This window comes from Lampetra fluviatilis, chromosome 1 (assembly GCF_964198595.1).
Source record: "Lampetra fluviatilis chromosome 1, kcLamFluv1.1, whole genome shotgun sequence".
NCBI lineage: Eukaryota > Metazoa > Chordata > Hyperoartia > Petromyzontiformes > Petromyzontidae > Lampetra > Lampetra fluviatilis.
In genome coordinates, this window is record NC_136275.1 from 18,155,729 (window position 1) to 18,227,817 (window position 72,089).

A 72,089-nucleotide genomic window follows, 5' to 3' on the forward strand; every position below is an offset into this window, starting at 1 on the left:
ACGTTTACACAGTGGGGCCCACACAGTGGGGCCCACATAGTGGGGCCCACGCATTCTCAAGAGCCCTGACGAGAGACGGGAAGAATAGCGAGACGTGGCCCCTCACAGCGAGTTGTGAGACGCACGTCTCGTGTACGGCACGCTGAAAAGCATTGTATTTTACGCTATTGTATGCTCACAGAATAGGACTTGAAAACTTCATTGCATAATGTACTTGCTCGTAATAGCAAAGACTATTTCCCGACTTGTCAGTGTACGATTTGGCAGCATGGGCAAATATTTTAGTGATTCAACGTACATATACGGTTAACCAAAACAAAGATAAATATCAAATGAGAGAATTTAACCTACGCATATTCCAGAAACACAATACCTTTGTGGAAGTCAAGAGTTATGGGAACTCAATTTGCAGAGTTTACCTTTGTTACTTGGCCATGAAATCGAGGGTTGAAATTTAAACAAAATAAAGCGAATGGGCAAATATTTTAGTGATTGAACGTACATATACGGTTAACCAAAACAAAGATAAATATCAAATGAGAGAATTTAACCTACGCATATTCCAGAAACACAATACCTTTGTGGAAGTCAAGAGTTATGGGAACTCAATTTGCAGAGTTTACCTTTGTTACTTGGCCATGAAATCGAGGGTTGAAATTTAAACAAAATAAAGCGAAAAAAAATTACTTTTCAAAACTCTGAAAAAAAATTCTGAGCATGACAGTTCCTACTGAAGCCCACTTTATTGGAGCTGAAGTATATAATTTACGAAATCTGGAGCCTGGTGCCAGGAAGCCTACCGTTGCCTTCCTCGGCAAATTCCAGGGGCCCCTTTTTTGTTGTAGCAAGCATTTCAAATGTCACCGGCTCGCCTCGCGCTGGCGTTCGGCTCCAGTTTGCCTTCCCCGGGCCGACGAAAAAAACAGTTGCCAGTTGAAATCAAGCACAGCTGTGGCGCGCCACGGCTCCCATTACCGGCAACGAGTAGAAAACAGTCTTATGGCGTTAGGAGTCACTCACGGGGGCCTAACATGTGCGCGGCAGGCCAGTGACTTGAGGTACGGCACCTCCAAATCGGCTCTGACAGTAATCAGGTGCAAAATGTTTCTTTCTTAGGGGGAAATAATGAGCAGAAAGCCGCGCCAGGCAGGCCCGACTGTTTGGCAATTTGTCCCCGAAATAAAAAACGGCGCGTATCATCAAAAGTTGTATTGATGAGTTTGGAGGAACGCGCCGTTCGGCCGCGCGGCGTTCAGAGTAAACAAGCATCTGCTTCTCGTTTTGGACGCTCGCGTTTTGAATTGGTTCACGGCGGAATGAGATCCTATATGAAGTTACAGAAAAAATGTCCACAGTGTATAGTTGTGGCCGTTCTAATGGTGGGGCACGGAAGGGTGGGGGGGCGCAACGTTTGTAAAGGTTGGCTAAAAAAAGTAGGTAAACGTTGCAGGAGTTACACGTGTAAAACTGACAATGTTAGAAAAGCCAAATTGGTAAGGAGGCGTAGGTTTAGGGGGCTGTTTTGGAGCGAGCGGGATTTATTTAATTTCGCGATGTGCGAGCAAAATCCGGGATTCCCCTGTGCTGCGCGCCACAGGTCTCTGCAACAGCTGTGCGTAAAAATTGTTGGCTGGCCGGGGTCTTCCAAATCCTGGCATTCGATGGAGAAAAAAAAAGGAAGAAAAAAAACTACTTTTTTAAATGTCAGACTTGGAAAGGAAAAAAACCCCAGTGCAAATCAAAAGAAATCACGTCAACAAAATATTGTAATAAAATTGGAATAACGTAAACCTTGCCCTGGCCCTGCAATGTCTCCACAGGGACATCTGCTTGGCTGCTTAAAATTGACATTTTCTGTAACGATTCCAGAAAAACCACTTCCTTACAACTGCTATCGTAAATAATTTGACCGGAACATTTGTTTAGCAAGTTGAGCTTATTATTGTTATTTTTATGTTGCAATATGTTGATCTGATTTTTTTTTTGCTGAGGCACAGAGAAAAGCAGTGGGGACTTTAGCAAACTACATTGGTAAAGAATTGAGCCTGCTATAAACACTACATATTTTATACCGCATTTTCACAGACACAATAGTGAAGTGATCTGTTCAGGTATTGAACAATTAAGTATTGTTTCAATAATACTAATACGTAGTAATAATAATTACATATCTTTGTCAATTTGAATTATGGGAAAAAGTCTTCCCACAATGTATGTTGAACTTCTTTCGCACAGTACGTAGCCAACGATGCTCATCAGTGAGATTGTTTGGTTTTACTTCACCACACTAGCCAGTGTGGGTTGATCAAGCGGGCCTCAGATATCACTCGCCACTAAAGTCAGCCATGACACTGAATTAAACTCAGTCCACCATGTTTATAGAATATTTCGTTAAACCCTGCCCTACCACTCGAACCCCAACAACGATATTTAAGCGACATTGTATGAACACAAATCAATTTCGGTCACAGGAAGTCATACAACTCTTTAAAAGCGACTTTGGTAAAGGACGATAATAGGCACCCCTAAATTACAAGCCTGCATGATGGGCGCTGCGATGGCGAGATGTTAAGGACCTCGCCTGGTATACAGGAGACCGTGGGTTCCATCCTGACCCCGACTTCTGTATATTGAGTTTGCATGTTCTCCCCGTGGTCGCGTGGATTTTTCTCTGGGTTGTACGGGTTTCCCTCCACATTTAGAAACAACATGCGTTTAGAGTATTTGGCTGCTATAAATGTACACATGTTAAGCCACTTCGTGGCCATGTCGCTTCTGAAAAGGTATAAAGCTCAGTCGGCCTTACCTGGTAAAAAAAAAAGTTGTTTAACATCACCCAAGCGGCATGTACGGGAGCGTGCAAAAACTGAAATGTTTAAGACACCACTTTGTCAGTCAGTCAGTGCAACTGAGAGGCAGCTCTGCGTCAAAGAACGGAGCCAAAAAAAAACCCATCGAGGCCCTGTCGCCCGGCGTTACAGCCGAGAGAATTACCGTCTAGACTGTAGACGCCCGTCGCCTACCCTGTGGCAACGTGACCCCCAGAGAGGGCTCACTTCCTTCTGACACACCTCCCCGGCCACAGCGGAGCCGTCGGGCACAGACCGCTTTGTGCCCCGCGTGCGTGCGCGCGTGGTGTGGCGCAGTGTGGGTTACGGAGGTTTGGAGAGTCGTGAGCAAAATAAAAAAAAACTCAATGCATAGCGACAAACGCCGGTCATCACGGAAAGAAACCCGGTCTGTTTTGTGTTTGTAATGGGAAACATAATCAATTATTTAAACATTTTGACTCGGGATAAACGTTATAAAACGCCACCGTGAAATTGTTATTTATAATTTCGACAGCATGTACACCTATGGAAAATAAACACGTTTTTTATAACAAATGAAAGGCGGGGGGGGGGGGGCCTTTGACAAGATAAATAAATGGTTAGATTGTAGAAGGGAAATAATAAAATACAATTAACATTTTATTATTTCCCTTCTACGTGACTTTACCGAAAGAACCAAGAAGATGAATCCCTGCAGTCACGAAAGCTTTAAATCGAAATTTAGACTGTAGAAGTTTTGTTGTTTTTTTGCCAGTGCCTCTTGCGTACGTGCCCGTTCGTGCAAACAGCCCAGCAGCGGCAGCCAAGGAGCTACCCAGACCTGCAACCCCCCCCACGCCAAGATTAGCGTGGCACCAACCCACAGCACCGCTCTCCGTCCCTCCCTCCCCTGCTGATCGCGACGGCAGGTGTGGCGGCGGCGGCGGCGCAGTGGGATTACGCGGCCAGGTCTCAGCCCTCCTGATCTTCAAAGAGGCCCAGGAGCCCAGACATGCCCTTCCACACACCACACACCCCCCCTCGCAGTAAAGATGAGTCAACCCCTTGCCGGTTATACCCAACTATGCCCCCGTCGCAAGCCCCCCCCCCCCCCCTTTGTATTGTCATCACATCTCCCCGCCAATGTTTCACGAGCAGTTAAGTTCGCGAAGAAGGCACACATCACGGACTATTTTATGAAATAGTCGTCATCGGTCATAATCAATCTACGACTGGGTGAGGGTTCCCACGTGCTGCGCGGATCACGGGGCTTATTTGGCCATATTTCACCATGGCGGTTAGTGACGGGGTGTGTGGGGGGGGGTGGATGCAGAACGACTTGAGACGACCACTCACCACTGATGTTAGCACGTGCCGAATGAGTCCAATTGTCCATTGAAAAATTACCAGGAAGAGAACGTTTAAATTTTCGATTTAAAGCTTTCGTGACTGCAGGGATTCATCTTCAAAGTCATAAGAGACCCCCCCACCTCCTACGCATTCCACAAGTAGTGACTAATCCCATATCTGCATTTTCCATAAATATGCTAAATCCATCTGTTAATATGCAAATTACTTTGTCAAGGCGCCCTTCCTCCTCTAACCCAGCTTAAATATACGCTGCCAAGCTTGGTGGTGTTCATTCAGACGCTGTCTTTCCGACAGACTTGTTCTTCACCTGAGGACGGCTGCTTGCGTTGTGGCCGAAACGTCGTGAGAATTGTATTTTATTATGTTTTATTTGTATTATTTTATTATTTCCCTTCTACGTGACTTTACCGAAAGAACCAAGAAGAACGTTTTAAATTGCAGAGATGCAATATTGTCCCATGTGTCTGCTGATGTATCACGGTAAAATAAATAATTGTCAAATTTAGCAGTGAGCCCTCACAGAATGCAGCAACATGCACCAATGGTCAAGATCCACCATTGAAAACAGTCCGCAACGAATATGTACAGCTGTACCTATTACTGAAATCATCTTAGCCACACTAATTGGGTAACGGAGGAGACATTGCACGGCTGTTTCTAATTTTAGAACGCTCAGTTAGGGGTCATCCATTTACTAACAAAAAAAATCTGTCAAATACCTAACCCCTCCCCCCTCCCTGTACGTATGCGAACTTGTACACCCCTCCTCCCCAAATCCTATAGAACGGCCAATATTTAATCCACGCAGAAACGATCAAGGATTAATAATATGAACGTGTTTAAGCGAAAAGATGGTCCACCGCCAGACTATCTAACTCATTTGAAGGTCAATGTAGACAAATTATTATCGAGGCTTCACCCCCCCCCCCCGTTTCTTATGCGTACGTACATTGCCAGTAGACACCCCATACGAAAGCGTACGCATTTGTGTTACCCCCCCCCTCCATGCGTACGTACGAACTGGATGGCCCTTATTCGTAAAGGTGAGCCATTGTTATTTGTCATGTTATGATTGGATGACATTGAGGTGCGCGCGTGTGTGTATAAATGTAGGGCCCCCCAAAGGTATTTGAAAGTCTCATTCGGTCCGCAGTAAAGAAAACGTTCCCCTCTCCGAGCCTCGTAACACCGACATACATGAGTAAAACACATTCCTGCGGAGGGAGCTGCTGGTAGAAACGTTGGGTTGCTCGGTCAATGGCCAGGGTCAACGGCGGCGTGGTGTATTCCGCAAATATGGCCGACTGTGAGGGCGGGCACAAGCCGGCGTGAGTAGGTTAAACGTTGAGTTTTATAAGGGCACCACGGGGTGACCAGCCCCTCCCCACCCCCCACCCAGCCCCTCCCTCCCCACCCAGCCCCTCCCTGCACGATGGACAGACGGACACAATAATCCCCTGTGGGCTGGTGTAACCAGGAGGTTCCTACCAGTATCACCCTGTAGGTAATGTGATGAGTCACAGTGTCAGTGAGACACGGCAGTGTAGTGGTCACTTGAATTTCAATTGTCGTTTAAGTTAAAACAAGCGATTTCTAATGGCCCCTTTTACTTTCTTCTCAACGGGTGATTGAATATTGTGAAAGTGATGGTCTATTCCATACCTTAGATTGGAGAGTATTAATGATGAAGTAGGTATATTGAGATTGTTGGGAGACATGCAGATGTTTTTGAAGTCAAATGGTATTCTATGATTTCTACGTACCACTTTAGTCGGGTATCGATCACTCTTGTACAGTATTTGTTTTAATGGGTGGCAGAGGTCAACCTCTGTAGATACAGTACTGGCAGTATGCCCAAAGCCTACCCCTCGTGGCCAATTTTGATAACCGCCTTGAGTGGGGAATTTCCATGGGTTTTCTACTTTAAGCAAACACGTTACAACTTACAAGGGAGGGTAAAACAATCACTTGAAGTGGTTTATGCAACTGGACACTGGTTCTTAACCACTGCATCTGCTGCCAGGAAGCGTTCCCCCTGAGCACCTACAATTGACTGAATCGCTTATTGGTTATACAATAATATATACACTGTACTGGATAGACTCCTTTGTTGGATATCATCAATGCAATCGATGGAACCACCAATTACAGTATCAGCAAACAATAATTGATTCGATATTATAAATGTAACAAAAATAACAACTACTTATTGGCAAAGTTTATTATTGTATCCATTGTTAGAAATCAGAAATGCGAGATTGATTCACACATTTGCAGTAGTTGGTCATTTTGGAAAATGCACAGGCAGCTTTATCAAGCGCAGGCTATACTGCTATAGGAGTAACCCGTTTGAGGGTCGCTTAGGACTTTCAAAATCCTCTGCGAGTTTGGGGGGGCAAACCACACATTGGCACACAGCTCAGTCAGTCACTTGTTATTGTAAAATGCCCCCGGATTGATAGAGCGAGTTGACGTGAGATACAAGTTTTTGAGTTCGAAAACCTGCCACTCTCGTACCAGAGAAATGTGACGTCACATCAAAATGCGCAACTTTAAATAAATATAGACAAGTTCTACTTAATTAAATAGACTGATTAATGTTTTCTCCTACAACATCAGAGTGCAGTGCCATATTAAATATGTACTACAATGCAATGACAACAGCTTAAAGCGATTTGAAGCATGTTTTATTTGGGGGGGGGGGGGGGCAGAGCTTTGTGACGTCATATCTGAGGGGGGGGTCTGACTTTTTGTGACGCCGTGTGAAGGGGGGGGTCAAAAATCGTCCAAAATCGCGTGCCGTCATTTATGGACGGCCCCTGTACACAATGCAAAAATTATAAAAATAGACTTTTGTAGTTTTTTTGTGGGGGGGGGGCGCAATAATGCATATATTTTGCACGCAAATGAGCGGTGACGTCACATTTCTGTCATGTCACCCGCATGCGGCAGCGTCACGCAGTGTGCCTGCTGACGTCACGACCCCCCCCACCCTCCGCGTAGGCCGTGTATTAATCCAAGACAAGAATCCAAGTCTCGGCCAAACCGGGTGGTCAAGCTAGTATCTTGATAAACGTGACTATCTTGCTGGGTGGTGATTAAGAATTATGGCATAAACCCACTTCCACGTGGCCTTAACAAAACAGAACGTTTTACACGGTTTACATTCGTCAATAACAGGCACATGAAGAAGGGTCATTACTTTAAACGTCACCTATTGACTATTTTTGGTTTCCTTTGACGAATGTTATTTGTGCACCACTGTCAATTGTCACCAAAAAACTCCAAAATGACATGAAATTGAAAAAAATTATAGCTGACGTTTCGGGCAACGGTCCTTTTCCATGAGGCAATACACTGTCACCAAATAACTCGTTTTAACTTCGCATCGAGGATGTATATGAACTTCGTTCGAGACTCAATCATCAGAGACACTGAACCACCGAATTGTATACGTTATACTGGTAGGAACCTCCTGGTTACACCAGCCCACAGGGGATTAGTGTGTCCGTCCGTCCGTCGTGAATCCAAAAATGGGAGGGGTGGGGCTGGGTGGCGATGGGAGGGGCTGGGTGGAGAGGGTGGGGAGGGGCTGGGTGGAGAGGGGAGGGTGGAGCTGGGTGGGGAGGGGCTGGTCACCCCGTGGTGCCCTTATAAAACTCAACGTTTAACCTACTCACGCTGGCTTGTGCCCGCCCTCACAGTCGGGCATATTTGCGGAATACACCACGCCGCAGTTGACCCTGGCCATTGACCGAGCAACCCAACGTTCCTACCAGCAGCTCCTTCCACAGGAATGTGTTAGTGGGTTTACCTGCAACACACGGCGAGTGTCGAAGTGGTGACCGCGTCTAACGCGTCGGCTTTCAATATTATTCACAACACAAGTTGTATTTTGTGTTGTGCTAGACATACACAGATTTACGCGTTCTAACCCCAGACCCCCCCCCGCCCCCTTATTACGGAAGCGGCAACTCGTCTGGCCACGTTCTGTGTCCGTGACGGCCCCCCACTTCGTTGGCCGTGTCGGGGTTGTGGTGGGGGGCTTTCACGACACATTTAAATTTAAGCCATCGAACTACACCCCCCCCATCCCCCCGAAAAACCCCCATCCACCCCACCCACCCAACCTTTACTATGGCTAACATTTGATTCACTAACGCCTAACTTCGCTAACAAACGACGGCGTCTTTAGGACGCAGTTTGGGCTACGGCTACGCGGACGAAGCTCAACGCGGACACGTGTACGAGGAACCGGATCCGCCGCGCGTAAACCGGGAACCGGATCCGCCCCGGCGCGAGCCCGGTTCCCGCTCACGTGACCCGAAGGTGACTCACAGCTGAGCGGTGTACAGTGCAAGTACAGTGCTGCTGGGGAGAGAGAGAGAGGGCATTTGGCGGCAAGGGAGGCGGACGAGACGCCGCAGGGGAGACGCGTACACAGAGGAGGAGGTGGTGGTGGTGGTTAGCGGGGGGGGGGGGGGCGGACCCTAAGGGGGGCACGTCGCTCGTCCGTGTCCTGCGACCCGACCAAGAGCCGGACGCCGCCCTCGCCATGGTAACCGCCTCATCCATTCTCCCCTTCTACTCGTGCCTTCATCGTCATCATCCTCCTCATCATCATCAACCAGGGCCTTCAACCTGATCTTGGGTTCTCTCCGTGCTCTCCTCCTCCAAGGCATTCAGCATATCCATGGGTCTCCCTACGCCTTCATTCTCCTTCACAAGGGCATCCCACAAGCCCTTAGGTCGTCCAGTGCCTTTATCCACCTCCACCAGGGGCTTCAACACATCCATGGGTCTCCCTACGCCTTAATTCTCCTTCACCAGGGCATCCCACAAGCCGTTATGTCTCCCCGTGCCTTCATCCACCTCCACCAGGGGCTTCAACACATCCATGGGTCTCCTCGAGCCTTCGTCCTTCTCTTCTCGATCCTCCACGGGATTCGTGTTGCCCTTGGATCTCGTCTGGCCTACATCTTCCACTCGAGTGCCACAGGGTTTATCATCCTCATCATCATCCTCACCCCCAGGCACTTACTTCATCGTTGTCGCCTCTGATCCTTAGTCATCCTCCCGAATATTCTTGGTTCTTTCGGTGAAGTCACGTAGATAGAAAACAAAAAAGAAAAATTAATGAAAATTCTAAATGAATGTAATAAATTAATATTTTAATTTTGAATTTTCTATATAAATAAATGAAAATTAAAAAAATAATATTTTGAATTTTTTTTCTACGTGACATTACCGAAAGAACCAAGAATATGAATTCCTGCAGTCACGAAAGTTGTAAGTCAAAATCCTCCCGAATGGTTCATACTTTTCCCTCGTCCTGTTGTACCAAATGTTATGCAACCTCATGACTTGAGTTCTGAAAGTCCCGGGGTCTTTCCCGGCCTTCGCTCCTCCCCACGTGGGTGCCATGCGCCCTTTGCGCTCTCTAGAATATACTCGAGCCGTCGTCCTTGGCAGGGTATTTTTTACTCTTTGGTTTTTTCGGTAAAGTCACGTAGGTAAAAAATAAAATGAAAACAACTAAATTTAATCACGACGTTTCGGGCGCAACACAAGCGGTCCTTCTTCAGGTGGGGACAACGTAGCGAAAGCACAACCGCTTAAGTGTGTTACTACCTACGTGACTTCACTGAAAAAAACAAAGAGTATATGAATCCTTGCAGTCACGAAAGCTTCAAATCTAGAATTAGGGTCTTTATTTTTCGCTATATTTTGAAAATATACATGTACATTAGCATGGACCTGTTGGTAACATGTTTTAATAACACGATGGCTTTCACACGTTCAAATTTGAATGTCCACGTAAAAAATATGAGAAAGTCAAGCGTGTGCATTTTTGCTTTCACTTGGCGCTACTGAAACGACAACATTAATGACAATTCCTTCCTTGAATGTAAATGCATACAGTGCATGCGGATCACCACCTTGAAATAAAGTGGAATTTCCTAACCTTCCTTGTACAATTAAACGAGCCATGCCCATCCTTTGGTAAGTGTGACATGGTGATTAATTTATTAAGGGCAACTCGAGTGGGGGAATTCTTTTTGAGATGGGTGCTAAAATAGACATCTCAGCCGTGGACTGGATGTCACTGAAAGTTACCATTGCAACCGTGGTAACTGGGAGCTGTGCTGACTGACAGCGCAAATAGTTTTGAACTTTCCTTTGTGATGAGAAAATGTTTTAGGGGAAAACTTGAGAATCGCATAAAATATGCATCAAAGTGTAGCGTAAAAACATCAGAGGAGATGCACTTTGAGAGCAAATAGATTTTAAAACCAATTATATATGAATATATTCACTTAAATATTTTGGTCAACATGTAAAAAGGAAATAATTCCATGGAGAAGAAACAACTATGAAATTGTATGCAATAATAAGCAACATCACATCTGCAGTCATATTTTTCATGATTGAAATCTGTAAAATGCGCCAATGAAGAGACACTTATTCATAAGGACACAAGCATTCGAAAATGTTATTTGTTATGATCTACTGAGTATAATACACATGAAATGAAATCTTTGCACAGACCTGATTTCTCATTTTAAAAAAGGATCTGAAGGAAACGCAGCAGCACTGGGAAGCAGAGGTAATGATGCCCCTGGTCGGTGGCTCAGTCCTCTGGCTTGTGATGATGCAATATCGGTATACCGGTGGTGAGTGAACATATAAGCCACACTGAGAAAATAATAAATCACATCACCACATCACAATGTGAAATATGAGACGCCAATTGAGTCCGGTGCTGATTTATTAGTTATATTTTTTTTTATTAATATCGTAATCAAATTGTACAATAATAATAATGCCATTTGAAATTACGTGAGAATATTAAATATATATATTTTTTTCTCTGGATGCTATGGTAAGAGCTCATTGAAATTATTTCCTGAAAATCCTAAATCACTGTATATGATAATTCTTGAATAAAATCACCTTATTCCCTCTTGGCTGACTTTACCTCACGACATAAAGTGGTATGTTTGATTGATGCGTGATATCCATGGTATACGTTTGTTCTGTCCAAGAGTACTACAGGATTTCCATATATTCAAGTGCCTAGGTGACCAACTAGATGATACCCCTGGCTAATTTGAAACCTTAAACAATGGAAAATGTCTTAAATAACTTTGAGAGGTATATTCTTGGTTCTTTCTGTAAAGTCACGTAGGAGGGAAATAATAAAAATATAAAACAATACAATTCTCACGACGTTTCGACTGCAACACAAGCAATCATCATCAGGTGTGAAATCCACCCAAATAGTTTTACCCAAATTTTTTTGCTGTGGATTTCACACCTGATGATGATTGCTTGTGTTGCAGTCGAAACGTCGTGAGAATTTTATTGTTTTATATTTTTATTATTTTATTATTTCCCTTCTACGTGACTTTACCGAAAGAACCAAGAATATGAATCCCTGCAGTCACGAAAGCTTTAAATCGAAACTTTGAAAGGGTTAACTGTCTGACTCAAGTGACCATAATTATTTTTGTAAAAAAATATATATATTTTGCTTTTATTTATTTAAAGTGTAAAAAAATGACTGCAACAGCATGAAAGGAAAGATTTCAACTATTTGCCATACATGGAACCAATTTGGCCAATAAAACAGCAAGTCAGAAACTAGAATGACCAAACAACATATAATAAACGACCCACACAGTCAAACAGCATGCAAGAAACTGACCTGCACAAGCAGCATGCAATTAAGTGATTTTACCAAAGGAACAGCATGTGAAAATACTGACCTGCTCAATGGTATTAAAGAGAATGCCGTTGCCATTACAGACAGCTTTGGGTAAAAATGAACACACTCATGAGTTCAATAAAACACTGTAAAAAACTTATTTTTTTACTCCATTAATTGTTATTAAAATTTCCAATTTACGTTTTAGGTGCAGCTCACAAAGCGAGCCGACCCAGTGGAGCTCAAAGCTGTCTTCACAAAGGTAATGTTTCACCTTTCAAAAAATAATCGTCATTTTTTAAATTGCTTCTGTCTCCCCCCCCCCCCCAACAATTTTATGCCAAACGTGCCATCGGTGTTATGTCACGAGACGAAGTATCCATTCGGACCTCTTCATTAGAGCATTGCAACCCGTCGCCTACAAAAGCAGAAATCACAAAGCTACCTCTATAATGTGCGATTTTGCGTATGCAAGATGGTTATTATGGAACAGTCTGCAATCAAATGCTGGATTTGGTAACGTTAATTCTCAATCAGAGGGGTGTTCACAAGTGGAATTTTACTACTTGCTAAACTGCATAGTTTACACGGTGTTGTTTTCGGGCAACGTTTGCTATTCAATCTACGCGCCGCACATGCTCATCTGTTTCTAATACATTCTTTTGCTTGGTGATGTCATGAAAAGGCTAGTCGTGCCATACATAGTTCTCATCATCAGTCCGCACACATTGTGTTTGGGTGTCAATGTGATTTTCAATCGCATTTAAAGGGAAATACGCTAAATCAAAACCAGCAACGGGCAAAAATATAGTTGTTTTATGTCAAAGGGTAATACATCACGAAATTCCCATGCACTGTATTACAACGAATATTTCAAATTTGACGATGTTCTCAAATCATGGTTTTGAAAATGCCAACCGTCATCGATTACATTAGTTAGTAAAAACATGTCGAAAGGTTACATCTGTTTAGCTTATGTATGTAATGCTTTTTCTTTTTTTAAGTCCTTCAACAGCATACACAGGTATGTGTAAGAATAATAATTCCCTTTATCGAGGAAGGGCTTAATGAGTCTCAGGACTTTATCAGAAGAGTTCTGAATTTAGATATTTTGCCAATTCTATTAATGAGTATTTGGCATGTGAGAAGACTTCACATTCAAAGGGCTTAAGCTCTAAATTCCACACAGGTAGACTCAATAATCCATTGCTATACAGCGGTGGCCACTAGGTCAAACCTGTGACATGATATTCCCTGATATTCCCCTGCCAAAGTTCCAACTATGTTCAACCATGCTTGGCTTCTGAGATCTGACGAGACCGGGTACATTCAGGGTGATTTATTAAGTCGCTGACATACATCACCAAACACCAGGCATCTTCAACAAATGCCTGAGCATCTTTTATTATTTTTTCTATCTACATGACTTTACCGAAAGAACCAGAGAGTATCTTTGGGCACTCAACATGCCCACGCCGCTCATCTCAGCAGCAGTCATTTCAGGTGTGCAGATGCGAGTCCGGTGATTTGAGCTTTTGTTGACTTGCAGTACTCGACGACGCACAAGGATGGGGAACATTACATGACCCCCGAGGATTTTGTACAGCGATATCTGGGCCTCCACAACGAGCACAACTACAACCCACTTGCCGTGCGCACGCTGGCCAGCATCGCCGACACCACCAAGGATGGGTGAGTCATCTCTTTTATATCCTCTCATCGGTAAAGTCCTGGCAGCTGCGTGATGGGCGTCCACAGCACTGAGCCAAACTCATGTGGAGTTTACGTGTGCCTTCTGCAGCTGCCTGGTAATTTTCTTGCGTTTTTTTTTATCTATATCATGTGCAGCGAGCTGTAATGTGGACATTTAATGGCTTGTGGCATCATATTTGAAGAGCAGGTCATTCTATGGTGGATTACAGCTCAGAATTTTGCAGTTAATTACCTGTCACTTTAGTATAGTATAGCAAATAAGTGGAATTCATTCGAGACAACGACGACCCAGGAGATGGAGTGATGAAATCGGTTAATGTGAACGTTCTGGGTGAGTTGTTGCATTTCAGGATCGTGATAGTTTTCTGCTACTTGGGGAGTCATTTACCCAGCAGTGGGTTTGCCGTATCTAATGATAATGATGAAGAACTCTAAATTTAATAAAAACAAATACTCTGAAAGTGAGGATGGAGCTGTGGCATAGTGGTTACTGCACACTGCATTATGAACCCCATGATCGGAGTTCGATTCCCGGGCACAGCTAATATCAGTGACGAGTGGGATCTGAAGTTGTCTTGGGCCTCTCCCCTCGGCAACCCATATGGCCAACAAGGCATCACGAGGGCTTCCGCACACGATTAACAAAGGGTCGTAAATTCCAATTCTATTGTTTGGCTACTGTAATGATTAAACGTGCTGCCTACATTCATGAACGTTGGGTAAGTATGTGCTTACGCATGTTTGTCTTTTGATGAGGCAAAAATACTGCCAGTTGCCTTCCTGAAATTTGCTTAAGTGTTTGCTGCTCTCCATGCAGCAGTAGATTGTTAATGGGCTGTACATTGTAATAATTAAGTAAATATAAAATCATACCCTATCTGCACGTAAAACACTTTTCTAGTTCTCGCTAAGGGAACCAAGTAGTGAGATCTTATCTCCCTCACCAGAGTATGCAGGAGGTAATGGGTTCGATCCCAACCCTGACGCCTTTATCTTTGGAGTTTGCATGTTCTCCCCGTGGTCGCATGTATTTTTCTCTGGGTCCTCCCGTTTTTCTTCCACATTTAAAAACATGCGTTTGGACACTATTTGTGGCTGCTGTAATTTCAACGTGATAAGCAACTTATTTGGGCTATCATTTGTGGCTAGGTTGCTTCTGAAAAAGAGCTATATAGCTCAGTGGGCCTTACCTGGTAAAATAAAAAATATTTTGTTTAGTTTAGGGTCTCAATCAGCTCATGTGGTGACAAAAGGACATCCAAATGAAGGAAGGACAAGATCAATGGGCTCGCATAATGCAAAAGCATAATGTACGTTAATCCCCCCCCCCCCCCCACTTTGCTCAAGAAGAGCGCACAAATGTGGTCACTACATCTACACCTCTATATAAGGAACGTAACAGGTGGAGACTTCTCCACAAATCTGGCTTTCGCCTGATGAAGCTGGTTGTAATTTCTGGCAAAACGTCGTACTCGGATTGCAAATGTTGTGGCTTGGCTCTCCAACACACCGGTGTGCTGTACTAGTGACGAATTGGCACGTTCTGTTTACGTGGCAACCCTTACTAGTTGACTGTGTCGGGTGGTGGCGGGCTTAACGACACATTTATATATTTACGCGATCTAACCCAAAAATCTTCTTATGGATGATATTGGTTGCGAAAGCCTACGTGTTAAAATGAATGTCTTGTTTAACTCTTATGTCTACCCGACAAAGGCTGGCTGGGTAGATTGGATCTTGTAAGTGTGTGTGTGTGTTCACGGTTGTGCTGTTTGTTTCCCGTCCCTGCTCTGCCCGTGACGTGTTGCTCCAGGCTGATCTCGTTTCAGGAGTTTTCGGCCTTCGAGTCAGTGCTGTGTGCCCCCGATGCTCTGTTCATTGTGGCCTTCCAGCTCTTTGACAAGGAGGGCAAGGGAGAGGTCACCTTCGGTAAGCTGTGGTTTAAAGCCAAGTCGCGATGGCTGACAGATATTTGTAAGACTATATCGCTGAAAAGCAGATGAAATTCCTCTGCATTTCGAAATGCAGGGCTTCGATCTGATACGCGTGTATGTCTCCCGGTATCTTTCTTTTTTTTCCTCCCCTTTTTATAACGGAAAATACTTTTCTTGTTCTGCATGCGTAAGAAGCGCACAATAGCGTGGAAAAGGCAACGCCTGGAAAGACAAACTGTGTTAACCTCTGTAATAGCAAAACGCAAAGGTTAGGTACAACTGAACACGAAACTCCATCTGGCAGCAAGGGCTACACGGTAGGAATCCACTGCTGACCGCACGGCCCCTTCCAGACTTTTCAGACACGCTGACCGTTTGAAGTTCTATCCTTTTTTTCCTGCTACCGAGAAGAGATTGCGAATATTAATCGGATTGACATGTTTGACACGTCAATTTCCCCGTTTCCGCCGAGAGTAATTTCTCCATTAGAATTGGTGCTGCTGAGGATGGAAGGAGGTGGGGGTCGGGGAGATGTGGGGGGGGAGTGTGAGAGGTTTGTGGTGTGGTGGGAAGGGGGTTGCAGGCATGGAGAGGGCGGCGGTAAACATGATCTCCCCCCCTCACGTATCCGCGTTTGCCCTTGTCTCCCCGACACGTCAAATCCGATTACGCAGGACCCCTCTCTTGCTTTGCTTCCTGCGCCGCTTTGATTTTGGAGCGTGTAACAAACAAAAAAAACCAGGAGTACGGAGTCCATTATGATGGGGACAGATCAGACAGCTTCTGATGGTCTCAAATCCATAATCACTGTGTTTACAGTCCGGTCTCCTAGACTTTACCATCATGTGCATGGAGCTTTGGGCACCATGTGTGTGTGTAGGGCCGTGTGTGTGTTACGGTGCATACCTGAGCTGACTTGGCTTCTCCCAGCCGATACTTAGACTCTCAGGTAAACTTAATCTTGCTTAAGGAGCTTTGCGGCTGGTTGATTTTACAAAACCTCCTGCTTTCTATGTTTTTTATTAGGACAAATAGAGCCTTTGAATGCATATGCACCTCATTGAGGTTACATATATGTCACACTTCTCAAGCTGAAATGTACAATGTGGAGAAATCCAATGTAGTAAAAACAGTGTCCTACTGGTCTCATGCTCATACAAGCATGGGGCCATGCTCATCTCCCGTTTGCAACCCTTTGAGCCAGTGGTGGAAATTCTACATTGCTATGGCAGGGATAAAGATTGATATGCTATCCACTGGCATGTTAAAAAGTGCTCATTCATTTATCTTGATGACTGTGTTTGTTACCACGCTCTCCTCGTAACCCCCACAACGTTGAATCAAAGTACCTCACCTTGGGTCATCGCGAGATCTCCGAGTCGGGAGTAGTCAGCGGATCGAGCGCAAGTTGTACGACCAACGATTCACCGTAAATCTGCGAGGAAATCGGTCACTCTGGATGCAGTCAATGCGCTCAGCTTTGACATTGCAAAAATCGTGGCTGGCTTGAATTGCATAATAATAATACTTTCATTTTATATAGCATCATTCATGCAAATAGCATCCCATAACTCTGTACATTAATTATATATAAGAACCAAATCCCAATATAGAGCCACTACCAAGCAAATGAAAACCCTCCTGCCAAGAAAAATCTAAAATGAACAAACAAATTTAGAAATGGCACCAAAACAAAAAGCACAATCAACAAAAAGTGCTCGACAACAAACGGCAACAACAACATCAACAGGAAAAACATCCCGGCGCCTCGTGGCGGTGGCTGAGCAAGAGTGAGATCGAGGAGCTGTTTTGTGTTTGTCCCTTGGCAGAGGGCGTGAAGGCGATTTTCAGCCAGACCACGATCCACCAGCACATCCCTTTCAACTGGGACTGCGACTTCATCCGCCTGCACTTTGGGCACACACGCGACAAGCGGCTCACCTACGCCGAGTTCACACAGTTCCTGCAGGTGAAACGCATCTTCTGCATACGCAATCGCGACGTATTGGCGTTTGTGCGTTCATACGCAATTTACGATGCAAATTCTGGATTTGTATGTCGAAATGTACAACCACATCTCAATACGCTGTGTAAATGAACAGCACGCATTTATTTTGTACCATAGAGGCAGTCAGTCAGAGGTCAAGGTGAAATGGAAGGTTTTGTGAGCCTAAACTTAAACTGCATTGGACGGACAAGGAAAGTGAGTTTCAGAAAGTGAGTTTCAGACCATGGGCGAAGCAGAGGAGATTGAGCAGTCGTACAATAGTGTGCACTGAGATTCGATATTTGGTTCAAATGTTCTATTCGGTGCAGTATCAACATAAAATGATTATCGTCACAATCTCAATGCAGGCATTTAGCCGATTTAATGCTTGTGGTCTGGCTTGGATTACTGTACATTTCCATCTACACCGATGTCTTTATGCGTTAATTGTCATTTAAAAGATTTGCAAACATGAATTGTCTATATGAAAAAATAAGAATAGGTTTTAACCTTTAGGGTTTACCCGTTTTTCACACTTTGATACTGGCAAAAAGGTCCCATTATGAATTGCCTATTCCTGCGTTTGAGGCCGGGTTCCTGATTCACATGTTGGCAAATGTTTCCGTCTGATTTTAGGTGAAAACTTCACCAATGTATCGGTAACCAACAATGCCGGGAATTGCAAAGCACTATTTGGCATTTCATCAAAATTGCATATATGGCCAGATACACTTTCTTTGTCACGTTATTCAGATGATGTGTAAATGATATGTTCTTTAGAAATGTAGCACTTATTTATTAACCAGGTGGCGAGTGATATCTGAACTGGTCCTGAGCGCCCCCCACCCCTTTGCCGACCCGCACTGACCAACGCGGTGAAGTATGGTTCTCCAACTCCTGTAACCGACATGTAACATGGAAAGTCTTTAATCGAGCGAATTATAATAACTTGATTTAGCTACGGTCATTACTACATACACTACACATGCATACTGCATTGTCAAACGTGTTCACTGCAGTTGAGCAAATGCGTGCAAAGATGTGCATGACTTGACTGGAGAACATTACTTGCCAGGTGCCTTCATGTAGCATGCTTAACAGCTCAGCTGCTTACAGGCGAATGCAAGAATAATTTGAGATGAGGCAAAGCTTTTCTTGGGGCACTCCCTGGCCAGTAGCTTTACAGTGCCGGTGCAATCTGGCTAAAGCCAATGTTTCCCCCCAAGTTTCTTCCGGAGGTGTCACAGTGAGCCTTTCAGTCCCCCGTTAAAGCCCAAATTGCTGCTGCTGCTTGACACTGAAATGTGACACTGTCGAGAGAGAGCAGGTTCTGGAGTACACGGGAAAGGAATTTGGTTTTAAATTACACTGTGGTTAAAGGAGGAAAACCACATTCGGGGGCCCACAGAAACAACAAAAAAACCCAGTAGTTACAAACTTCATTGTGACAGGCTGTCAGCCCAATTCTTGTGGCTCGATGTGCAGCACATAGCACCCGGTGTTTTGGTAGTGGGGGTTGCATTGTAATTTGTTTGCATCCGGGAATGCCAACAGGCGAACAAGGAGTCAGCAACAATGGCACGTTATGGCCTGTCCCTTGAGCTTTGTCTCCACAACCACATTTCGAAAGCCCTCATGCTGATTAAGCAAGGACTTGCCAGACGGTTGCATTTTAATAAGTGAATTAAGCATCATTTTTAAAGTCTTTGACTAGAGTTACCCTCCGTGTATCCCACAGGTCATATACTTCCCAAAAAAAGTTTTTTTATGTCAACATATCACACACTTGATCATTTGTTAGGCTCGTTTAAAAATGTTCCGCTCCTCTACAACATTTGCAATGATTGTGTGCACTTTATTTATCTCATTCTTTTCACTCGGCTGTTGGTTGTTGAGGATATTCTCCCAGTCTTAGTTCTGTTTATGAATGTATATTTTCTAGTGTGTTATCAATAATGGATTGCAAAAAAATAAATGTAAAGAATTGTTTTTATCGGTTTGCCACACGTTTACCTAACAATAAAAATAAACTTCCAACCCCGTGTGCGTGTCTGTGGCTTTTCGTGCGTACCGGCCGGTGACCAATGAGCTCGGCACTAGTGCCTTATGGTGGCAGCCGCTTAACCAACCAATGGAATGCGCCATGCGTTCTGCATGTTTGCACCTGCCAATTGGTTCAACCGCTGCTATCATTTAACCGGAGTCGATTATCGGTTCCGTGACTTCTATTCGACAATTGAGCTTTTGGAAACATACATAGTTGTAATGGGACTATTTTCCTGCACCTCCGATAAGCATACGGTGCGGAAGAAGTTCAACATACATGAATACATTTTCTTTTTCAATGCGATGCCCAAGCTGTTGGCTGTGAGTGCGCATTCGATGGGTTTTCTGTCCACCGTCGCACACGTGACCTTGCGTGCGCGCGTAACCTTGTACGCGTCGCGCCTCTCCCCTGGCAGGAGCTTCAGCTGGAGCATGCACGGCAAGCTTTCGCACTCAAGGACTCCAACAAGAGCGGCACCATCCCCGCGCTGGACTTTAATGACATCATGCTGACGATCCGCCCGCACATGCTGTCTCCCTTTGTGGAGGAGAACCTCGTGTCAGTGAGTGTCCCCTCTCGGGCACCCTCTTCAAACACACAAACATGACTCAGCCGGCGCAGTAATCCCAGTGCATGTGTTACTCCGATTAATGCGGTTGGTTACGTACAGTGCGAAAGAAGTTCAAATACATACTCGCTCGCCCTGTTGTTTGGTTTCACTCGATGGTTGTGTGTGTTTTTTTACTGCACACGTGACCTTGTGGTGCTTGTTTCACTCGTTCGTCTGGAGCTGCTTCTGTTTGTCTCGCAATGACAAAGTAGAATGTACGCTCATGGTTTCGATACAACGACGAGAGAAGAGGCTTGCAATCGAGCTGCAAAACCAAGTATTCGGGGAGGTTAAAACATTTTGCGCAAGGACATGTTATTTGTAGACACATGGACTCATGTCACAATATTTGCTAAGTGCAGTAGCCCCTAACATCACTGCATATACAATATATATAGTTTATTAATGAACAATGAAAGTACTTTGGTGTGTCACCGTTTGTCTCAATCTCATCAACAAAATCCTTCGATCTAAATCTGTCGTATGTTTTACCCACTACATGTTTAGCCATTCCATGCACCCCCCCCACCCTCCGCATCTGATGCCATCCATGTCGCTACCGATCTGTGCGAATGCCCGATCTCGTGCAAATGCCCGTTGCCACGGCAGGCTGCAGGCGGCGCGACTGCCCACCAAGTGAGCTTCTCCTACTTCAACGCCTTCAACGCGCTGCTCAACAACATGGAGCTCTTCCGCAAAATCTACAGCACACTGGCTGGCTCTCGCAAGGACGTCCAGGTCACCAGAGGTACCTGCCCGAGCAACGCTTCATCGCCCCCCTCATTTAGGGGTCACCCCGTTCTGCGTTGTTAACTCGATGAATTGGATTACTTTCATTATGGAATGACGTGCCATAAATTTTTTGGGGAAATGTGCAGACCCATGCCTTTTCGATGATACCTTGTGGCAGGGCTGTGGCCGTTTTAATTGTGGTGAATGTCCGGTGTGACTGTAGAGGAGTTTGTGCTGGCCGCCCAGAGGTTTGGCCAGGTGACTCCGATGGAGGTGGATATTCTCTTCCAGCTGGCTGACCTCTATGAGCCAAGAGGGTACGTGGCCCCGCAACTCCTACAGATGTCACATTTTGCATTCTCACTCCTAGGTAATGACTTCACAAACTATACCTCAACGATGCTCACCCTTTTTTCATCAACACAACTTGCTCGTCAGCTTTGTTGGTTCAGTGGGGTTTTTTTAATTCCAATCAGATTGTTAAAGAAACTATAGAACTTTAAATATTTGTATTTTACCAGATAAGGCCCACTGAACTATACAGCTCTTTTTCAGAAGCGACCTGGCTACAAATGACAGCTCAACTAACTGGCTTATCACGTGGAAATTTATTGCAGCTAAATACTCCAAATACATTCTTCTGAATGTCAAAGGAAAAACTGGAGGATCCGGATAAAAATCCATGCGACCACAGGGAGAACACGTGAACTCCAAATATATAGGCGTCAGGGTTAGGATCGAATCCACGGCTTCCTGTATACCAGGCGTGGTAGTTACCATCTCACCGCCGCGACGCCCCGAGTGTGTATGACCAGTGTGCCTAAATTACCCCCACAGCTGACATGGTATGGGGAGAATATGCTGCAGTGGACTGTAAAAGGGCTCTACATGTATATAAATATAAACAGGTTGCACCGAAATCAATATTTGCAGTGCACCTTTTTACCGATTCCTGACGCACTGTGGTGTGCTCTGGTCTTGCAGTCGTGTGATCATGACCGACATCGAGAGGATAGCTCCGCTGGAAGAGGGCTCGCTTCCCTATAACTTGGCTGAGGCACAGAAACAGGTGAGCAGTCGAAAGTTCGCTGGCCTTTTCACTCTGCTGGCCACCACCAACTGGTGTTGTGATCACAACTGGGGTCATGCCTTACCCTTTCAGAGCCCCATCTTGAAATGTTGCTTCTGATTCTTTGCAAAGTAACAAGCATGTTTCGCGTTACACGTACAGTATAAACCTGTCATTGCTGCTATATCATAGTTGCATGAATGTGCTTGGTGAAATTATTTGTCAAACCCAGTATTGAGGTCACTGCATGGCGACCGTGTCAATTCAGAAAATTGCCTGTATTGTTATGTAATAACACTTGTGAGTGCTGCAGGACCTTTTGATTCATGCATGCCAAATGCCATAAAAAATGCAGAGAAAAATATTAACACTGAGCACGAGATATTGTTTATACTGTGATGACGATTCATCCCCAGAATGAAACGTTACATATTCTAAAGTTCAGCTCACTTGGGGGTCGAAGGGGCGGTGAAATGTGCAGCGTTGGCAGCACCAAAGGTGTGGTGCAGGTAGACGTGACCGGTTCTGGGCAGCCTGAGATTAGCATTCCTGGCCACGCTTCCTGAGAGCTAATTGACCCGGCTGGTTGGCTATTACCCAGAGGTCACTGAGCCCAAGAGGAGGTTTTAAAAGAGACTCGTGTCCAGTACAAGCACCCACTCATTGTACGTGCCTTTCACTGCCTGGGTTATTGGACGCATTACTCGCCTTCATTGGTTCAAGTAGTCCACGACAAGAGGGTGTAAGAATGGACCTTTGCCGTCTTAATGGATAAACATGAAGTTAAAACACTCAATGATATATTAACATTATTGTGTAGTTAAATTCAAATGAGCAAAATCTAAAATGTTATCTCATAATTGTCTAATTTTAGACTTGTTCAAAACATCTAAAGCAACATCTGAAATGTTATCATTTGTGAATAAAGCCACTAGCTTTTATCTATGGGGTGGAGCAGTGACGCGGTGGTTAGTGCACTGCGGTATAAATCCAGACATCTGCCCGTGTCGAACATTGGTGGCGAGTTATGTCTGAACCAGTCATGGGCCCCCATCCACCATCTCTTCACCAAACTTCACTGACGAATGTGGTGAAGTATGATCAAATGACCCCCACGACTGACCTTCATCCACCACTGGATTAGCAAATGGCTGCGAATTATTCAGGGCCTGTGATTGCCAGGTCTCCCTTGTAAATATAAAATATCCCGGTCTCTTGAGTTCTCAACTGGTTTAACAAAGCAAACGTATAATTATTTTATTTAGCCACCCTTTTAAATAAAACAAAAAGGGGGGAATTTAAGCCATGTATTAGTTCTGCCATGCCATTTTCATTTATTTGTTTGTGGTTGTGGAGTATATAACATGAAGCAAAAATCTAGTTGCGAAGTGAAGTACTTCTTTGTGTATATTATTCAAGTACAGTGGCATGGATGCATTTCAATCCTTTAGTCATGTTTGTGGATTACGTTTATCCTGTAGTACAAGGAATGATTTATATGTTTTTGCTGCACAAAGACTTTATTATAATATTGCTACATTGAAAGCACTGCCAGTGAAAAAGTTTTAATGACTTAAGTACCAGCTTAAGTGTGTATACATCAGAAAACCCAGCTCATTAGGTGTGGCTTAAAAGCCTCTTTTTTACATTCGGAGAAGATTGCAACAAATCGTCTGCGGTTGCCCAGCTTTGCGAGACCTGCGCGTCAAGCGGCCGCAGTCTTGTTTACTATTGTGCGTGTGTATCCGTCTGCCGGTTCCTGCATACCTCTTGGTATGGGCACCGTGTGTGCCTGTGTTCCCACACTAAAAATCTCAAGACCGTTTGAACTCCCCCCTTTTGTTTTATTTTTATGTCTGACGTCCAGTCTCCCCTCCCCCCGCGGGGGAGCTAGCCGGATTACAGAGCGCGCAGCACAGGAGCTTACCTGCCCCATCTCCCCACCTCCTTAGCCCCCAGTTCTCAGAGAACAGGTGTGCGCGCCATCCCCGTGTCTAATCCCAGGCGCTTGCTGGGATTTTCTCGCTCGATAAAGCATTACCAGGGGGCTGTGTTAACTCGGTTAGAATAAAGAGCGCAGCGGGGTCATAAAGACTGTGCCCGCCAGCTACAGGCTCCTCCCTGCATTCCCGCAGCGCTAGGCTCAGCTCAGCACGCGTCGTCGCTGCATGGAATTTCTAGCATGAGTCATCAGGGACACTCCATGCATCACTGCCACCACTGTCAACATTCAAAGGGGGACCCATTTAAATGTAATTACAATAATTTGCTGTTGGTCAAGGGGGTTGTTTGACCATACTTCACCCCATTCTGGTCAATGCAGGTTGGTTAAGGACGAGTTCGGAGATTACTCGCCACTAATGTTAGCCTTGACTGGGAATCTTAATTAAGTAAAAATTACGACGTTTCGGAGGCAACACAAGTCTCCGTCATCAGGTGGGACCGTCACAGCCAGATGCAGCAAATCTGGCTGTGACGGTCCCACCTGATGACGGAGACTTGCGTTGCCTCCGAAACGTCGTGATTTTTATTTTATGTTTATTAATTTTAATTTCATTTTTTACCTACGTGACTTTACCGAAAGAACTAAGAGTATGAATCCTTGCAGTCACGAAAGCTTCAAATCTAGAATCTTAATTAAGGTTGCCAGGTTTGGAGCGCAGTGCACCCACGTAAAATAAATACCAGACGAAGTGAATTAAAATGGTTAAATTATAAAAAAAATTTGTTGACCCGTTTAACCAATACACATTTTGATCAATTGCCCTGAATTTAACTGCATGAGTCCTTATAAAGGACTTAACAATGGACTGATCATTGTAACAAGAGTGGACTATATATGTTAGTATATTTGTTTTACTGTCCACAATTGCAAACTTATAAAATTGGCTATGTTCAGATAAGTCGCATGCAGATGTGTTGTGCCGCTTTTTGATCTGCGTTTGGTGTTTGTGCAACACCACAAACGCACCTCCAATTAGCACGGATGGTTACGTACGGTGCGAAAAAGTTTTACATACAACGGCAGCATCAGTTGCAGCAGCCTTTCCTTGTTATGGCGGTGCTGACGCTGTCATCATTCTCCTTACGCCTTCCCAGTAGCATATGCTGCAGTTTGCACCATTTGAACCTGGATTTAAGTTAAATCCTTTGATGCGTTCTTGTTCAAAAGCTTTCCTCGCCATCTCTTGGAGAATGCTGTGTTTTGATGGCTCATTTTTTGTTTTCAATGTGTCCAGGCAATGTTTCTGTTGGCCTATGCTGACCTGTTTCTACCTTGTTGTGCCGTGTTCCCAGCATGCACCAGACAAGTCGAGACCCATCCTGCTCCAGGTGGCCGAATCCGCTTACAGATTTTCCCTGGGCTCAGTCGCTGGAGGTACGAGTTGACGCCATGAGTCTTATTTGTACAATTTCAATTATTTCCATGTTTTTTCGATTTCGAAAGACATAAATAAAAATAGGTCATGTACATTCCAAATAAAGGATTATGTCGGAATATTCACCAACAATGGGGTAATGTGGTCGCGCCAGTTGTTAACTCACTGCGCTGTGAACCTGGTCCCATGACTTTGATTGTCAACCACTGCTAACGTCAGTGACAAGTTACATCTTAACCGGTCTTCGCCTCAATCCCCCTTTCACTGACCCACACTGACTAGTGTGTGAAGTATTTTCAAATAACGCCGAGTGCGAGAGGGCCTTCGACTTGCAGTACATCGACAAACGGCTGACACTTGTTTGCTTAGTTTACTGTCGTTTCTATTTACGGTAGAATTTTATGCAACCAGCGCGCACCAATGTTCGTATGGCTTGGCAGCACCCACAACCATAACTACGAGCTATCTTCCACTAGCTCTGACCGGCAGTGTTGACAACACGTTTCTATGGCCGGCTTGTACCGATGTCATGCCTTTGCTTGTTGCAGCCTTCATATACATGTTACTTATTTAATGATAAAATATATCACAGTCACATCTCCAGTGCTTCGTGCATTGATTTCTTGAGTCGCTGCGAGACGTATTTTAAACACTTAATAAGCTGTACACTGCCAATCACAGATTAGGAACATTTCTGTATCCAACAATTCACTGCACAAAGATAACATCTGATCTCTTAGTCCAAGATTCTATTTTTTGCAAAGGCGCATGTGTACATTAAATCCCTGCCATCGGGTAAGTTTTACGTGCACACCTAACCCCATAATGTCCAGGCGGTACACATTGGCAAGCGTGCTTCAGCAGCGCATATGAATCCTCTGTGCTTTTCCAGTCCATCTCATAGCATCCATCGTAGTTCATAACATTTCATGCTTTTGATGTTGGCCAAACATCGCACGCAGGACCCTCCTGAATAAGAGCCTTTGGCCCCGGTGTGGCTTAAATAAGTTATTGTTTTATCATTGTCTCACAAACTCGTTGGCTAACTATATAGCACCGGTAGTTTTTGAAGCAATTAACATTGTGCCACATCTATACCTGTTTTTATCAAGTAATAACTATTATTATACATCGCGTGTGCAAACAGCACAGCCATTATATTTCGGTTGGTTCACGATGGGGCTGTTTTTTTTAATAACCCCCGTCGCGTGTTCGGAAGACTTGGACCTCCGTGCTCTGTGTACTCGTTTGCGCCCGTGGCCACGCATGTGCGTGTGTGGCGAGTATTTTGAGTTTTTTCATTGCGTCTGTCAGTATGCATCTCCTGTGCTTGGCTCCAGTCTGTCTTGGCCTGCAGAACCACAATAAGGCCATACAGTCGACCCTCTATGCAGACCCCCACTGCTTCCAAAGGCCCTTTGTGTCTCCCCATGTATTCAGAGCCATACTAGTCACTTAGAGTGCACTGGGTAGTTTTGTACGCTGTGAATATGTCCCTGTGGTTCAAGTTACTGATGTCTTTCCTAAGGTTTTCTTTTATTTCCCCAATGGTAATATTGTTGTGCAAGTCTTAATATTACACTGTAATTTCCCCCCCCCCCCTTACCAATACAATATTCAGTCATTCAAGAAGATGAATCCCTGCAGTCACGAAAACTTTAAATCGAAAAATCTTCAGTCTGGTTACATTTATGCCAATAAGTGGACAATCTGAGTCGCCAGGAGCAGCTCTTATTGTTATTTTGTCATCTTATAGCTTGTGGAGCCATTTAAAAAGTAAAAAAAAAACCTTGAAAACTATAATGATATTGGCTTAATCACATGAAGCTAACATACGTAATATTGTTTTGCTCGTAATTTTTTTTTTAACAGCGTAGCAAGAGTTTGCCGGATCTCTTACATTTATTGTGGTGATTTTATCTCCCGGCGTGGCAGTGGAAACAGAGCATGCTTTTTGTAAATTCCCCCCCCCCCCAACCTCTGTCCACTCAGCAGTACGAAATGGGTACACCACATTTAGTCAATCGACAGGTTGCATGTGGAGGAGCAAAGCGTGGGTACTCCCACCCACCTCTATCTGGCCAGCTTGGAAGAGTAGGCGAAAACACCCACTCGAGGGAACCATCTGTAACGCCCTCTAGCGGGGAGGCCCTTCCGACAACAGTGGAGTGAGCGAGCAAATGCAGGGGATGCACCTTATATTCACGCGTCATGTCGCCCCTTCTCCACCTCTTCTCTGCTCTCTAACCCCCGCCTTGTTTTTCTCACAACACATCTTGGCCCCCCTCCCTTCCCCCACTTCATCGCACCCTCGTACCTCTCCCCTCGGTTTTGGCGACGGTGCGGCATCGCGCCCGCGTCCCAGCTGTGGGTGCCACGGCGGTGTACCCTATCGACCTGGTGAAAACGCGCATGCAGAACCAGCGCTCGTCGGGCTCCTTCGTGGGCGAGCTCATGTACAAGAACAGCTTCGACTGCTTCAAGAAGGTCGTGCGCTACGAGAGCGTCTTCGGCCTCTACCGCGGTGAGCAGCCGCCTCCAACACCCCCGCGCCAATCCCCCCCCCACCACCCCCCCTTCCCCAGCCGCCTCGCAACGCAGCCCTGCGTGTGCCGCGTGCTCACTACAATTCCACGCAACCCATCCTCTAATGCACAGGTGACGCACGTGCTCGTGCAAATGAGACCTTGAATTGGCACGGTTGGCTACTTACGCTGCGAAATAAGTTTAACCTACACACGTATGTATGATCCTGGTCTCTTTTGAATTCTCACTGTCACTTGGTTGAACAAAATAAAGTTGAATGTGGAGCCCTTTTGTAAATCCACTGCAGGATTGAGGGCCTCCCACCCATGCCGCGTGGGTCGTGAGGGTTTGAGCGTGCTTAACCACGCGAATTCGTGTGGGTTGCGCAGTCGCTAAGCATGAATTTGGAAGCTCGTAAGTACAGTACAATGGATGGATTTTCTTTTTTCTCTACTGTGCTCTGGTGCTCACCACGTAGCCCGCACGCCCTACGATAACCTGTTTGTGCATGGTGGTCACCCGTACCTGTCCAGGCTCAACTCTTCCTTGGCTCCTGAGATCTGATGAGGTTGGGTGCATTCCGGGTGACTTGGCTATAGTTTTCGATTCGGTCACCAAATTGCGCATCGGATTGAAATTAATCAAAAGCTCCCCGTGATTTGTGTAAGCTTTGCGTATTTTTCAGCATGCGGGTGGGAGGTGAGGAGAGGCAGGATGGAATGAGAGAGAGAGTAGTCATACCCCAATGCATCTTACACTTGGCTTCCCCACATCCCCCACCTTCTGTTTCTGCCGCACACTGGGAATATACACTCAGCAAAGCTTGGCACGGAGAAGCACGCTATAAATGCTTCATCTTGTATCCCTTGGCCAAACTCCTGTGTGTGGGGTGGGGGGGTAGTGAGAGGAGAAGGATTGGGGGGAGGAGGGTGAGTCGAAGTTTATGATGAAAATGTAGGTGGGAGGGGGTGGGGTAGATTATAAAGAACAAAAAACCCAAAATCTCCATTTGACGATTACAGCGCCATCTACTGAATGCGACGGGGGGCGGGGGGCGTTGGGGATGGGTATCCCGCACATCCGTTGTAATCGTTATCAAGTCGGGGATGGGTTACAGGTGATGGACAGGCAGGCGAGCGTCTGGGGGCCAGGCGGCGTGCCTGCCACGGGTCGCCACGCACTCACCTTTGCCGTTGTGCGCCGGGGAGCCGTGACGTGGGGCAAAAAAAAACCCGGGAGGAAGTCCTGGAGCAGGGCGCACAAGAGGCGACTGTCCTCCCGATGATTTTTTTTTTTACGCGCACGTGCTTGTGTCTGTGTGTGGCTGCACACGGTTTATTTACACCCACCACTCATTCACTTTCCCATTGCTTCCCAGCGAGCCGATCAACTGGGCAGAACCGGTTTATTTTTCCCTCCCATTCAGTCCACTATACCGAAGAAAAGGTCTATCGGGGAGACAGTCTTCACCTGAGGACGGCTGCTTGCGTTGTGGCCGAAACGTCGTGAGAATTATTTTATTATGTTTTATTTTTATTATTTTATTACTTCCCTTCTACATGACTTTACCGAAAGAACCAAGAAGATAAATCCCTGCAGTCACGAAAGCTTTAAATCGTGATGTTGCATGTTAGCGTTCTTCAGGCTACAATCCGGTTTAATTGGTGTACAGGATTCTGCTCCTGAGGGTGCTTTAAAGATTGTTTTGCGTGGTGTTTTTTTTACGCAAACCCAGGGGACACCCTTTGCACCTGGTGTCTCGTCAGGCACGTTCTGCTGTCAAACTCCAGGGCAATAGATTTGTCCCTGTTAGTACGCGCATACTAAACTCCCTGGATGCCCTGTCAAACCCCAATGTTTAGTTTTCTATAGAAATGCGGGAGACATTTACGATGAATGTTGAAAATTACCTTACAAAAAAAATCACAGCAATAATGTTGAGCGTTTTCATCTGTCAATATCATAATGAAGTCTGACATGTCGACTACACATGTTAAATGACAATATTCCCTCGTTTTTCACGAACTTGCTTTCCGTGATTTGGCTACCTGCAAATCACAGCTGGAACAACACTACTGCATCGAGAGAGAAGAGTGATGAGAGAAAATGTGATGCGAGAAAGTAATGACAGAAAAAGCTTATTCATGTACTTATTTAAGGTAATTAATAAAAAAGGGCCAATATCATTATCCACACAATTTGCTGTTCATGAGCGTCTCCGGAACGTATCCCTCGTCGCAAATAACGAGGGAATACCGTTTCCATTTGCGTGTCTGTTATCTTTAGGTCTGGTTCCTCAGTTGCTTGGCGTGGCGCCTGAAAAAGCCATCAAGCTCACTGTGAGTAACGGCACTTCCCATCGCCTGGCTGTGCAAACCCCTCCCTTAGCTTCGCACACAGGCCTTTGCGTTGTCCAAGTGAGGTCTTCCGGCTCAGGCCGTATGTGTGGAGAATTTCTTCCCTCAAGATTTCTGCCATGCTTCTACTGCGAGAACCTTCGAACGGGCGAACGTATGTGAGAATATATGCTCAACACTCGCTGCCTAAGCCAGAAGACCACACAGGAATGTATTTGCCATTTAAAAGCAATACACATCTCACTTAAGCAAATTATATCGCTGGGATTTTTGCCAAAACCAGCGTTCACTCCTCGTCAAATGTCATTGGCTTTGCTCAGAGCAATATAAAAACTGCTATAAATTGAAATGTTTTTTTTTTATTTTAAGAATCCTGTTACAAGTGCTTTTGCAATGCAAAAGCTCATTAAGTGGTGTGTATGAAACAAAGCAATCGCAATTCATGGCATTCTTACACGCACGTTTGTACGTGCATGAATTCCCTATTCGGCGTTCTCAAAACAGCTAAATATATTTCTGGTGCCATTACATTTTAAAGCGTGCGAGTAACACCCGCTCTAACGATGGCCCGTGTCCAAACGACTGTTTTAAGGGGGGGGGGGGGGACGCGTTGTTGACCGGCGAGCGCACTCGGTGGCTGATGAATTCCGCTTAGGCGAAAACTGTTAAGGCAATAAGTGAACGGTCGCCTCGGCGTGCTTTCCAGGTGAACGACTTGGTGAGGGACAAATTCACGAAGAAGGACAGCTCCATCCCTTTGATCGCGGAAATCATTGCTGGAGGCTGTGTAAGTATCGGGTGTTCCTCGTTCTAACCCTCCCTTGGCCCTCCTCCACCCATGTGAGCAGGGTGAGTGCCCTGGAAACAGCAGTTTAAACAAAAGAGAGCGATTCCTGAGAGCGGGTGGGGCTGTGGGCTCCTCACCTTGTCATTTGTTTAGGCTCAGAAAATAATTCTAGTCTTGGAATTTTTGCAATATGCCCCCCCCCCCGCCTATTAATTCTGCCCCAATAAAAATAAATCAAACGTAGTATCGGTGCGGTTTTTTACGTACGAAAATGTAAAACATGTTTTAGTCATCCAAAACTTTTAATTGATTTATATTGTGCATTTGCATTCGCATAGGTAATGTCCATCAACTCAGAATAAACATTGTTGTGTACATCATCGACAGTCATTTTTGTCAATGATTCCCCATGCCACGTTGGGGTTATACTTCACCGAGCTGATCAGTACTGACTAATGAAGGCGGGCAGCATAGAGAGTACACCACAACATGTATTTTGCTGCACTGCCTCCTTGCTGTCCACCACGTTGCCTCACAACCACCTATGACAACCTGTCATGCATGGTGTTTGCCCATCCAATAACTAACCAGAATCAAGCCAGCTTTGTTTCCAAGAGCTGACAAGATCGGCCATATTCCAGGTAATTTGGTCGAAGGCAACATTGTTATAGCGTTGCTCATTTCTGCATCACAGACCTGATTTAACTCTGATAGCCCAATTGTTCTCTCTGTGCGTGATCTCATCTCTGTCGTCCCATAGTGAATCACACCCAGGTAGAGAATGCCACAAATGCCACACTCGGCTACCCCTGTCAATGCAGCCCATCATTCAGCAGAGAATGATGGGTAAAATCTGAGAGCGCAGGCAGCGACTGAACGGTGTTCTGGCCGCAGCCATAATCGGGTGACAGGGGGCACACCCTCTGACCTCCGGGGATGGTGGTGGGGGGGGGTCGTGTAAGTTTGTCCAGGAGCGTACTGGAAGGTAGGGAGCAGCCAGGCAGACGCTGGCTCAGCCTGCTCGGGGAGTGACCATAGACTGGTATAATTTTCCCAGTGGTTGGTGCCAGGGACCCTGGCTCCCTTTGTTACCTGGGGGTCCACCTGTGTGTTCAATGGGAGGTGTGGTGGACCTGTCGGGCCAAACCCCTGCCAACCTCTCTGTAGCTCTCTGCTCTTTCCTCCTCCCCACCACCACCACCCATAGCCTCCGGCAGCTGCCGTGTCTGTGTGTGCATGCCCCTGGAATCTGGTCACCTGTCATCACCTGCTGATGTAAGGTGGATGGAATGGCAGAGGCAGCTCGAAGCCTCCAGGCAATGCAGAGCAGGGAGGGGGAGGGGGGGGAGGGCTTTTCTCTAACTAATTGATGATGTGATGAGCCTGTCACTGGGTTTAATTTTTAATTAAGCGTGAGGGCATTGGGCTGGTTAAAGCAACTTTGCCGCCTGTCCCCAAAAATGTACCCCTTTGTCGTTTCACAGCGTGGGCTCGTGAAGAGGGACATTGTACGCCCCGGTGTGGAGCAGGGGCTAAGAGGGGGTTATCATATTTCACATGAACTCTAAATCGTTCCTCAACATAATGTTGTCGGTGGATTTTAACCTTTAAATGAACTTTGCTTCGTGTGTTGATTAAATAAAACTGTTCCCTTCATTTAAACAAAAAAAACCATAGTGATGCATTTATAAATTAAACATCGTGGAGAAAAAAAATGCTAGTTCTGAAAATATAATTAGAGAATCCTGCAAAAGCATGAATACATTCCTCACCTTAAAAGCAATAAAGCAGGCCTGTCTAAAACCTCTCACTCCCCTTTTTTTCTTAACAGTTTAGGACTGACAACTAATTTGTAATTACATGGGATTAAATTGCATATCATTGTTTAACAGTTAAACCTCACAGGGCCCCGATTCACATGCCGGTTAACAAGGTTGTTTGTTTCTAACGCTACGTGAAGCGATAAAAACGGCCAAATCTTTGTTGCCGATTTTGTTTATTTTTACGGTAAATATTCACAAAATCTGTCTTCCGGCACGTGCATTTGGCCCACAGAGTCTGGCATTGGCAGCGTATAAATGTGTACAGGCAGGCCGTGCTTGCCAAACGATTCGGTGTGGAAGGATTCGCCCACGATTTGAGCTTGTGATTGTATTCGACGGTCAATTTCACTTGTCATCTTTTCCATTTGTCCCATCTCTTTTTTTACAGTCCCGTTTTGTGGCATTAGCCTAAACGTACCTGCATCTGATAATTGTTTTTTACCCCTCTATCTGGCAACAAAACTGACACCTTTTTTACAAGGAGTCATGTTTGCATAGACCACAATACCTGCATTATGGCTGCAGGTATTGTGGTCTATGCAAACATGACTCCTTATGGCTGCAGGTATTGTGGTCTATGCAAACATGACTCCTTGTAAAAAAAGGTGTCAGTTTTGTTGCCAGATAGAAGGGTAAAAAACCAATTATCATATTTTTTACTGGCAAATGAGGTTCCAATGGTGTAAATGCTTACCCCGAGCTCTCATACTCTGATGGTGCATTGTCTTTGAGTTGTGCGCCTTTTGGCGTCATCTGGTCCAACCCATGTGAGACTAGGCTCTAAGGAAAGCTGTCTCGGGTGTGGACCAATCAACTTCAAGGACAGTGCATATATTATCAGAGTTATGTTTTTTGTTTGCATTATGGCTGCAGGTATTGTGGTCTATGCAAACATGACTCCTTGTAAAAAAGGTGTCAGTTTTGTTGCCAGATAGAAGGGTAAAAAAACTATTATCATATTTTTTACTGGCAAATGAGGTTCCAATGGTGTACCTGCATCTTTTACAGCATTGTCAGTCCGATCCTGGGTGAATGCCCTCCCCTCCACCACACCGTGTCGTTCAAGGGGGTTGTTTGACCGTACCTCACTCCGCTGATCAGCGCGATTAGTGAAGGGGGGTGGCACCCAGCGCTCGCCAATGTTGTGAGCCCATGGCCGGGAATTAAATTGAGGTCACCAGGTTCATAATGTAGTGCGTTAACCACTACGCCACCACTTCACCCCAAAAATAATAATGGAAATAATGTCCTTAGCTTACCCAGGAATGCCTCACTTGAGACTCGAGACATTTCCAGGAGGGTCCTGCGATATTGGAAGATTGACACATTTATGTCATGAGTATTTGGCTTTGGAATGGAGTATTCTCGGACCGATTATATCTGCCGTGTATGACCGTGAACCTGGTTGACAGCTTCATTGTGCAGTACGCTTGCGTGATGGAATATTTTCGAAATGCAATATTTGTTAGAATCGATTCATGCACGTACAATACGACACGTGTCACAAGTATAATAATAGATTCTAATTACGTGTCATGCTCTTGAAATGCATAAATCTATCTCCCTTCTGTTCACGGGCTGATCTCACCACTCCATATCCTTGTTTGATGTTCCTCTCTGACATGTTTCCCTCCTTTGGCTGGCAATCCACCGTTAGTCTCGACCACTGACCATCAACCCTTGTCGCGATGTGTCCTACCCGAGCCCACTTTTATTAACAGCCAATAGAAGATATCGGAGTGAATATAATTCCATAATGTTCCCTAATCCACGCATTAGTCTCTACGTTTCTCAGTGTAATTCTAAACTTGCACCTCTCCATTCTTCTTTTGTGAACTTTCCAGCCTGCAAGACTGTACAACCCTTTGTTAGTTTCACGAATGGAAACGGACCGTTTACGCGTCTGCCAGTCGCCGTTTGCTAAACTCCTCATTACTGCGCAGGCCGGCGGCTCCCAGGTGATCTTCACCAACCCGCTGGAGATCGTCAAAATTCGGCTGCAGGTGGCCGGAGAGATCACAACGGGCCCGCGCGTCAGCGCGCTCAATGTTCTCCGTGACCTGGGCTTCCTGGGCCTCTACAAGGTGGGTGGCCCCCCGCCACCACGCGGTCAGCTGTGGTCCCTCGGCTCATGGTTATCGTCATCGACCATCAGCAGCAGCCACGTTCTGTCCACTGCTGGATGGAGGCCTCTTCCAAGCCGTTCGCCGCCTCTCGCGGCCCCGTGACGATTTAACAATGCTTTTGGGTAGCGCCTGCACGAGAGTTTATTTCATCGCTTCATCTTGCTGGTGGATGACCTCTTAGGAGTGTCAGCAGCTGGTCGCCATCCCTCCCAGTGATGTGGCCTGCCCAATCCCACGGCGTTTTCTGTACAGTCAAAATGATGTCTCTCTAACTTGCAAATGTTCTCTGAGCCATTCCTCTCTGTCTCTTAGTATAAATCCAAGCATGCACACCCATCCATGCATCTCTGCACATGTCAGCTTGTGTTAGATTTTATTTGTAAATGTGCATTATCTGATCTCTATGTATTATCAGATTCCAAACTTGCTCATTTTTTAGGCATGTTGAAATGTTGCTTGTCCGATAAATTATGAATACTAATGTTGAATGAAACCAACAAAGAATATAGGACTTGCACCATACGGCTTGAAATGTCCATCTCATTCACTGTATTCCACATTCTTAGTCAATCAAGATCATCACTTTGCTCAGAAACAGTTGTGGTTTAACTGATGTTTCGTGAAAGGAAACAAACAAAAAAACTCAAGAGAGTCTCATTTCAAGATCATACGCTTCTGTTAAGAGTCGTATTGCTTTAGCATTTATTTATGGCTGGACAAGTTTTAAGTGTAGAGGTTTACGTGCAGGGTGGCCTGATTGACAGCCAGTTGTTAGTTGATTTTGTAAATCGGACTTTGATGCTTGTAAAGTACACAAGCGCATTTTCATCGTGAAACGGATATCTGAATTGTTTGTTGGTCTGATCGGACTGATTGTAACAGAACACGGTGTTAACTGTGCTTTTTGTAAACGTCCTTTAGCCTTCATGCGGCAATGTTGTGATCGCGTCTGCGACTGGAACACTCGGGGGGGGTGAGCGTGCGGGCAGTTTTTGGGGCTAGTCTGAGCGGTTACGGTGCCTGACCACCACAAACAAGTCCTGTGGCCCTGCCCATGTGTATGGAGAAAACAGTAGTTTGTGTCTGGGCCCCCCCCCTCCCCTGCTAATCCATGCCATCAGTAAACAGCACTTCCACGTAGGCATCCGTTGCAGACGGCCCAAAACCCCTGGCCTCTGATGGTTGGTTTCCTGCAGTCTGTGACCACGTCCCAAATGGCATGGAAATTTGGGGTCAAGCCAGGGGTTTCCTCTTGGGCAAACCACCCCCCACCCCCCCAACTTCCTCTACAGAACTGTCTCTGGTTCTGTTTGGAGTCATTAGGTTATTAGAGGTCTCTGACACTGATTAAAAATAGAGCAGCTCCAGCGGCTCTGAATGCAAAACACTTTCACTTCACGGTGATTTTTCACTCGACTCTAGTCCCTTTATATTTACATCTCGAATTACAGCAGTTGGGGTCAGCGATGCTCAGATGCAACGAATGCAAATCCCAGAAGCCGTGGCTCTGCAAGGTTTCCTTAATGACATCGGGGCCAGGCCGCGTGGACGACCCCTCTCGCTTAGACAAGGACGTCTTGCGGTGAACGGTGGCTCTTGCCCCCCGGGGCGTTGAACATCCTCTCTGGGCGGTCTGCAGGGCGCCAAGGCATGCTTCTTGCGCGACATCCCCTTCTCGGCCATATACTTCCCCGTGTACGCACACACCAAGACCTTGATGGCTGACGAAAACGGGCGCGTGGGGCCGCTACAGCTGCTGACCTCGGGAGCCATAGCTGGTGGGTCACCTGCTCCCCCACCCCTCCCCGCCTTCCTGGGCTGACAGCAGCAGTCTCACCGTCACGTCGATGTAGGAACTCAAGTTCAATTATACCGATAACACAATGTATGTATATATGTTGAACTTATTTCCTACCATACGTAACCAACCGTGCTAGTCAGAGTATCGGCTTGATTAACATCAAAATATGTTTCGTGCCACCTAAAAATACGAGTATCGTGGACAGCATTATTTCCCGAAAAATTCCGCCTCCAATAATCGACCACGGTCATATTCGTATATCTACACTTTCATACTTGGCGATGTCGTGATTCCGTGCCGTGGCATTCGATTGTGCTTTGCCTTGTTCTTTGTTTTTCGATGGGGTACGTAAATTGACCTCTCCTAAATTGAGGATTATTTATTAATCACGACACCTTGGTTGCGGCCGGCACAATGAGCCCTTCCTTTCCGTAACCTCTCCGAGCCGGTGCTGTGCTCGCACAGGCATGCCGGCCGCGTCGCTCGTCACACCGGCCGACGTCATCAAGACGCGGCTGCAGGTGGCGGCACGCGCCGGCCAAACCACCTACACCGGCGTTGTCGACTGCTTCGCCAAGATCCTGCACGAGGAAGGTCCACGGGCACTCTGGAAGGGGGCCGGGGGTAAGTCAGGACTACTGAGGGAAGCCCCACGCCCACCACCACCCCCCCCCCCCCCGATTGTGCCCTCAAAGCACTCACATACGAGCACTGCCACTAACTGCGGTCATCCAGGAAAATTAAAAACTCCAGCGTGCGACTGTGGTCATCCAGAACACATCATATAATGACGCAATTCCCTGATCCACATACAAATGAGACATCACAGTGATACACACTCCTGCTCCTGACCCGATTATCTGGCTTTACCATCTGAATGTGAAATTGTAGTTGCTGTTCTACATCTGCATCAGCCATACGAAAGAAGAAGTCATTTCATTTGTATTTTGCACTTTTATTTTTTCTTCTCGATATGGAATCCCTTTTTTTCAATCTTTCGGGCCCGCTTAATGTATGTAATGGTCGTTATTGAGGGCCGTTCACTTGTGGGACAAGTTATTTTAACAAGTAGATTGCACGGTAAGGGGCTGTTGTGACGCGCTCGCCACATGGCGCATTTTGCTGCCGCCCCCTCACCGCTCTCAGCCCGCGTGTGCCGCTCCTCGCCGCAGTTCGGAGTCACCCTCCTCACGTACGAGCTGCTGCAGCGCTGGCTTAATGTCGACTTCGGCGGGAGGTGAGGCTCGGCGTTCCAGAGGAGACTGCTCATCGGCAAATGCAAAAAACACTACCTTGCCATTTCTTTGGTTTATTCTCTTCTCGAAAATCCCCATTCAATTGTCGCCATGCAAAGCAAGACGGCGGGCACAATGAGTGGCGTGCGTAAGTGGTGTGCACGACGGCTATTCAGCCACTGTTTCTCTCGCAGGCATTGTGCGGGTGGTTGGGGCGGGACGACACACCTTGTCAACAATGCGTCATGGAACTTAGCGTTGTGGCTACGCTCACTATGCCCATTGGCACACATGACACCATAAGGCTCATGTTTTGTGCCGTTGGTGCCAGACGCGCACCCGGTGTGCACTTGCGAGCGTGCGTCCTCATATCGTTGAACGGCGGCCCGAGTTTAGATTCGCGGCAACGGCTTTCATCAGTGGCGAGTGAAATGAATCGAATCGGTGCTGACTTCCCCTCTCCCTTTGCCAAACCCACACTAGGCCAGCATGGTGAAGTATGGTGTAATTAACCCCTGGGTGTGCTCCTCCTCCAGCAGTGGATTGACAGTTGACTGTAAACAATTATTATTATTACAATGCCATCTCCGAACGCGGCGTCCTGCTGCGTGTGAATGTGCGCGAGCAGCAAGCCCGCTGGATCACAACCCGTGCCCAAGTCCCGCATCTCCTCGCTGCCCCCGACCAGCGCGGACCACGTTGGGGGCTACCGCCTGGCCACCGCAACGCTGGCCGGCGTCGAGAGCAAGTTCGGCCTCTACCTGCCGAGATTCGGCCCCTCGGGAGGCGCAACGACCGGCCCGGTGGCGCAGACGTTGGCCGCCCGTGGTTAGAGAGGGCTTCTAAGCGTCAACCACTCCCAACTGCAACTTGCTCGCCTGCCCACCTGAAGCTTCCAGCACCTCCTCTCCGGCAGCCGCCCTTCGCCCGGGTCTCACTGCTAACCATCGTCGTCTCCTCCTCGAAATATAGCGGTGTTTTTATTTAGCATGCAAAATGAGTACTGTATATATGATATATATATACAAAGACGCACCGACACAGGTGTGTGTGTTCGTGTGTGCTTGTTAATATTTATGGCAGTGTCAAGTGTTCGTATATTAACATTCCTACCATGTTCATTCCCTTTGCCAAGATTTAAACGTTTCTTATTTGAGGTTCCACCTTTGCGTGGTTCCTGGCCCCAGTGTTGCCCAAACATTATTTACACCATCCGTGTTTAGTTTTAAGAGGACAATTATTTGCTTCTAATGTTAAAAGTAGGAGTTGATATTGTCATAAGGCGCACACTGTCAGACAGCCAACTGCCTGATACCTTTAACAGATGCAAATTGGAATAATATTTCACGTATAGTCACACTTATATTTTTAAAAGTGTGTAAACAAACTTAATTGAACCTTCGAATCTACGTGTTGGACAACTCCCAACAAAATGGCAATTTTAGGGCTAGCGAGCCAGTCTATAGTCCCAACTTTTTTTCAGAGGCAATGGGCAAGCACGTACATGTGTGGTCTGTTGTGGTTTTTGCGCGTGCATAAGGCTGAGCACGCAGTGGTCACTAAGTCTCATTCGCCCAGGACAGAAAGCTGCGATTTCATGCCAGTTCTCTGTATCGGTGGTCAGTTGACTCCAGTCCTTGGTACCGGATGTGATTATTGACAACAACAGGGTTTAGTTGGTCCTGTGAGTCTACATTTTACGTCTCTGCCCTTGTGACCTCTGGTGAGGCTGATTACATAATGCTTGAAATATGTAGTTTTATCCTTTAGTTTGTCCTGCTAACAAACTCTGGGACCGTATTACTAAAGTTTAAACAGCCAACCGCACAAATGTGATTACTGCACTATTGAGCTCACGTATGCTTCATGCTGCTACACCCAACACTGCTCTCATCCATGGATTCGCTGTGGATTTGTCGTATATGCAGATGCCCGACGCAACCAACGCTATCACTTTCCATCCAAAACGGTTGCCTAGTTCATGTGAATTGCGTGTTGGCACTCATTGAACTTAGGTCACCATTTTCATTTTGAAGAAGCAAGGCACAGTGTAATTTTTCACAATCGTTGCACTGTGTTATATTCGTAACTCTGCCAAAAGAAAGAATCCCTCTGCTGAGTAGCCCACGCGGGAAACCCAAGTGCCCATGTCTGGTTGCTCTTAGCGCAGCCCTGATTAAATAAAGTTATGTTTGTATTTACCGCAGGTTGTGTGTTCAGTAGCTTTAAAGAGCCAGATCAGTGATGAAAACACAAACGTTTAAACTGGGTGGTGGTAGTGGTATCTCCTACTGCTAAGATCTAGAACTTCACCCCGTTCAACGCTGACCCTCAACTCACTTTATCATCACTTCAGCGCGATGTTTAAGACTCCTCTTGAACCCAAAGTCACATTTATTTGAACAGAATCTGCTTTTTAAAAAAGCCACAATTGACATTCCAAGTATAGCAGTCACTTTCCAGTAAACATTGGGGACCAGAGCTCCTTGTACTGAGCCATTAAAATGTCAGAAAAAAAATCTTTCATAAACCAAGTTTATCTTCGGGTGTTGGCACCGTGAACTTGTGTTGCTTGTAGTCGTGCTACGTCTCCACTCGCTGTTGGGTGCTCTTCTTCTCTTACTATAGTGCTTGGAGCATATGTGCAATTCCTCTTAGATTTCGATATCCGCTAAGTCGAAGCTAATTCATTTAGGTGGCAATCTGTGTTCCCCGTTCAGAAGTGTTACCGCAGATTTTGTTGGTAGCTTTGCAATGAGCTTATATTGAAGTGTCGATGCTTATTTATTATTTTAGAAATGTGTGATTGCATATACATCTATATGCATTCCCTAAAACACATTTCGATTATTTTGCAACAGTGTTCGCTACCGCATTTTAGCAAATGCAGTTGAATATCTAGCCCCCCGATGTTATTTTTTTATTGATAATGATCATAAATTAATAAAAGTACAATAATAAATGTTAAAACAAGTGTAGGAGGCTACATTAAGCTAAGCCTCATACAAACACGCATGCTCCTATGGTGCTGTCAATCATTTCAATGAAATAATTAGCTTTAAATTAAATCGTGAAAGTGTGCACTAACTGCATATAAAAACGCACAAACCCAAACCACAGCACACTCCAGCAATGTTTAAGCTACGAAGTAACAGTTCTGTATTTTTTGTGTGCGTGTTCCGTCAAAGCGTTTTCTTTTGCAGTCGACTGCTTGGCTGTTTCCTTTATCTTTGCAATAACGCAATAACGCAGTGGTCGCGGTAACTTATATTTTTCGCTGACTCGCACACTCCGAGTATGGGGGGGGGGAGGGCGCAGTGGCTTGGCAACTCTGTCTGGAGGGTGTCCTGTAATCTCTCTTCGCAAGGGGCGCTCGCTTACCAACAACGTTCGCGCGCGCTTGCGACGAAAAGGCGCTTCATGCATCGAAGTTTCCCACTCGGCCGCACAGCAAAATTGAGCTGCGTCGGCATTGCTGCTGGCGCTTTGCGATTACGCGGTCGGAAGTATGTACGCGTGGACGTTCAGCTGAGCATTTGGGAGACGGCGCGTATTTTCTTGGGCCCTCCACAATAGAGATGCTTTGCCGATGTCGAACAACTGGTAAGTGGCCTGTAAGCGGGCCGCATTTCATTTTTGCATTCGCTCTTTGTTTAAGAGGTTTTTTTTTTATCATTCTCAGGAATGAGCACGTGCTTGAATGCAGCGACAGGGCTGTCCAATAAAACCGCAAGGCAAACGAACAAGAAGACGTGTTTATGTGTTTGTGACTTGGAGCATGTTAATGGAGTGTAAATGATGCCGTGGAATGGATCGATGTCTACATTTGGTGCTGCGCGCATGCTTGCTGATAATACATGTATGACCTTTACGACAGCTGTTGTGTATTATTCAAGTCGGCTTTGGAGGCGGGGTGGGGTGTTCACCGTCAATATAGAGTTATTTTAATACGGAGCATTCTCAGATCGTGTGTTGTAGCCTTCTCAGATGTTTAGTTGAACAAATCATGATGTGCTATGAACCATAAATGAACACATTCAAATACCACCATCACTGCCCATGCATTGAACTGCCACAACAAACACTTGGCATGAGTGTGAGTTAATCGTAATTTGTAGATCGTTGGCTATAAATACCGTATCGCACAGCATAAACTGTGTTTACTGCATTAGCATTTCTGCCTTTGATTTGTCTGGGTGGTATCTGGGGCGTTCAACTTCGACGCAATCGCGGACGATTCGCGCGAAAGCCACTTCGGCGCGCCATCGCTTCCGACATTTGCCTCCCTGTTGCCCGCATTCGCCAGCTACCTCTTGACACCGCGCCTCTACTTTCGGCTTGTCCACCGTGTATCTCTCCGCTGCTGTCATTCCGCACTAGAGCACATGGTGGAACTCTACGCGGCTCTTCCTCTCCACACACCAAGGAGCAGGGGCCGTCGCTGCCGGCCGTCAGGAACGCGACCACCACCCTCATCCACCACCATCGTCATCATCCCGCTGCACAATCGCGGCGGCGGCGGTAGCGTTCAAACGACGCCGCCTTTTAATCGACGCTAAAAGAACCATCGCCTGGCTTTGGCTTGACACGGAGCTTGGCTCCGCGCCTCGGGAGTCCACGGTCATCGTGTCCATGAAATATTGTGCGCGTTACAAATTGCACTATTGTCGTGCCCAAATCCCACATCGTCGGTAGCACAGTCGACACCCGACTTCCAAAGTCTGTCTGCTCTTAGTCTCATGCCACTGACGGAAGATTTGCATAGAAGGGTGTGGGTGCTCACCCCCCCCCCCCCCCGCACATTGGGTGGTGCCCCCTAATTAAGAGCGTCCTAGAATGACCACTCAATTGCAGCGTGGTCTTATTAGGGGTTTCAGAGTGCATCTCTTAAATCCGGAATTTTACACAGACATGCTGCTGGGATGTGTGTGCCGAGAGGCAGGGGGAAGGTGGTTGGGGGGGGGGTCTCTTGTCCGTGGTTCTGCAGCCTCCACCGCCACCTCGTGTCTGCCCCCCCCCCCCCGCGTCGCCCGGTCGCGCAGGACGGGAGCGAGAGAGGGCATTTCGTCACTCAATTACAGCGCCGACTTCCCGCGAGTAGCCGGGTGTCGTTGCCAAAGAATTCAACCCCGATGCAGCCTGAAGAGCTGTCTGGAGTTCGAAAGAACTCGCAAACACCTTTGTGAAAAACCCGAGGCGGAAGATTCCTTGGATTTGATCTTCCACGAATCTCATGGTCCACCCTAAACCGCATCCACACAAACCACGGCCGATGCGGATACCTGATGTACAAACGCAACATTAAAAACTCTCCAGTATGCGACTGTGTTCATCCAGAACAGACCGTACAACGTATGACGACGTAATGCCCGAACCACCAAACTACGAAGGAGACCACGGCGATACACCCCGTTGCTCCGGCCGCGGTTATCTGTTTCGGCCACCTGAGTGTGAAATTGACGTTGTTGCTCTGCGTCGACATCAGCCGTACGAAAGAAGAAGATTGCCAAGGAGAGAAGACTCCAGTGTTGGCAACACCTGTGTTGGCTTTAGCTCCTTAATTACACCGCTTCGAGGAGGGGGGGGGGGGGGTGCTCGTCGTGCTGTCAAACGTGCAGGTAGGTAGGCACGGTGAGGTCCGGTGGTATTTCCTGATTCAAGGCGTGCAATTCTAGACTTTCAATTTCAACAATTTCCATCTTACCAGGTAAGAAGGCCCACTGAGCAATTATAGCTATTTTTCAGGAGCGACCTGGCCCACAAATGATAGCCCAACGAAGTGACTTATCGCGTGGAAATGTATGGCAGCCATTTACTCTAAACCAGCGGTCCCCAACCTTTTTAGCACCAGGGACCGTTTTCGTGGAAGACAATTTTTTCACGGACTGGTAGTGGGGTTCATCATTGGGTCTTTCCCCCTTTTCAAAGAATCTCTCCAGCGACGTTTGTTTTCTACTCATGTTGGCTAAGGGTTAGCAGCTTGTGGGCTTACCAAAACTGTGACTTAGACAAGTGCGCAGTGCGAGAAAGAGGCGCGGACGGAAGTGGTAAACAATAAAATAATGGGGTCGGGCCACGCGCGGACTCACCGCCCTCAGCTCCTGCTGCTGTGCGGCCCGGTTCCTAACAGGACACGGACCGGTAGCGGTCCGCGGCCTGGGGGTTGGGGACCCCTACTCTAAACACTTAGAATGCTAAATAGAATCCTTAGAATTAATGGAATTTGTAGGCCAAACATCATCTCAAGATGCAATGGACAAGCCAGAAAGCCAGCCAGTTATGGGAGCCTCTGAGACTGCTTGGGAATACCAGGTAACTGTGGGGTCGGTGAAGTGGCTAACAGATGGCAGTACAAAGATGACTGCTTGTATTGCAATCGAAACGTCGTATTTAGTATTATTTAATTTATTTTCTTTCTACGTGACTTTACCGAAAAAACCAAAGAGTAATTCCTGCAGTCACGAAAGCTTCAAAATTTGGGTGTCACCCTCGTGTGCATGGTTGGGTTTTCTTCGGGTACTCCGGTTTCCGTCCCCCACAGAGCCAAACAACAGTCATGGGTTTGGCCAAACATCCCAGTGTTTGGAAGAAGGATCCTCCCGAAATCTTGAGACTCGGTGAGATTTTCGTGGAGTAAATAAATAAAACACATGTCTTGAGTCATATGGAAATAATTGCTGCGGACAACGCGGACACGCCCGCCCCAGCACACAAAGCGCCCGTCTTGTGCGGTGAGGTCAGCAGCGATGGCTCGGAGCCACGCGTGTGTGCGTGTGCACTTCACATTCGGGTCAGATAACACTGGTCAACACACTTTTTCTGGCATAAGGTATTCCAACGGTTGTAATGCAATTTGGGGGTGTTGATTCCAATATCTGGCATCAGTTTTTGTCTATCACATCGGGTTTTTGAGACATCAATTATTGCATTTTCAATAAAAAAAATGCAGAAGAAAGATATTAAATAAATGTGGATATCTACATAAAATGATATTATAAACACACTATCCTAAATATACAGCACCATATTTTAACACTAAAGCAGTCACTGACTCGCAACAACTTGCAATCATAAGTGACAGAGTTAATTTCGGGTAAAATCAATGAAAATGGGGTATGCCGATAGCATAAAAATGAGATGGTATAGAGCAAATCTGAGATCAGATTTGGAATCAGCACCCTGAAATTAGTCTAAAACAGCTGCAAAAGTCCAGGCCAGAAAAAAATGTTTTTTTTCTGTTGGCCACTGATGTTGCCCGTGAGCGGGAATCGAACTCGGGGTCGCCGGGGTTCGGTCCTCGTGTGTCGTGCCGGCCTTTATTGGTGCTACTCGCAAACGGCACTTGCCCGAACAATCTGCTAAAAGGCTATACAGGGGATCTTTGTCTTTGCGCCTCGCATTGTGTTGCCGAGGAGGGGAGTCACGTGGTAAACACACCTGAGAGACCCCCCCCCCCCCCGTGGCATCGCATTGTGCACCTTGGAAAAGAAGGGCCCTCTTGCTCGAGGTATTCTTCACGCACGCGTATGCCCCAGGGTAGGGAGCCTAGGAAGGGAATGAAGGAGGCCTAGGAAGGGTGGGGGTCGAGAAGGGAGGGGGAAAGGGAGGAGGAGTAGCATCTCAGCAGGGGGTAGAGGATGATGGCAGGGCTGAGGTTATGTGAACAAAGCGGTGGACAGCAGGGTAAGCACTTAACTGAAGTTGAGTGTGGAATCGCTGGGGGACGACGGGCGATGGGGCTGATGGACGAGAGCAGAGTTTGTTTTGTGAGCAGACAGAATCGGCGGGTTCTGCGCGAATTTCCCTCTTACCCGTGAAACACCACGGCGACGCATCATGAGTTTGTGTTTCCTGATTCCTTTTTGGGATGAACGGTGCTCGACATTTTATATGAAAACCAAAGAGAAGCAACATATTCGTCAGTATTTTTATGGAGTGTTGCTGGTAGATTCAACACCATTCGTTGAACAAGCTACGCAGTGCTGATGAAACCCAGGAGGTTGAAACCGGCCCAGTGTTTTGCTTGTGTCGATTATGTTGGTCTGTAAAACAAATATATTAGCTGATTCACTATTTTGGTTTCATTTATACACGGAGAGTCGCCCAAAAGTCAGGACACATCGGGTTATTATATTTATTCTAACACATCACATCGGGCTCTTTCATTTATTTTAACAAATACTCAACCTGACACCCATGAACATTAATACATGCGTGCGTTCTCTTTTGAAATTAATTTAAGACTGGTTCGTTGTAAGACGACAGCCAGCTGTGCAATCTTTAAGCGTTATTGGTCGAGTTTTGTATGGTGACCCCACACACGAAGAAGAAACATATATAACGATAATCAATTACAAGCGTTTCAAGCTTTCGTGACTGCAGATATTCATTTTCTTGGTTCTTTCGGTAAAGTCACGTAGAAGGGAAATAATAAAATAATACAAATAAAACATAAAATAAAAAGTTCTCACGACGTTTCGGCCACAACACAAGCAGCCGTCCTCCCACCCAACTTAAATATTCGCTGCCAAGCTTGGCGGTGTTCATTGGAGCGCTGTCTTTCCGACAGCTCTGTTTCTTCACCTGAGGACGGCTGCCTGTGTTGTGGCCGAAACGTCGTGAGATTTTATTTTATTTTATTATGTTTTATTTTTATTATTTCTCTTCTACGTGATTTTACCGAAAGAACCAAGAAGAAGAATTACAAGCGTGTTTTAAATGCCAGTGTTAAAATACACGACATAAACCTCGATGTCGTCCTGAATTTTGGGCCACCCTGTATATTTTTCTTCACCTGGCGGTGGCCGTCTGGAGTTAAACCCGTGAGCAGGAAACTTTGATAACCGAGCCCAGTTCTCATTCATGAATGGGCATCGTCTCTGCTGCTGCTGCTACTGCTGCTGTTGGTGTGACCTCTGCCCTCCCCGTTAACAAGGCCGATATGGGACCGCAGTGCTCGGTCAAGTGGGGGAGAGAGGGGGAAGGAGTAGACAGTTCTCAGTGGTAAAAACATTTAATTTGCCACCAAATACCTTTATGGTATAGTTCAGATTAACCCGCAGTTAGGGGGTTAAGTAAACGTGAGGGTATTTCTTTACATTGTCCCGTTCCATAGACGCCTTCCACGCGGCGCGAGGCGAGTCAGACTCGCGCCCAAGTGAGGCCTTTGACGAGAAACGACACAAAACCCTCACAGGTTTAACACCCCCCCCCTCCTCGTGTCGATCCACTGCTGGATGAGGGGCTCCTTCCCACACTGTGTTGGTCATGGAGGTCGTTTGGGCATACGCCAGCACAAGCCTTTTTTTCTTCGGTGTTTCCACTGTGGCTAAATTGGTGTGAATTGTATTCTTGGGTTTTTTCGGTAAAGTCACGTAGGTAAAAAATTAAAATTAAAGTTAATAAAAGTAAAATAAAAATTAAATAAAAATCACGACGTTTCGGAGGCAACACAAGCTTCCGTCTTCAGGTGGAACCGTCACAGCACGCTTGCTGTACCTCATTTACTTGATACAGCAAGCGTGCTGTGACGGTTCCATCTGAAGACGAAAGCTTGTGTTGCCTCCGAAACGTCGTGATTTTTATTTTTATTTTACTTTTATTAATTTTAATCTTTTACCTACGTGACTTTACCGAAAAAACCCAAGAATATGAATCCTTGCAGTCACGAAAGCTTCAAATCTAGAATGGTGTGAATTGGTGCTCAGGTGGAAGGGGTTTACCAGCCACTATGCCGTGGATAGCGAGGGGCTGGTAAACAGGCGCAGCGCGGACTAGAGAATAGAGGGGTTGATGTGTTACAGAAGGATGTGGAGCTGAGTGGACTTGCCGATGACTGGTAACCAGCGGTGTCAAGATGGGCAGTTGGAGGCAGTCGCCCTCCAACAATAGTAGAGGTCAGAGGAGCGACGCTCACAACAACGAGCGGCACGAAGGCGGATAAAAGACAGCAAGTTGGCACAGTGAAGGGCACAGGTGGTGCATTTGCCAATCATCTCAGTCAGTCAACCCATGGCACCTGGGTGTGTTCCGTAACCTGCCAGCAAGCCATCGACACTTCACGTGGCCTCAAGGTGCACCCAGCATGGCACAAGCGCCGTGGTGACGCACCGCCACTTAGTGGCGAACGGCGGTTGTTTTTGTTGTTTGATCATAGTTCACCCACGGTGGTCAGTGCGGGTTGGTGGCCCGGGCAGTTTCAGATATCGCTCGCCCACTCATGTTGATTGTGGAAAGAAATGAAGACGAGTTCAAGCGGATTCACAGTTACAGTGTGCTGACCACTGCATCACTGCTCCTCCGCACCTTTGAGCCAATATCCGTCTCGATAAGTGTCGTTCTCGTTACACGTGTCTCGTAAACTGGGTTATAACTTTCGATTTAAAGCTTTCGTGACTGCAGGGATTCATCTTCTTGGTTCTCTCGGTAAAGTCACGTAGAAGGGAGATAATAAAATAATACAAATAATAAAATACAATTCTCACGACGTTTCGGCCACAACGTAAGCAGGCGTTGTGGCCGAAACATCGTGAGAATTGTATTCTATTATGTTTAATTTTTATTATTTTATTATCTCCCTTCTACGTGACTTTACCGAAAGAACCAAGAAGATGGGTTATAACTTCTCACAGAATATTTGTCGTGGTCCCTCTAACCCCCCCCCCCATAGATATATTTTCAGGAGCTCGGCCGCGTACAGCTCCGGATGAAATTGAAGCCCCTGCACTCTGCTAACACGTTTCGTTCAGGGCCGTCAAAACAAGACGTTGACAAACTTGTGATTATGGCACCGTGGATTTACTCTGCAAGACTTACCAAGTAATCGCTACTCTCCTGCAACAATTTTCATCCCGAAAATTTAAAAAAATGCGCTCCCGCGGTTATCTCTTCCACGAAATCTCCGCGAGGATAAGAGCAGAGGTTTTATTCCTTTTTTTTTGGCGTTATCAAAGTCGAAGCCACCCCCCCCCCCCTGTTTCCCCTCCACACTCCTGGGATAAACCCGATCTCCACACCCATTCGGAGAAAATGTGCCAGGGCTGGAGGGTTGAGTTTTTTTTCTTCTTTTGTTGGAACACGACGGTTGGTTGAAGTTGGTGCCAGTAGATCGGGTTCCCGTTTGCTTGGAATAGATTACATTTTTCCTCTTGACTGTAGTTGCAAAAGGCCGCTGTGTGAGTCGTGTGTTCACGTGTGTGGAGAGCCGTGGGTTTTTGTGTACTGAAATCGCTGCGCACTCGGCTACCTGGGAGACCATGGGCTAGAGATGAATTTGGTACCAGCTCAGGGAGCAGTGCATCTTTGCGAGTACCAATTTATTTATTTATCTGGATAATAGGTGAACTACTTGATAACCCCACTCATATTTAAATTGTTATCAAACGCCACCTCGGGTGATACCGACAAGTGAAACACCTGGTATCGACTCGTGGATCGTGAGTTTAATTCCTGCCTGGGCCTCCCCTTTCGGCGACTAAGCCATACAATGAGTACCTGCTGCAGTGTATTAAACATTCGGCATTGCGGAGACGAAAGCGGCCGCGCGTGATGATGGCCACACTACCTCCCGGTGCGTGGTACCGACCTACATAGGTGAAGTGCTCACTATAAGAGCACTTGCCCTAACAGCCTCTGTAGGCTACAAGGGCGATCTCTGTATGCGCGCGCGTATGGGGGGGGGTGATGGTAGTCCATCGGTTAGCGCGCTGCACGACAAATCCGGCGACCCGAGTTCGATTCCCGAAAACGGCCAACACCAGTGACGATTATCTGAACCGGTCCCCCTAGGTCGACTCATTTGAGTACCTGCTGCGATGTCTGAACCTCGCCACTTGGGAGACGCAGGCGGTCGGGCGCGCGTGTCGCTGCCCACCCACTCCCTCGCGTGTCGTTCCAGCCTTCATAGATACTCGCGAACAGCACTTGCCCCCAAAAATCCCCCAAGGCTACACGGGGGATCTTTGTATTCGTGAGCACCCGCACACTGGGATAATCAGAGTGTTTATGTTCATTTCCAGCAGTGGCCACGCACGAGAAAGTAAGTTGTTAACGCCGCACAAGCAGCGCGTGCCATTTGGGAAAAGGCTTGTTTTTGGAAGAAATTAAATAGGCAGAAAAAAAGTTAAGGACTAAAAATAAATGTGTCTGTCTGTGTGCGTGCGTGCGTGCGCGCGCGCGCGTGCGTATATATGAGCACGTGGTACTCAGTTTGTCCACCTTCCCCTGCACCCTCCAATTAGCACGGTTGGCTCCGTACGGTGCGAAAGAAGTTCAACATACGTACGTTAATACATACATACAGGATGATGCGTCTTCTTAGGTTTTTTCGGTAAAGTCACGTAGAAAGTAAAATAAAATAAAAACAAAAATCACGACGTTTCGGAGGCAACACAAGTCTCCGTCATCAGGTGGGACCGTCACAGCCAGATTAGCTGTATCAAGTATCTTGATACAGCTAATCTGGCTGTGACGGTCCCACCTGGCTCCGTCATCAGGTGGGACCGTCACAGCCAGATTAGCTGTATCAAGTATCTTGATACAGCTAATCTGGCTGTGACGGTCCCACCTGGCTGTGACGGTCCCACCTGATGACGGAGACTTGTGTTGCCTCCGAAACGTCGTGATTTTTGTTTTTATTTTATTTTACTTTCTACGTGACTTTACCGAAAAAACCTAAGAAGATGATTCCTTGCAGTCACGAAAGCTTCAAATCTAGAAAGGATGATGCGTGTACAACAACAAAGGTAAAGGTGCAGCCCTGAAATTGCTTGCTGACGCGACTGCTGGCGACAGGGCGTCCACTGAGAGGGAGCCCAAATAGAGTCCCCCTGTAGATGGTGTTTTGGCCTACTCTTCCACGCTGGCTGCTTTGGTCAACTCTCGGACGAAATGGCAGTTCCCCGCACTTTACGCACCGCATCAGCGCGGGGAGCGGTGGTGCAACAATGAGCGCCGCCGTGCTACGATAACGGAAATGTGAATACTATTTTCAGCAAGAGCCGACCGTCTGTGGTGAGTGCTTGATATAAGAACGGGTTCTGAGATTTCCAACTCTATCGATTGAGCCTCAGCTGAGTCGCGAGTTGCGGTGTGTAAGCATTAGCACATTGGAGTGATGCTAACCACGACACCACCTCGCGCGCCGTTTTGGACTTCGTCTGTGCCCGCTAACAACACTTACCCTCTTCTTCTTGGTTATTTCGGTAAAGTCACGTAGAAGGGAAATAATAAAATAATAAAAATAAAACATAAGAAAATACAATTCTCACGACGTTTCGGCCACAACGCAAGCAGCCGTTCTCAGGTGAAGAACAGGTCTGTCCGAAAGACAGACTTGTTCATTCAGACGCTGTCTTTCCGACAGACCTGTTCTTCACCTGAGGACGGCTGCTTGCGTTGTGGCCGAAACGTCGTGAAAATTGTATTTGATTATGTTTTATTTTTATTATTTTATTATATCCCTTCTACGTGACTTTACCGAAAGAACCAAGAAGATGAATCCCTGCAGTCACGAAAGCTTTAAATCGAAATTTAACACTTACCCTGTAACAGTCGGTGTAGGCTACACAGGGAACCATTGTGGCCGTGTTATCTCGGTGAGATAAGATCTCATTATGCACGTTCTTGGAGCATTCTGTGTAACAACAAGACAACTGTGGAGCTCCAAGCAACACACACACACACGCGTACAAAGAGCACGCAGGCTTTGTGAATAATACAGAAACCATTAGCAGTTCCTGAAGACCTACATTGTGGTCCTCCGATTTCAGGTCACCGCCAAAATAAATTCGAGCAAAAATGTACCTCCTGACAGCAATAGCAGCAGTGGGACAGGGAGATACACAACAATATATCAGTTTCGTTTGCATTAGGAATCATCAGTGCCGTATAGTCCTCCATGTTCACTGCTACAGAGGATCTATATGACGGCGAGTCTCCACGCCCACATTGTGGGTCCCATTAGTTTGGCTAATAATAACAATGCCAACTATGGTCGAGTTTGAGTGCGCACTTCAAACAAATGCATAACTATAGCGGCTGCTAGTGGCTAGAAGAGATGTGGTAACCCATTTCAAACAACATGCACGAATCGACGAAACGCATTTATTGATAAAGACATGATTGTGGTGATGCTACTGCTGCGTTGGCAGTGGTGCACAAGGAATTACGGTAGAACACAAACCTCAACACATTCGTTTATAACGCGGTAAGCCTCAAAAGAAAAAATATATATATATGAAATCGGCGAAGTTTCTGGCAATGACCCTTTTCCATAGCACATATGAACGTATGAAGACGGGCTATTGCTCGGAAACGTCACCGAATTATACGTGTTTCATTTTAAGACCACAACATTATTGACGAATGTGAGCCGAGTTGTTGTTGTTATGCACACACACACTCACGAATCGAACGCTCAGTCTGAGTACACACACCGACGCACTCGCTCACCGTCTGTGACTCTGGTTGTCACCTGAATCCTGCGTAACTTTACGCATTAATTTATTGGACTATAAACCCGGCGAGATTTATGACACATCTATTAACGCGAACGTTATACGCGTTTAAACTCCAGTTAAAACACACGTGTTGGCCGCGCGAGTCGTGTACACAGTCTGGCACAAACAAACAAACATTGTGTCGGGATGTATGAACAGCGGCTCATTACGGGAAATAAAGCTACTCACATAGCTGCACCCCACCCTTTGCCCACCCCAACCCCCCAACAGCCCCCCCCCCCCAGTGCCCCTCACGGCATCCAGCCCCGAGATGCAGGCAACACCCAGCCCAGCTCGCCGGGTCTAATTGCCACGGCGCGCCCAGCCTCCCAGCGACCGGGACATTGGAATTGAACCACGGCTCCCATTCATCCGTGGGCGTGTGGGATTGGCACACGTGGTTTACAATGCAGACGGTCGCTGGCTTGATTCTATCTCCCGGCGCGGCGTAGAACTGGTTATGGTTTAATCGATTCAATACTGTCCAGGAAGGTTGGTCTTCTGTTAAGCATTGCTAAAACCTGTAACCGAAACGTGTTTCTACTCCAGTTAAACGGACTTAGTGTGGGTTCTGTTTTCGGTTCAATCGATTCGATACTGTCCAGAAAAGTTGGTCTTCTGTTAAGCATTTGCTAAAACCGGTAACCGAAACGTTTTTTTTACTCCAGTTAAACGGACTTAGTGTGAGTTCTGTTTTCGGTTTCGGTTCGAGAACGTAAGCGCTTACTTGCGGTTTGTGAATTGGTTCGACTCTCCTAATCTCAATAAACCCCAACTTTCTGGACATGAGCTACTGTGGGTGTTTTATTTCTAGGAGAACCCGCTCACTTGTGCTCTCGGTGTCGTGTCAAAATGCGAACGCGCGCTTACATTCAGGAACCTCGCAGCGAGCAGTGATCCACCCTGCGTCGGAGAAGAGCCTCAGCAGATGACGTCGCGGAGCTGTTCGTGAAGGCATCGTGTAACCGTCAATGCCCTATAAAGACTGCTCGTCGCATGCCAATTGAGCCAACGTTGTGCAATTTCTCAGAGTTGGATATCAGCAGAATTATGGGGCGAACCAAATTCTACGCGAGAATTGTGGCTGCTGTAGTTCAGGGGGCTCGGCAAGCGACACGTCAAGAAGAAATTTGTTTTGTTTCGAAGTCGGTAAAAAAAAATACTCACTAATTCAAGAGCCGCAATGCGTGTTGTGAATACGAGGCCGGTGGTGGTCCTTAAAATAAATAACGTCACGAAGACAGTCCTTCAAGGAGCCGCGTGCGGCTACGGAGCCGCGGGTTGGCAGGGTTTATTGCTCCGAGCTCCATGGCCAACTCCGCTTACACGAGACGCAAGCGGCAGCCGACAACGTTATGGGATCTATGTATTAAAACTGGTTAACACACTTTTTCTGGCATAAGGTATTCCGACGGTTGTAATGTCATTTTGGGGTGCTGATTCCAAATCTGGCATCAGTTTGTGTCTATCACATCAGGTTTTTGAGATATGAAAAATATTGCATATTCAATAAAAACTGCAGAAGAAAAATATTAAATAAATGTGGGTATCTACATAAAATGATATTATAAACACACTATCCTAAAAATACAGCACCATATTTTAACACTAAAGCAGTCACTGACTCGCAACAACTTTCAATCATAAGTGACAGAGTTAATTTCGGGTAAAATCAATGAAAATGGGGTATGCCGATAGCATAAAAATGATGTGATAGAGCAAATCTGAGATCAGATTTGGAATCAGTACCCTGAAATTAGTCTAAAACAGCTGCAAAAGTCCAGGCCAGAAGAAAATGTGTTTTTTTGTTGACCAGTATTATTGGCCGCGACAGCCTTCGTGTTAACTCGAATATAAACTTGATTTGGAGCTTTCATGACTGCGGGAATTACTCGTTGGTACTTTCGGTAAAGTCACGTAGAAAGAAAAAAAAAATTAAGTAATAGCATAAGACGTTTCGATTGCAACACACGCAATCGTCATCAGGTACAAATGAAAGAAAAAACCAACTAAAACTTAGATATGTATTGCAATACAACACAGAGAGTCGGATAACACAACAGTCAACACCCTACCTGGTTGATTACGTTCTTACCCAAAGAACCAAAGAGTTGAATATATACTGTATATTACAAAATAAATGACAGAAGATGTTAATCAAGATTAACATCTGGTTGTACCGACGCAGGGAGATCCTGATATCTCGGTGTACGCGCGCTCAGATTCTTTTGGAGCCCAGCATTTTTTATATTTATATTTTTTTTACTAAATGTGGCCACTGCCGTCCATGGATTAGCGAGTTAAACGGGGGAAGAGTCACGTGCGACGGACCGCATCGTGCGCACGTGGCGCACGACTCATTCTGCGCTTTCATTCTCCTCTCTCGTCAAACAGAAATCAACGGTTAGCAAAAAAACAATGAGCGCACGAAATGGTGTGATGTCTTGGCCGGCCATTCCTCATCAGGAGCGAATTAAGGACACATCCTGATGAAAGCCAAATGATTGCTAACATTGACGAGGACGTGTGTGTGTCTCTCCCCCCCCCCCCCCCCCTATTCTGTATTTTTCAAATATCACCTGTTTGTGATAATCTACAACATACATTTGGCTAGCGATTCTGTAAATTAAAATTGACATTTCTTATTCCTGTGGTTTTTTTTTGCTACGTTTTAGCCTCCCTCCTCCTGCCCTCCCTCCCCGGATGCAACTCTCCTCTTTGCTACTCCTCTCTCTGTGTTGTTGGTGTCGTGCCTTTTTTTACAGCCCAGCATTGTGTCGACTTCACGAAGGTGGAGTCTGGAGTCCGAGAGAGGAGCGGTGGCGCAGCGGTTTGCACCATTTGCGCCGCGAACCCAGTCACACCGGACTTCGATACTCGAGATCGTCGTAAATCGGTAGCCCGGGGGTTTCACGTGCTGTGCAACAGCGACAGGACGTGGTAATCATCCCCATGGTCAGGGGGGGGGCGATCGGGCCTTGCATACAATTCGTAGAAGTGGACGATGCAATTGGCTTGTTTTAACCACGACGACACCGGCCGCCGTGAGCTGCTGAGGATGCAAATCCACTCGTCGAGAACCTGTACCTGTAGCGGTTGCCCCCCCCCTTTGTTAATCCACTGCTGGATGAGGGCATCCCCGCGCCGTGCGGGTCGTGGCGTGGCTATCTGACCGGACCTCACCACGCTGGGTCAAGGCGCGTTGGTGAAGGCAGAAAGCACGTGTCTAAGAGCATAGACTTGAGACTACAACAATAGGATGTTGTTGTACTGTACTTGACCTCTGCTTGAGAACGATTGTTTATGGGCGCTTTATACACATAGTAAAACCTTGGATTGCGAGCATAATTCGTTCCGGAAACGTGTTTGTAATCCTAAGCACTCGTATATCAAAGCACTCGTATATCAGTTGTGATCACGTGACGCTCGGCAGACAAAGCCTATGCACGTACAACTCGTATTGCAAGACCTCGCTCGGTTATCAAATTAATATTTATGAATAAAATTGCTCGTCTTGCAAAACACTCACAGACCAAGTTACTCGCAATCCAAGGTTTTACTGTACTTAGTATAATTATTACCACAAAGTAGCCTCTGCAGCCTTGACCACACAATACACATGTTATTCACCCGTCTAGACACACCCATTCCGAGAACGATCCAGGTTCGAACCCCATTTAGCTTGCGAGATCTGATGAGATCGGACGCGCTGACGGTGATTAGCTTATCGGCAGGTCTAACGACAGCGCGTTCCATTCACACTCGGACAGCGCAGGGAGCCTGGGGGTCATAGGTCTCACGTCGCCACGTCACACTGTCAAAGCCACAACGTTACCCAACATTTCACACCGGTGACATCTCCATCAACCCCATTGTCACAGCCTAAGAAGCCTCGAGACCAGTGGCGGCTCCTGCAAAATCTCTCAGGGGGGGGCAAATGTCTGGATGATTGATAAGGATAAGGTCCACCCATGCAATGGATAAATTAACAGCTTAAGCATGTAAAGGCAACTTCACTTCTTTAATATTAATGAAAAATAAAGTGACTCTTACAATACATCTTGTTTGTTTCTAGCTCACTATTATTACAATCCACTTAGTTTCTTTTATTAAAGATTCCACTAGGTGGCGACAAATAACATTGTTGACTGAAACGTGCTTACGTATGATGACGTAAGCACGTTAGCGCGAGCCCTCCCGGAAGCCATAGAGAATGCATTGCAGCGCCCGCCTTTCGAAAAAAAACATCTTTGAATGTAAGTCTATGGGACCACACGGGGCGATTCTCAGCCAGAGTGAAATCGCCCAAAAAGAGGCGGTACTCCACAGAACGTAACATGACGCTGATTGGACTATATCCAGAGGCACAGTAACGGCTGAGATTGGTGGTGCGTCGCCCAATCGCCCTAATGAAGAAACCGCCCCTGCTCGAGACACTGATCTCTGTTGCGTGTAGTCACTTTAAGATGTTTCTTGTTCATGTTTTTGTTTTGTTGCGGTTGCACCCGAGTCAAGATGCGCATGGCTCACAGGGTTATACCTAATAAATGAAATGCAATCTCGACCAGACATAATGCGGCATTCATTTGTTCATGAAACCATCGTCCACCGTTCAAATGTTCGTATTTACTTCATAGACAATACTTGAACGTTTAATATATTTACACACAATACCAGTGACCCACACGTAATTTGGACATGACCGTACGTCCGTCCCAGCCAGCCAGCAAGACGAGTAATCTTCAACAGAGATTTTTCTCTCCACCTTTCTCCTGCCTTTTCTCTACTGAATATCCCAATGAATCGCGTTGTCTCTGTGTCAATCTGTCTCTCTCTTCTCGCGTTGTCGATGTCTCTCGCTGTTGCTCTATTCCTTCCAGTGTTCAGAAGCCTGCTTAAGGCACGGCGCCGGCTGTAGCACGCGTACCACACACATGTCGGTGATGTGCACGTCTTCTTCGAACGCTGGGGAGCCGGAAAAGCCCCTCTCTGTACCAGCGTGGACGGCACCCTCGTGTTCACCTTCTGAAGCGCTCGCTCGTCACCGTGGCGTGCGCGATGACCACCACCACCACGTGACTTTTCTTTTGTATTGTGCGCGGTGCTTTTAGCGCCACAGCGCGTGGATTTGTAGCGTTTATTTTAATTTGTTTGCTGGTGACTTTGTGTATTTCATATCGAATTCGCCTCCAGTGCTTTTGCTGCTGGCGGCAATAAAAGTTGTTTAAAAGTCTCTGTTCATCGGTTCCCCTCCATCTCTCTCTCTCTCTTTATTTATTGTTATTATTATTTTTATTCGCCAAAAATACTCTATTCATACTCATGCGAATTAATTTAGTTTTTTCATTTTTACTTTTGTTTTCACCTACGTGACTTTACCGAAAAAAACAAAGAGCATGGATCCTTGCAGTCACGAAAACTTCAAATCTAGAATTAATCCTTTATTCAACCATTAATAACGACATCAGCTTCTCCAGCAGAAGACCAGGTCTCCGATGCCAAAGTGTGAAGTTGTGAAAATCTCGACACAAGGCTTCAGGTTAAATAACGAATACAAGGCCACAACACAAATAGCTCTTCTCGTGTAGCTACACAAAGCCACGCATGTCCACCACACGAGTTGCAAGTCCATCTATTGCCTCTCGCCAATCCTTCCTCCCACTTGCTTGTCCCCCCCCCTCGCTCTTCTCTTTCCGTTTTTCTTCATCTCTCTCCTCTCCATTTCTTTTTTTACGATCAGTGGAAACAAGAAGATGCTCGGTGTAGTCGGCACTTTGCTTCGTTCATCATTTCGTTTTTTTTTACTTTACTTTATGTAACCCCCCCTTCTCACTCTCGCTCACTCTCTCGCTCTCTCTCTCTTTCTGCACGCAGCCCTTCTCGCAGTCGAACGGCCTCCGACGGGTAGCTCATAACTGCATGCAGAGCTCTCCGTCATCTGCCACCGAGCACACGGCCTCCTCCATCGCCCACTGCCTTCCCTCTCTCTCTCCCGTTTATCTCCTTCTATTCATCCCCTCTCTATCTCGCTCTCTAATATCTCGCATTCGCGCGGGATACACGGCCGGCGTGGGGGGGGCGTGACGTCGACACGCACGAACCCCGCTCAACGCTGTAGAATGCGGGCCTGACATCATCACGCAGACGTGCGCGGTGACGTCACTACCGCGCAAGCGCCAGCAAGCCAAGAAACCAGCCAGGCAGCCAGGAATCCACCCAGCCAAAACAAAATTCTAATCTCGTGTGATTAGAAGGTCCAACCGTTTTTTATTCAATTCAGAGCCCCTTTGTCAATCCAGTAAAGGCTTCTCCACGCCGTGTCAGCGTCTATGCTTCACCAAGCCGGTGACTGTGGAATGGTGAAAGTGGGGCTAGGGGGGGAGGGTGGCTGGACCGGTTCAGTCAGACATCACTGCATACTTAATACGAACGCCGTGGCCGGGAATCGAACTCGGCCGCCTGAGGATTCACAGCGCGGCGCGCGCAAACCACTCTTGTTCATCGTTCGCCCCGTCACATTTGAAGATCGCAACTCAACGGATACTTTAATGACCTCCACTTCGCACGCGATACCAAATTGAAGGGTCTGTAGCTCGACGCGTTGAAGACGGTGTTTTGTACGGCATCTTAAGTGCTTTCTCGTGGAGCGCGCGCACATTGCCAGGCGGGACATCTCGTAGGGCTTAGCAAGCCAGGCAAGTCAGGTGAAGTGAATTGAGCCGGACCTGCCTGCGAGGGTGGCCGTGTCACACAGAGAGGGTTCCGGTGCAATAAACCTGCAATTGTCACCGTCGCGCTGACCAGGTATTCCAACAAGCAAAAGTTTGAGACATTTCACTGCAAAACAAAAAAAGAAGAACCGTCAGCGCACTTACTCGCTGAGGCTTTCGCGGTTGTGCTGCTCATCACGTTTCTCCGGTGTTGCCGTCACGACCGCCTTTGTTAGAGCAGCTGCTGTTGTTGTTGATCCTTTTGTGTGTCCGGCAAAAGCCTCACCGAGTCTCATGACTCAGCTTGAGTCGGGCCCAGCCAACTTCTCTTTTTTTTGTATTCGGTACTATTAAATCGGTATGGTGTCGCTGATTTCCGTATGAAATCCAAATAGAGTAATTTGCAGGTTATTTGCGGTGGGACGGGGGGGGGGGGTATTTTCTCTCTCAAATGTAGTCAATTTGAACCCTGACGCCGGAATAATGTGGCCTACTCTTGCGAATGAAGATCTTTAACGTGAACGCGTAATATTGTTCTTCTTTGAGTTAATAGACGTGCAGTATTAACCCTGGGTGCCCCTAGGAATCGAACCGTGAACCTCCAAGAACAAGCGACGAACGCGCCACGACAATGCCGTGTCAGCACCCCGTATTGTCCGACGTTCCGTTCCACGTGTCAGGAGCTTCTTGCCGTGCATGCGTTCATCACGTGTGATGAGATTGTCTTCGGGTACGCCGATTTCCTACAAAAATAAACGCGATCGACCGGCCGCCACGAGACACGAGGGGGCAGACGGCAACGCTGAGCTATCGAACGTGAGCTACTCAATTCAATTCCTGGACAAGGCCCCAGCACGTGCAGCGGGACGTCAGAATCTGCTTGCGTCATCATCGTCAATTAATGAATCAATCACCATCATCCAACAAGCATTACCATCCATCAATCATCTGGTCGTCATCATCGTCATCGTCATCTGAAGTGCTGTTTCTGTTTAGTTTGTTGTCCTTCCCTCGCACCTGCAATTAGCGTGGTTGTCTACGTACGGTGCAAAAGAAGTTCAACATACAAATTTCATCCATCAATGAATCAATCATCTTCCATCAATCATCACGATCCATTGATCGTCATCCGCCAATCAATTATCGTCTTCATCCTCTACATCCAACATCATCGTCATCTATCCATTAATCACCATCATCATTATCATCATCTACAGACCCGTTATCAACCCACTGCTGTATCGCGATCTCCTGGCACAGGGTCGGTAATGGGGGTTGCTTTGACCATACTTCACCATGCTGGTCAGGATGGGTTGCCGAAACGGGGGGAGAGGGGGGGGGTGATGCAGAACTGGTCCCAAACTGTAGGTATCACTCGCTCCTGAGTTTAGCCGTGGTTAGGAATCGAACTTGGACCACCGCTTCCTACGTACTGACAATGATATGATCGCTGATGTGTTCGGGCACTCGTGGACAATGAATCGAGGTTGGTGAAGAAGCGGGGCGAGAGATGAAGCAATCACTACGCCGCCACTGATGTCATCCCTGGCCGGGAATCAAGCTCATACCGCCAGATGTTACGGGGCAGTGGAGCACGAGGCACTGTCCAATGCGTGGCTCCTTGCGGGCATTGGTCATTCCATTGCGTCAGACGCTGCGCATCGATCGCCAGCCATGACTTCCTCTGGCACGACTGCCTCAGTCCAAACCTCTCGTCGTTAGCCAGAACCAGTCAACTCTCAATATTTGTGTTGGAAAAACTGCGGCCAAATCCTGGGCGAGCGGACGACGCGAGACGACGCCACAGCTTGGCTCGGTACTCCGGGGGTGGGGGAGGGGGAGGCTGTGGTTATGGAAGAACAGAGACCCATTTCTGTTGCCTTTCTGACACGCAAGGGGCAAGAGCGGCCTTCAGTAATCTTAGTCCCCCCACCCCAGGACACTAAAGCATAAAAGCCTCCACCAAACCCTGGCAAACGGCGAACGCGATACCGCAGGATATCGCATGGATGAGGGAAGGCCCCATTGGCAGTGACGGTTAAGGATGACTGCGAATGCGGGAGATGTTGCTGAGGGGAGGGGATATGGACTGCTGGACATCCGTGAAACTACTGGACGTCTGTGGGGAAAAAAGAGCTTCACAGCTCTCCTGATTCTGATATGTGCGCAAGGGCACGAGGGCTCCGTGGGATCATTGACAGCTCCAAAGTCTCGCGCCCCTCTTCACCAGAACGAAGCAAATTGCGAGCGCCGCAGCCCGAGCAGAACCCAGGGTCCCCTCGTCTGTCGTCGGGATCCGAGTTCGCGGAACCCTTCGGCCAAAGCACCTCGCCGACGCGCGATCGAGCCCTGTAATTTTTCTGGAAGACTTTGCAGTTTTTTCTTGGATTTTTCTGTTTGCGCATAGTCACTTTAAGATGTTCATGTTTTTTGTTTTTCTGTTTGTTGCGGTTGCACCCGATTCAAGAGCCGAATGGCTCACAGGGCTATACCATATAAATGAAACTGAAAGAAAAAAAAATGAAAAAAATTAGCGAACACCGCGGGTGAGGCAGAGGCAACAGGCCACGTGCGTTGCCACGCGCCAGTTAGTGAAGGCGCTGTACGGAGAAGACAAATTTGGTGAAATAAGGCCGGCGAGCGACGCTGTGAGCCGAGTGTGTGGGTCAAATCCGCGTAACTAACCGATGCATCCCGAAGCCGGTCGTCACATTCACGGTTGTTTTATATTATCCATAATAGAGTCTTTTTTGTTGTTGCGTTAGATCGCGTACATATAAATGCGTCGTTAGACCCGCCACCATTTCGAGCACCACGCGTTCAGCTTGTTTTACATTAGTTGGTCACCATGCTGCCCCTAACGCACTCGTTTTTTAAACGTGTTTCTGCTGCGTTAATTTAACGGGCAACACGCCAATGTCGAGCGGTTGACACTCAAACATCACCGCTCCCGTGAACTTCACTCGTCGGTACCTCAGCAACGCTGTTGTTTAGCCACGAATCGCCACACTACAAGTCACAACAGCAAACTCACTCCTCCACTCACTCACCCACCCACTCACTGACTCACCCCACCCACTCACCCACTCACCCCACCCACCCACCCACTCACTCACCACACTGCAGGTCACAACAGCAAACTCACTCCTCCACTCACTCACTCACTCACCCCACCCACTCACTCACCCCACTCACTCACTCACCCACTCACACACTCGCCACATTGCAAGTCACAACAGCAAACTCACTCCTCCACTCACTCACTCACTCACCCACCCACTCACTCACTAACCCCACCCACTCACTCACTCACCCACTCACTCACCACACTGCAGGTCACAACAGCAAACTCACTCCTCCACTCACTCACCTCACCTACTCACTCACTCACCCCACCCACTCACCCACCCACTCACTCACCCCACCCACTCACCCACTCACCCACTCACCACACTCACTCACCCACTCACCCACTCACCCCACCCACTCACCCCACCCACTCACCCACTCACCCCACCCACTCACCCACTCACCCCACCCACTCACCCCACCCACTCACTCACTCACCCCACCCACTCACCCACTCACCACACTGCAGGTCACCATAGCAGACTTACTCCTTCACTCACTCACTCACTCACCCCACCCACTCACCCACTCACCCCACCCACTCATCCACTCACCCCACCCACTCACCCACTCACCACACTGCAGGTCACCATAGCAGACTCACTCCTCCACTCACTCACTCACCCCACCCACTCACCACGCTGCAGGTCACCATAGCAGACTCACTCCACTCAATCACTCACTCACCCCACCCACTCACTCACTCACTCACCCCACCCACTCACTCACCCCACTCACTCACCCACTCACCACACTGCAGGTCACCATAGCAAACTCACTCCTTAACTCACCCACTCACTCACCCCACCCACTCACTCACTCACCACACTGCAGGTCACCATAGCAGACTCACTCCTTCATTCACTCACTCACTCACTCACCCCACCCACTCACCCACTCACCCCACCCACTCACCCACTCACCCCACCCACTCACCCACTCACCCCACCCACTCACTCACCCCACTCACTCACCCCACTCACTCACCCACTCACCCCACCCACTCACTCACTCACTCACCCCACCCACTCACTCACTCACCCCACCCACTCATCCCACCCACTCACCCACTCACCCCACCCACTCACCCCACCCACTCACTCACCCCACCCACTCACTCACTCACCCCACCCACTCACCCCACCCACTCACCCACTCACCCCACCCACTCACTCACTCACCCCACCCACTCACCCCACCCACTCACCCCACCCACTCACTCACCCCACCCACTCACCCACTCACCCCACCCACTCACTCACCCGACTCACTCACTCACCCCACCCACTCACCCCACCCACTCACTCACCCCACCCACTCACTCATCCCACCCACTCACCCACTCACCCCACCCACTCACTCATTCACTCACCCCACTCACTCACTCACTCACCCCACCCACTCACCCACTCACCCCACCCACTCACTCACCCCACCCACTCACCCACTCACCCCACCCACTCACCCACTCACCCCACCCACTCATCCACTCGCCACGCTGCAGGTCACCATAGCAGACTCACTCCCTCACTCACTCACTCACCCCACCCACTCACCCACTCACTCACTCACTCACTCACCCCACCCACTCACTCACTCACCCCACCCACTCACCCCACCCACTCACTCACTCACCCCACCCACTCACTCACTCACCACACTGCAGGTCACCATAGCAGACTCACTCCTTCACTCACTCACTCACCCCACCCACTCACCCACTCACCCCACCCACTCATCCACTCGCCACGCTGCAGGTCACCATAGCAGACTCACTCCCCCACTCACTCACTCACTAACCCCACCCACTCACCCACTCACTCACTCACCACACTGCAGGTCACCATAGCAAACTCACTCCTTAACTCACCCACTCACTCACCCCACCCACTCACCACGCTGCAGGTCACCATAGCAGACTCACTCCTTCACTCACTCACCTCACTGGGTGGTGCCGGCCTGAGAGGGCCGTGGCGTGCGATGCACCGTCATCGCGTATACCCCGTGGGCGGGTGTGGTACCAGCCCTAGCGGGGCTTGGTGGGCGCTGGGAGATAGCGCGGGCACCACGCACAGCGCGCAGTGCGGGCTCCCACCAGGGGGAGTGGGAGAGTGTCAGCCCAGGGGCAGGGTTGCCCCGGGCCATGGCACTCTAGTTGACCCCGTAGACACGTGATCCGGAGTGTCCACAGAGAAGGCCCCAGGTGGGGGGGGGGGGGTCACGTGTCCGGGGAGAGCTCTCGAGAGGGTTCGAGAGGGAGCTAGAAGGCTCCAGAAGGTGGGCGGGGCCGAGGGCGGAGCAGCCCCGACCCGGGGGGGGGATATAAGGTGGGTCCCTGAGAAGGACCGGGGTCGCTGCATTCTACAAGCTGGAAGCTCTACGTCTATGAAGTATAGTAAACTACGGCGGGAAACCACTTGACGGGTAGCACACTTTATTCACACTTGGGTTGTCACAATAACACGTGTTGTCACTACAGCTCACGCTACACGTTCCACCTGACACGGGTGGTAACTACTGCTCACGCTACACGTTCCACCCGGCTACACACACACGGGCATTCCAGCCCCGTAGCATCCGGGGGAACCTCTAGACCCACCCCAGCTTGGGTACGGATCACGACCACTGGGTCCCGTGGCCCGGTCCTCACACGGACGTCCGGCCCCCGGGTCCCAAGGTCCCGCCTCTGAGCCACACAGGGCCCCGGTCCTTACAAGGACAGCGGGACTAGGTGTCTCAGGGCCCTATCTCTTCCTCCTCCGTCTTCCGTCTTCACTGGTCACCAACTTCTCCCTGAGCGCCCGCGCGCACCGCCTTATATAGCCCTCCGCTCCAAGGAGACGGAGCCTATGCGGACCGCGATGCGAGCACCCACCCTAACCGACCAATCATCACGCGCTGCCACACGATCCCTTCTTGTGCCAGCGCACATAACCAATCCCCACGCGCTGCCACACGATCCATCACTGTCAGCGCGCGTCACCAACACGCAGCCAATCACCATCACATAACCCATGACCCCGCGCTGACCTACGATCCCTCACCGTCAGCGCGCGTCACCAACACACAGCCAATCACCACGCGCTACCCCATGATCCTTACTACCAGCGCGTATCACCACTACATCTACAAGCTGGAAGCTCTACATCCTGCGAGGCAAACACGTGGTCGCAGACCTGAGTGAGAGGATCCAACCCTTCGTAGCTGTAACTCCTCTGTATAGCGTAGTTAGCTGGGTGGCCACCACCCTAGGCTGTATTGGGTAAAGGGGCAGTTTGTGTTACGGTGTTACAAATAAATGTGTTGCCTCTTAAAGGAACAACGTCTGCGACTCAATCTTGATTTGAAGCTTTCGTGACTGCAGGAATCCATACTCTTTGGTTCTTCTTTAAAACAGTCTGCATCAGCAGCAGGCCATGCTTTCCCACCTGATGATGGACGCTTGTGTTGCGCCCGAAACGTCGTGATTTATTTTATTTTATTTTTATACCCAAGTGACTTGACTGAAAAAACCAAAGAGTCTGCGACTCAGTTGGACTCACTACATATGTATAACAATTCGCTTTGAATTATCTCAAACAGTAGTTCTCTAAAATCTCCTTCTGCGGGTATTTTTTCTCAAACAATGGGGGTATATGCCCTTCTCTGTGTGTGTATTTCTGAATGAGCCCATTATTATCGCATACAAGGGATTCACTTGAAAAAGGAAAAACAATCAAAAGATACAAACCCGCGACTCTGAATGCAGAGATGTCACTGTGACTTTCTACAACAACCTGAGACACGCAGTGCGAACATGCAGCGTGCTCTGCGGTGTATGGAGCTTCCTGGCCCATGCAGCGAAACATTTTTTTGTTAAAGAAAAACACTTTCCTATGGAGGGAGCTGGTAGGAACGTTGGGTTGCTCGGTTAATGGCCAGGGTCAACGGCGGCGTGGTGTATTCCGCAAATGTGGCCGACTGTGAGGGCGGGCACAAGCCGGCGTGAGTAGGTTAAACGTTGAGTTTTATAAGGGCACCACGGGGTGACCAGCCCCTCGCCACCCAGCCCCACCCCTCCCACCCCCCACTCAGCCCCACCCTCCCCACCCAGCCCCTCCCCACCCTCCCCACCCAGCCCCTCCCCACCCTCCCCACCCAGCCCCACCCCACCCTCCCCACCCAGCCCCACCCCTCCCACCCCCCACCCAGCCCCACCCTCCCCACCCAACCCCTCCACACCCCTCCCCACCCGCCCCACCCAGCCCCTCCCTCCCCACCCAGCCCCTCCCTGTACGACGGACGGACGGACACAATAATCCCCTGTGGACTGGTGTAACCAGGAGGTTCCTACCAGTATAATGCACGTATATTTATGTATCGGAAAGCAGGTAGGGACGTTGCAATCCTATTGGCGACATTTACGCCACGTTCTACAAAATAATTAAACACATTCGACTACAGGCTGACGAATGATTAACAATCGGCTCGTAATTCATAATCCCTAAATCGAGGGTAGGGGTGTCATATCAGGTATGGGGAAACCACATTCGTAATGCAGCAATTTTCGCATCAAGGGTTGGTAAATATATGTATGTATGTTGAACTTCTGTCGCACCGTACGTAACCAACCGTGATAATTGGAGGTGTGGGAATCACGCAGAGATCAAACTCCCATACCGGCCGGTCCGCGAGGTGGCTGGACAATGACCGTGGAGGGAGAGAGAGATCGTTCGTGGGTTCGTGAAACCATCCACGTGGAGTATGTTGTGTCATCCCCTCGCGTGCATGGTGGGTTGGCTCTGGCCACTCCAGTTCACGTGAAGACAGACGCTCATTAAAGCGAAACTGAATCAAACCCAGGATCATAATGAATCAGTCTTCATATTTAAAACGAGACTGAAAATAATATTTTATTTACCCGGTAAAGAACTCGATTTCAGAAGCGACCTGGCCGCAAATGATAGCTCGACGAAGTGGCTTATCATCACGTGGACATGTATAGCAGTTGCAAAATCTAAACTTGATGCTCTATGCATATACAGTGAGGGAAAAAATGATTTGATCCCCTGCTGATTTTGTATGTTTGCCCACTGACAAAGAAATGATCAGTCTATAATTTTAATGGTAGGTTTATTTGAACAGTGAGAGACAGAATAACAACAACAAAATCCAGAAAAACGCATGTCAAAAATGTTATAAATTGATTTGCATTTCAATGAGGGAAATACATATTTGACCCCTCTGAAAAGCATGACTTAGTACTTGGTGGCAAAACCCTTGTTGGCAATCACAGAGGTCAGACGTTTCTTGTAGTTGGCCACCAGGTTTGCACACATCTCAGGAGGGATTTTGTCCCACTCCTCTTTGCAGATCTTCTCCAAGTCATTAAGGTTTCGAGGCTGACGTTTGGCAACTCGAACCTTCAGCTCCCTCCACATATTTTTTATGGGATTAAGGTCTGGAGACTGGCTAGGCCACTCCAGGACTTTAATGTGCTACTTCTTGAGCCACTCCTTTGTTGCCTTGGCCGTGTGTTTTGGGTCATTGTCATGCTGGAATACCCCTCCACGACCCATTTTCAATGCCCTGGCTGAGGGAAGGAGGTTCTCACCCAAGATTTGACGGTACATGGCCCCGTCCATCGTCCCTTTGATGCGGTGAAGTTGTCCTGTCCCGTTAGCAGAAAAACACCCCCAAAGCATAATGTTTCCACCTACATGTTTGACGGTGGGGATGGTGTTCGTGGGGTCATAGGCAGCATTCCTCCTCCTCCAAACACGGCGAGTTGAGTTGATGCCAAAGAGCTCCATTTTAGTCTCATTTGACCACGACACTTTCACCCAGTTGTCCTCTGAATCATTCAGATGTTCATTGGCAAACTTCAGACGGGCATGTATATGTGCTTTCTTGAGCAGGGGGACCTTGCGGGCGCTGCAGGATTTCAGTCCTTCACGGCGTAGTGTGTTACCAACTGTTTTCTTGGTGACTATGGTCCCAGCTGCCTTGAGATCATTGACAAGATCCTCCCGTGTAGTTATGGGCTGATTCCTCACCGTTCTCATGACCATTGCAACTCCACAAGGTGAGATCTTACATGGAGCCCCAGGCCGAGGGAGATTGACAGTTATTTTATGTTTCTTCCATTTGCGAATAATCGTACCAACTGTTGTCACCTTCTCACCAAGGTGCTTGGCGATGGTCTTGTAGCCCATTCCAGCCTTGTGTAGGTCTACAATCTTGTCCCTGACATCCTTGGAGAGCTCTTTGGTCTTGGCCATGGTGGAGAGTTTGGAATCTGATTGATTGCTTCTGTGAACAGGTGTCTTTTATACAGGTAACAAAGCTGAGATTAGGAGCACTCCCTTTAAGAGTGTGCTCCTAATCTCAGCTCGTTACCTGTATAAAAGACACCTGGGAGCCAGAAATCTTTCTGATTGAGAGGGGGTCAAATACTTATTTCCCTCATTAAAATGCAAATCAATTTATAACATTTTTGACATACGTTTTTCTGGATTTTTTTGTTGTCATTCTGTCTCTCACTGTTCAAATAAACCTACCATTAAAATAATAGACTGATCATTTCTTTGTCAGTGGGCAAACGTACAAAATCAACAGGGGATCAAATACTTTTTTTCCCTCACTGTATATACATACATTACATATATAAAATCATGAAACAACTAACATAATTATTACGCCCTGCCCAGGCTTACGCATCAACAACAACCCCCATCACTTGTGCCACTCAGCTCACGCCGATGTCGAAGTACCGCAGATTTAGCACCCATAGGGGGGAGAAGGGGGATGGGTCACTGAGTCGCCTCGACCGAGCGATCGACGCCACCAGCACTCACCAGCAGCTTCTTTCTCACTCATCCCCCCCCCTCTGCCCTCCCCGTAACCCCCGACAGTGGCTGGATTATCCCCGACGCTGGCTCACCACCACGCGCGCGTTAGTTCAAGACAGCGGCGAGCGCTGCGGCTGCTGATTACCAGGACAGACGCGTGAGTCAATGGCACCCAAAATATAAGCCGGACTAAGCACCTGTTTTTGCCCCCCTTAATCCTTAGTCCACGAGCTGCCCCCACCGCCGCCGCCGCCGCCGCCCCCCTTGGGGTATTTGGGGGGTTGGGGTGGTTGTGGGTGTTGGAAGTGGAGGAAGCTGTTTGCGGGGACGAGGGAGGGGAGTGTGGGTGGAGAAGGGGGGTGGTGGCAGGCTCCACCGAGAACAAACACGAGGCTTAACGCGTTGCACATGGAGCTTCACTGAGGTCTCTCGCAAGGAGAGAAACACGCGAGCAGAGTCAAGCCCTGTAACCGGCAGTGCCCCCCGCCCCCCATTTTTTTAACGTACAGCGTAAATGCGCGCCCTTGTAAATCATTTTGCAAGTGGGGGTGGGGGGTGGGAGGGTAACCCACCCAGCCCTAATTACTGGAAACATTAACTCCCTGCGGGGAAATCTCATAAGTGTTAAGCTTTAGAGTCGCCTCGAGAGCGTTCGGTGTCTCTTACTGAAGCTCAACAAAAAGCTAAGCAAGTGTTCTCTTCACGGCGCAGGCTTTCGTGCTTGTGTTTTGTAACTCTCGTTTCGACGCCCCCCTCCCATCCCGTTCTACCCCCCCCCCCCAGCTCTCCCTCCATCCCCGCGTGCTGCTGGGAGCTCATGTAGATCAATGGGCGTCAATTCGAGTCACATTCATTGAGATCCTGACGAAGGTCCCCAGCACGTGGAGGGAAAACGTCGGACATCAACGCCGAACAACGACAACAGCGACACACAGCGGCACGATCCGAATGACAGATACAACAGAACATCCGCCAAGGGTTTCTGCGAGTGGCGAAGCTGGAAAGCTGAGGCTGAGAAGTTGCCCAATTCGCGCGAGTATTTTACCTTTCCCACCCCAATCAGCTGTTTGTATTTGTCATCTCTTCCTTTGCGTGAATTGGGCAACTTCTCAGCCTCAGCTTAAACAACGGCAACCGGACAGATGCTGTATATGTGTAGGTCGTGCAGGTTGTACGACCATGCTTCACGATGCTGGTCAACGTGAATTGGTGAAGGGAGTGCCCAAGGACCGGTTCGGATGTCATCACCCGGGGCCCCACAGTCGAGCTCAAGGCGCCCGTGGTTGCTTGGCGCGGTTCGCTGACCACTGCGCCACCGCTCCACCTCAATCATCAGTCGTACAATATGCGTGTCTTTAATATTAAACGCGCAAACTGAATTTTAGCAGAACGCGGCGATTTGCCGACGTTTAATTATTTTTTTAAATTAAAACCGACGAGTGCATGTGATGCTCACACATCTTCCCTGATTAGTTAATTCACTTACAAACTCCGGAACACCCGGAATGAAATAAACGTAGGAACTCATATCCACACGCTTTGGTCACAGACGCACGCAACCTTTACGTTTCCCCCGCTTCCTGCTCCTCGCCCTCCTCCTCCTCGTCGTCGCCCTCCATCTCGTCTCTCCTGGAAGCCTCGCCATACTGGAGGTGGAGGAGACGCAGCGGGGAGAGGCACACACGCCGGCGAACGACGATAGCACGCGGCGTGGAAGCGCGACGTGACACGCGTGTGCTGCGTAAGGAGTTTGCGGTTTGTGAGTGTACGGCTCTGCGGTACATCATGAGTGATGATGGCAACGTCTTGGGGAGACCTTCATTTAGCAGTGGACAGACCGTGTCTCACGACGGCATCTCCCCTCTCAGGGCACTCTTATCTACGCTCACCGTACTTCGCTTCAGCAACCGAAGGTCGCGGTGGCGAGATGTTAACTTCCTCGCCTGGTGTGAAGGAGATCGTGGGTTCGATCCCGACCCTAACGCCTGCTGTCTATTTGAAATTGTGCATGTCTCTCTCTCTTCCCCCCCCCCCCCCCCCCCCCCCGTGGTCGCGTGGATTTTTCTCCAGATCCTCCGGTTTTTCCCCTCCACATTTATAAACGTGCGTTCAGGATATTTGGCTGCGATACATTTCCACGTGATAAGCCACTTCGTTGAGCTAGAATTTGTGGCCAGGTCGTTTCTTTAAAAAAACTACATGACTTAGTGGGCATTATCTCGTAATATAAAAATCGAAAACATAGCTGGGAAAACTGGCTATAATACGGAAAATTACACGTAAATGATCACTTGCTTTTCGCTCTACGCAAGAACGCCCACCGCTTCTGTACCGTTTCTCGAGATGGGACCGCGTTATTTAGGCGCTGTATGCATAATCCACGTGGCGGTGTATTCGAGTTCGTGAGCGTACTGCTGTGAAATATTTTCCCGCTCAGCTGATAATTCTCAGGTTCTGAACGAGTGAACGTCTTGTGTTGAGAATCATAACAATGGTGAAAATATTAATACTAAATTACTTTGTAAAGTAGCGCCGTTCTGCAAACTACTCAAAGCGCCGTTCATCGCAAAACCGAAGTAACTTAATATTTGACCATGGCAAATGAAAAACAAATTACTGTATAGAATTGCTGAGGCTAAATTATGTTGTGCGGAATCTACGTTTGCAAATTTGAGTCTGCGGAACGTCGCTGGGACGTTCGGCTGTCACTACTCACGAGACATCGAATCAACCATTCATCCGCACAGACGTGTGACGAGTTGTCACGAATCTGGGCCCCTATTCAATGTAATATCCTATTGTCTCGTGTCTCGTATGCCTTGGCCATTATAATAATAATAAGATTGTGTGTTTTATTACACTGGTCAACAAACTTTTTCTGGCATAAGGTATTCCAACGGTTTCAA

General features: G+C 47.5%; 1 protein-coding gene across 2 annotated transcripts; it reads left to right on the forward strand.

Moving 5' to 3' along the window:
- Positions 1-8,498: 8,498 nt before the first annotated feature.
- Positions 8,499-42,539, forward strand: LOC144933414 (electrogenic aspartate/glutamate antiporter SLC25A12, mitochondrial-like). 2 transcript variants are annotated; one of them, XR_013637052.1, is made up of 19 exons: positions 8,499-8,739; positions 12,098-12,151; positions 13,439-13,581; positions 15,416-15,531; positions 17,366-17,505; positions 19,986-20,132; positions 20,790-20,928; positions 21,136-21,229; positions 21,897-21,981; positions 25,279-25,360; positions 27,727-27,885; positions 30,174-30,226; positions 30,951-31,031; positions 34,798-34,938; positions 36,620-36,758; positions 37,247-37,405; positions 37,928-38,018; positions 38,645-41,619; positions 42,397-42,539. XR_013637052.1 is itself a non-coding variant. In XM_078858140.1 (18 exons), exons 1-18 carry the CDS (start codon positions 8,737-8,739, stop codon positions 38,847-38,849), a joined length of 2,031 nt encoding a protein of 676 aa, XP_078714266.1. In that variant the 5' UTR covers positions 8,499-8,736; the 3' UTR covers positions 38,850-41,765. The 2 variants fall into 2 exon arrangements, 1 of the variants encoding a protein (XP_078714266.1); XM_078858140.1 differs by lacking the exon at positions 42,397-42,539 and having other exon boundaries at positions 38,645-41,765.
- Positions 42,540-72,089: the final 29,550 nt, after the last annotated feature.

Excerpts from the sequence above, each read along its gene's own strand:
- LOC144933414 (XM_078858140.1), top strand. Across the intron at positions 20,929-21,135 it reads GGACGTCCAGGTCACCAGAG|AGGAGTTTGTGCTGGCCGCC; the intron begins GTACCTGCCCGA and ends GTGTGACTGTAG. Across the intron at positions 21,982-25,278 it reads TGGCTGAGGCACAGAAACAG|CATGCACCAGACAAGTCGAG; the intron begins GTGAGCAGTCGA and ends CCGTGTTCCCAG.